At 42.4% G+C, this 72,089-nt stretch overlaps 1 protein-coding gene and 1 long non-coding RNA gene across 2 annotated transcripts; one reads left to right on the top strand and one right to left on the bottom strand.

The window, feature by feature from the left end:
• Positions 1 to 13,662: 13,662 nt before the first annotated feature.
• On the top strand, positions 13,663 to 16,184 carry LOC146563407 (uncharacterized). The gene is made up of 7 exons (XM_085290240.1): positions 13,663 to 13,777; positions 13,896 to 13,989; positions 14,292 to 14,409; positions 14,548 to 14,771; positions 14,901 to 15,072; positions 15,251 to 15,378; positions 15,867 to 16,184. Exons 1-7 carry the CDS (start codon positions 13,737 to 13,739, stop codon positions 16,182 to 16,184), a joined length of 1,095 nt encoding a protein of 364 aa, XP_085146366.1. The 5' UTR covers positions 13,663 to 13,736.
• A 24,020-nt stretch (positions 16,185 to 40,204) lies between these two features.
• LOC146563406 (uncharacterized) lies at positions 40,205 to 44,141 on the bottom strand. The gene is made up of 3 exons (XR_014894245.1): positions 43,937 to 44,141; positions 42,683 to 42,817; positions 40,205 to 41,398 (listed from the first exon to the last, which is right to left on the bottom strand). It is a non-coding gene; the product is annotated as an uncharacterized LOC146563406 (long non-coding RNA).
• Between the last annotated feature and the right edge of the window lie 27,948 nt (positions 44,142 to 72,089).

Here is a 72,089-nt window from a genome sequence, read left to right as displayed (position 1 = left end):
AGCAGAGACAGGTGGCTGAACGGGCCCCTCGGACCCTCCAGTGGAGACGAGGAGGTGCTGGCCGGGCTGACCAGAGCCGCCAGCCGAGACGAGGAGGTGCTGGCCGGGCTGACCAGAGCCACCAGCAGAGACGAGGAGGTACTGGCCGGGCTGACCAGAGCCGCCAGCGGAGACGAGGAGGTGCTGGAGAGGTTCCCCTGAACCCCCAGCGGAGACTAGAAGAGGCCGGAGAGGTTCCCCTGAACCCCCAGCGGAGACTAGGAGAGGCCAGAGAGGTTCCCCTGAACCCCCAGCGGAGACGAGGAGAGTCGGAGAGGTTCCCCTGAACCCCCAGCGGAGACGAGGAGAGGTCGGAGAGGTTCCCCTGAACCCCCAGCGGAGACTAGGAGAGGCCAGAGAGGTTCCCCTGAACCCCCAGCGGAGACGAGGAGAGGTCGGAGAGGTTCCCCTGAACCCCCAGCGGAGACGAGGAGAGGTCGAAGAGGTTCCCCTGAACCCCCAGCGGAGACGAGGAGAGGTCGGAGAGGTTCCCCTGAACCCCCAGCGGAGACGAGGAGAGGTCGGAGAGGTTCCCCTGAACCCCCAGCGGAGACTAGGAGAGGCCAGAGAGGTTCCCCTGAACCCCCAGCGGAGACGAGGAGAGGTCGGAGAGGTTCCCCTGAACCCCCAGCGGAGACGAGGAGAGCCTGCAGAGGTTCGCCTGAACCCCCAGCGAGAACAGATGCAGAGACTTCTGGCTGAGGGGACGCTAACTGTAGCTGCACAGGGCACGCAGTCGGCTTGGGATGCAACGGCTGGGGCTGTGCAGGGCAAACAGTCTGTCCAAAGTTTGTCAACACCACGCAGTCCTCAGCTGGCGGAGAAAGCTCACAAAGACTTCCAGCTGAGGTTGGCAGTGTCTGAACGGGTTGCTGAGCTATTAACTCGGCTGGTGACTGAGCTAACTGAACTAGAGACTGAGCTGGTGACCAAACAGGGAACTGGGCTGATAACTGAGCTAATGACTGTGCTATGGACAGAAGTGCAAGTTGTAGTTGTGGTTGTAGTGATAGTGGAACAGCAGGTAGTTGAACTGGTGATTGAGCAGGTGACTGACTCTTGGCTGCTCTCCTCCGGGGAACAGGAATGGGTGCTGGGCCTGGCCGAACACCAGCCATCCCCACCCGAAGAACAGATACAGGTGCAGGGACGAGCTGGGCTCTGGCTGCCTTTACCCTGGGGGCCGGTGTAGGTGCAGGAGCTAGCTGGACCTCTGCCGCTCCCACCCGAGGAACTGAGACGGGTGCAGGAGCCAGCAGGGTCACAGTTGACCTCACCCGGGAAGCCGGAACAGGCACAGGCAATGGCTGGGTGTCCATCAACCCCACCTGAGGAGCAGGTACGGGTGCCGGGATGAACGGAGCCTCTGCCAGGCTGGGGACAGAAGCAGGGACCAGCTGGACCTCAGCCACCCTCTCCCGAGGAACTGATACGGGAGCAGGGGAAAGCTGGGCCCGCGCTGCCCTGGTTACAGGAACTGGAGGTGGAGAGCGAAGCACAAAAGCGATAACAGTCACTGGGTAAACAAGGTTAATGGTGCCAAACACAGTTTCAGCAAACCGCAACTTATGGTGGGCTGGTTCTAGCAACTCTGCTGTGCTTAAGTTGTCCATGTCATGATTAGCAGTCTTAGAAAGAGTGAGTTTAGGAGCAGCCACAGGTACTGGAGAACTCACACAAGCAGCGTCTGGATAACCCGGATGTGAAACAACACTACACACAGTCGTACAGGATGTAGCCCGAGACGTAGTACACACAGAGTCCATGAAACTTGGCCGAAAAGCATGGCGCACAGAGTTAAACTGACATGACCGGGGAACAGAAAAGTTAACCTGTGCAACCAGCTCTGCAGTGCTCAAACTAAAAAATGTTGCCAGTCTTTGAATAGCAGGCTCTTGACCTTAGCAGGCATTGAATACACAGTTTCAAGGAGTCCACGAGGAAAAGCAGAAACAGTCTACTGCTTAGCAGGCACGAGAGAAGGTGAGGTTACACAGGTAGCGTCTGAGTTAGCACTTTCAAGTTGTGGCACAGAAAAAACCACAGCCTGAGAAACTGAAGGAGCAACACTGGGAGTCACAGATACAAGAGCTGGTTTAAAGATTAAACTGTTCATAGCAGAGGAATAGCTAATAGTCTCTGTGTCACCTGGCTCAGGCAGAAAGCTAGGCGTAGACATTAAGTTGGCTTGCTCAGCAACACAGGTCTCATTCTCAGTAACTCTTTGAGGAGCTGAGAAAGCAATGGCTGGTTGAGGAGTTGGCTGAGAAATATCAGAAATGTCTAAAGACAAAACAGGCTGATTAAAACAATTCTGCGGGTCTACCATGCTGGTAGCAGTATGTAGGTGAGTCTGGTGTAGGCTGACAGTCTTTGGTTGGGCTAACTCCACAGGTGAAACATTCATACTGGCTAACTCAGAGTAAACACTGCGAGCATTACAAAAATCTGAGGGCCCAAAAACACAAAGATTACTAGCGAGAGCAACTGGTGAATAATCTGACACTGAGGTGCCTCGCTGTATAGTGTCTCTAGAGTCCAAACACACAGTGGCGGAGTTATCCGATTCAGGCAACACAATGGCGGGCAAAACAGAGTTACTCACAGTAGTGCATAAGTCATGAAGTCCAGGATCAGAAAACTTGGGCTGAGAGAGTGACGCACAGTCACTCTCACCCACGGGTGAAGCCTGCTCAGCTGTACGGGAACGCTGGCGACGTGAACACCGTTTTCTCCGGGAAGGGGGAGGAGACGAGCCGGGCCGCGAATCCTCCAGCGGACCGGGCTGAACATCCTCCGACCCTTCATACTGGAGCGGCAGCTCCGGGCGGATATGTACCGTGGAGACGAGGAAGTCCTGAATGAGGGGGTGTAGCGCGCCGAATAGCCAGGGGAGTCCGGAAACCATCCTCTGTAAGCGAGTGGCTAACAACTCCTGGTATTCTGGAACTGGCAGCGCGGCCCACTCTTGGCAATGATATAACCGTCAGGTCTACCGTATAAATTAAATCCGCCCAGAGCTCGGCGGAGGGATTGTGAGCTGCTGGGTCCATGTCATGGTCGCGTTCTTCTGTCATGATTCGGCTGTGTGCAGGCTGAATGAGGACCCAATCGCAAACTCACAGAGGCAGGAATGAACTCAAAATTCACAGCTTTATTGCTGGAGAGCAGAACCATAGAAATTCCATCCATCCATCCATCCATCTTCATCCGCTTTATCCGGGGCCGGGTCGCGGGGGCAGCAGCCTAAGCAAAGAGGCCCAGACCTCCCTCTCCCCAGCCACCTCCTCCAGCTTATCCGGGGGAATACCAAGGCGTTCCCAGGCCAGCCGAGAGATATAATCTCTCCAGAGTGTCCTGGGTCTGCCCTGGGGCCTCCTCCCGGTGGGACATGCCTGGAACACCTCACCCAGGAGGCGCCCAGGGGGCATCCTTGTCAGATGCCCGAACCACCTCAGCTGGCTCCTTTCGATGTGGAGCAGCAGCTGCTCTACTCTGAGCCCCTCCCGGATGGCCGAACTTCTCACCCTATCTCTAAGGGAGAGGCCAGCCACCCTTCGGAGGAAGCTAATTTCTGCCGCTTGTATCCGCGATCTCGTTCTTTCGGTCACTACCCACAGCTCGTGGCCATAGGTGAGGGTAGGGACGTAGATCGACCGGTAAATTGAGAGCTTCGCTTTTACACTCAGCTCCCTCTTCACCACGACGGACTGGTGCAGCGTCCGCATTACTGCAGCTGCAGCCCCAATCCGTCTGTCGATCTCCGGCTCCCTTCTCCCATCACTCGCGAACAAGACCCCGAGATACTTGAACTCCTCCACTTGGGGCAGGAACTCATCCCCGACCCGGAGTGGGCACTCCACCCTTTTCCGGCTGAGAACCATGGCCTCAGATTTGGAGGTGCTGATCCTCATTCCCGCTGCTTCACACTCGGCTGCGAACCGTTCCAGTGCGAGCTGGAGGCCCTCACCCGATGAAGCCAACAGAACCACATCATCCGCAAAAATCAGAGATGAGATTCTGAGGCCACCAAAGCGAAAGCCCTCCGCCACTTGGCTGCGCCTAGAAATCCTGTCCATAAAAATTATGAACAGAACCGGAGACAAAGGGCAGCCCTGGTGGAGCCCATCACCCACCGGGAACGAGTCCGACTTATTGCCGGCAATGCGAACCAAGCTCTTGCAACGGTTGTATAGGGATCGAATGGCCCGTAGCAATGGGCCAGACACCCCATACTCCCGCAACACCTCCCACAGGACACCCCGAGAGACACGGTCGAATGCCTTCTCCAAGTCCACAAAACACATGTAGACTGGTTGGGCAAACTCCCATGCACCCTCAAGTATCCTGGAGAGGATAAAGAGCTGGTCCAGTATTCCGCGACCAGGATGAAAACCACATTGTTCCTCCTGTATCAGAGGTTCGACTAATGGACGAACTCTCCTTTCCAGCACCCTGGCATAGACTTTCCCAGGGAGGCTGAGGAGTGTGATCCCCCTGTAGTTGGAACACACCCTCCGGTCCCCCTTCTTAAAGATGGGGACCACCACCCCGGTCTGCCAGTCCACAGGTACTGCCCCTGATCTCCACGCAACATTGTAGAGGCGTGTCAACCAGGACAGCCCTACAACGTCCAGAGCCTTCAGGAACTCGGGGCGGACCTCATCAACACCAGGGGCTCTGCCACCAAGGAGTTGTTTAACTGCCTCAGTGACCTCGCCCCCGGAAATTGGCGGGTCATTCCCCTCATCCCCAGACTCTGCTTCCTCCTCGGAAGACGTGTCAGTGGGATTAAGGAGGTCCTCGAAGTATTCCTTCCACCGCCTGACAATTTTCTCAGTCGACATCAGCAGCGCTCCGCCAGCACTATACACAGTGCAGGTTTGCCAGAATCTCTTCGAGGCAGTCCGAAAGTCTTTTTCCATGGCCTCTCCGAACTCCTCCCACACCCGAGTTTTTGCTTCAGCCACTGCCCGAGCCGCATTCCGCTTGGCCTGTCGATACCTGTCGGCTGCCTCCGGAGTCCCACAGGCTAACCAAGCCCGATAGGACTCCTTCTTCAGCCTGGTGGCTCCCTTCACCTCTGGTGTCCACCATTTGGTTCGGGGATTACCACCACGGCAGGCACCAACCACTTTGCGGCCGCAGCTCAATGCAGCAGCTTCGGCAATGGAGACGCTGAACATGGTCCATTCGGACTCAATGTCCCCAGTCTCCCTCGGAATGCTGTTGAAGCTCTGCCGGAGGTGTGCGTTGAAGATCTCGCGGACTGGGGCCTCTGCTAGACGTTCCCAGCACACCCTCACTACGCGTTTAGGTGCACCAGGTCTGTCCAGCGTCCTCCCCCGCCACCTGATCCAACTCACCACCAGGTGGTGATCAGAACCATAGAAATTAAACCGGGAAACTATAACGTAACACACAGAGAAACACACGGCCATGGATGAGGGAGAACGCGACACCGAACTGAGGGAGACGCAGACATAAATACACAGAGGGTTAACCAGGGAAGTGGGAACACACGGGGAGCACAGCTGACACAGATAACCATAACGAGACAGGGCAGGAGTGAACACAACATGACGCATACTGACGAGAGACTGTCAAAGTAAAACAGGAAGTACACGGAGGTTCAGACAGGAGGAGAGAGCACGGGGAGAACACAGACATAACGGGCTGGGGAAAACATGGAATAAAACACAAGGAGAGACGAGGGCTCACAGATACACAGGGGCACACAGGAGGTAACCAAATAAGGAACATCTTAACTAAATAACCTATGAACCAAGGCATAAATAGGGAACAAAATACAAAACACACAAAAACTAAGAATACTGGGCCAACATGGCCCAGGACCATGACAGTTAGAAAACGAGCACTGCTCAGTGTTAGCCATTGTTAATCTTCAAAACTGACTAGGTTACTTTTAAACATATAACACTGTCAAAAGTGTTAATTTAACACTCAACAGTGTTGTATTTAACACTCAGAGGTGTGGACCCATATAGACACTCTCCAGTGTTAATTTAACACTGGAGATTTTGCTGTGTGCCGCCCTCAGGCAGGACCCCCGCGCACCTCGCTCAACAACAACAACAGCAGAAGCAGCGCACAGGTTTTAAGCATGTAAGGCATGATTGCAGATGCAGTGAAGGTGAGTCCATCTCATCTGCAGCAGCATCGCAGACCACGGCCGCCACAATAATAAAGCATTTTTTATTTAATTATAAATAAATTATTTCTCCTAATTACGTCCTGGGTTTTAAGTAATTAATAATACAAACTGGACTATTCCATCTCACTGACCTCTGTCATCATCTTAAGTGGGGGAACTTGCACAATCGGTGGCTGACTAAATACTTTTTTGCCCCACTGTAGCTAGCGCACAAACGTTACTAGCGTTACCCACGGATACACTGAATCAACTCTCTTATTTGGTCACATTAAATGCCTTATAAACAAGAAAAACACTCTAAACATGTTACAGTAAATAAGTATCAACTTTACATAAACATATGTAGTGCTCATATACTGCTCTCACCTGAAACACAGCAAAACAGCAGTTCTGTGTTACTGACGGCTTCCATTACAATAACTGGTCTTATTTTGCCAGTTTGTCTCAGCCTCCACTGCCACCTTCTGGCAAAACTAAATATCACCCTAACATCACATCAGGGGGGAGCAAATGAGCTTTTGGCTCTGTGCTATGATATGAACTGTTGTCATAACAATAGCAAAAAAAGGTGATGTTGGGTGGGGAGCACGAACTCGTCACAAGAACTTCAACAAGAATTCTGAGACTTGTTTTTGACGCTTAAAATACTCAGGGTGCCACACATGCTTTAACCAAAATTAATTAAATGAATGAATTAATGAATTGGTTGCTCAGTCAGCAAGCTCTTAATATTATTTCTTCATGAAATGTATTAAATTGTAATACAAATTGCTATTTTGTGTTTGTGGTGTGAGAGAGTAGGGAGAGAGACAGAGAGAGACCAACTTTCACAAAGGTTGCATCATATTTCTTTTCCATCATTTTGGTGAAGTGGGAGTGGCCTGGTAGGTAGTTATCATGGTAATCGGGGTTGAACTGCTTGATCATCTCTTTGAAACCTCAATCATCAACCATGGAGAGGCGTCTCATGTCTATCACCAAGATGTTCAACATTAATTCAGTCAGGATATCTGCTTGCTGGGGTGTGCATGTTGTTGGCTTGGTGACAAAGTTGTCCATTGAAGACAAACACATTTTCTTTTAGCAGTACTGTAACGTACCATTTACAGTCCACACACAGCCCAGGTGAACTACACCTGCAGTGATTCTACAGCATTTCCTCTAAGTTCAGCTATGAAAAATTGTGAATACATCCTCTCAGATAGCAATCCATAGAGACAGCACTGGAATTCCCATTCACAAACGTATACATCTGCAAATAACTTTTAACTGCAATTGACCCAGCCTAGCAGAGAATTTGTGGTCGTCAAATCTGTGGATACAGTTTACAAATATATGTACCTCAATTTTATGTGGAAGAAGTCGGTCACAGATGGCTTCCACAGCTTGTGTTGTTGAATCGCCAACTGTATCGTCTGTTTAACCACTCGATTAAATCTCTCAATTTGCCCAGTAGCAGTGCAAGATGAATGGTGATGGCGAATTTGTCTGTCTTCTATTAAGGCAGCAAAGGCAGCAGAGGTTCTCTGAACACCGCTTTGTATTGTAATAACAGTGTTTGTGTTAATGTTCTGAGTAAAAGCAGCCTCTGGCCATTTCCTATAATAATCAGTCAGATTATTAGATTAGATTAGTGATTATAACTACAAGAATCAGTGCTCCTTCAGCAAACATACCTAGATGCTGGAGGATCAAAGTCAAATTAACTCACAGTGACTACAGCAAACTTATGCCATGGGCCATCTGGCAGAGGTAAAACTGGTCAAACAACTGGCACAAATGACAGAAGTGAATGGCATTGATCACCTCTGTGTCCATGTTCAGCCACCAGTAGAGTTCACTTAGTCATTGCTTTGTCTGCAGCACTCCCTCATGAGACTCGTACGCAGTGGAAATCAGGTCAGGATGCAAAGCCATGAAAAACAAAAAGGTGGTAGAAAGAGTATTATGAGCAGTATTTGAGAAGGGCAACAAATACAGGGTCAGTGTCATCAACATGTACAGAAGCACCACTGGAACCAGCTGATGGAGCAGCAGGAAAGGGCAAGAAGTACGTGCAGTCCGCTGCAGCATTGATGGTGGTCTGTCCGTAGGATAAAGTGGCGTTCCCAAAGGTATCTACCCCAACATTCAGCAGCCTGCATGGCGTGAGCAGAGTGTAACAACTGATACTTTACCAGTCACATGTCAGAACTCTGTAGCTCATGTCATACACACAGGGAGCATCCTGTCCTGCTCACTCATGCTACATCCTGTCTGGGTAATTCCTGTATTCAAAATACAAAAACAGGATGCAAAAGTCATCTATCACTAAAAATTCTCACTACATTTGCAGCTTGTCTGTGCTTTTGAAAATAAAACCTTTGCCTTGTTTGTAGCAGATCATTAAAGTGAAACTCATATTCATTGTGGAATAGTACCAGCAGAGTGATTTACAAACTCACGAGCCTGACAAAATATAGGGAAATGAGAGCTCCTATTTTGCTCCTATAAGACTATTCTGGGAATAACAGTCATTTTTATTCTAGAGCCCTTTGCGCTCAGAGGAAACTGGATTCATTATAACAACAACACTGCTATTGTTACATTCAGAATTATTTGTGCATGAAGATATCCACTTCTCCCAGTGTTTTGGCAAAATTGACAATGCAGAAATCACAGCAAAACAAACACCATACATCAAACAGCTAAAAGGTGTCAAAAGAACCGCTTGGATTATCACAGCCTTAGATAACAGAAATGCGTGTTGACACACACACACACACACACACACACACACACACACACAGTCTTCTCCCACCACTAATCTGTAATCAGACTGCTATCCTTGCTGTCAACTGAGAAATTCTCTAATCATCTTAATGCATAACAGCCTTTTTAGTAAAACTGGGTCATTTTACTTTTACTTTCCGATTGCAAAATACTTTTTAAATGCAAGGGCTCAAACAACATTTGCCTTGATTGCATTGCAAGTAAAGTAAAGTAAATTTCTGAAATAGAAAATTAAATCTGGACTATGATCTTAATATCGCCAATGGGATAGGAATCTATTGACACAGATTGGCATGAGATACAACGGCCGAACTAAAGAGGAGCAACAGAGGCTGCAAGGGTGGAGCGAGGAAAGCGGATCACCGGAGGCGATTCAAACCATCAATCCCAACAGTGATAATGGGCAACGTGAACACATTACAGAATAAGATTGATGAACTGTCTGCTCTCAACAACCACTGACTCTACCGAGAGTGCAGTTTGTTTATCTTCACAGAGACGTGGCTAACCGAGCTAACGCCGCAGGCTAACATAGACCTATGTGGATTCACATCCATGAGAGCTGATAGGGACACACAGGCCAGCGGAAAAAGCGTTAACAACAGATATTGTAACCCTGGACACGTCTCCGTGAAAGTATAGGTATGCCGTCCGGACCTGGAGCTGTTAGCCATTAGCTTGCGGCCATATTATCTACCTCGCGAGTTCAGTGATGTGATCTATGTGTGTGTTTACATTCCTCCGAGGGCCTACGCAACAGCTGCCTGTGAGAATTCTTTACAAATCCTACCATGTGGATTCATGGATTTTCTTTTCACATTCTGTCTCTCACAGTTGAAGTGTACCTCTGGTGCAAATTACTGACCTCTGTCATCATTTTAGGTGGGGGAACTTGCACAATCGGTGGCTGACTAAATACTTTTTTGCCCCACTGTATGTACTGAAACCAACTACTTCCGCTTGTCAGCTTAAGTTAAAATGTTAAGTTTTTTCCTCTGATTATTTTTTTTAGCATTTTTTTACTGAGTTTGTTACAAATATTCAGGTTAAAAAAACTGTCGGAATTATTTTTAATGAGTTATGTTCACAAAGTCACATGTGCAGTACTCTGTACAGGCCTTTAAAACAAATAAAAATTAAACAGCTGTCGGCAGAACTGTAGGACTGAACAACTTCAGATCCTGAGTGTGTGAGGACAGAGAAGGATCAGCTCTATTTCAGATTTGAGATAAACTTTATATTTCAGTTTGTGATGATTCTGTTTGTGATTACAGGAGCCGTCCTCAGATTCAGACCTCAGCACCACCCAGTGACAGCAGACAGATCATCCTATATCTTCACTCTTTGTAGTAACTCCAAAATTAACTGAAGAAAACAGTACAAAGGTTAAAGTACCACATGTGCTGTCACTGAAAGCTGCAGCTGTTTTATTGATAAAGTTAAAGACAACAAGTCAAAAGGATTAATCACCCCTGTAACTGTGTCACTATACATCAGCATTAACAGGACCTCAGTTTGGTGTTTCAGAAAGCTGCTGATCTCAGACCTGCACAACTTCTGTTTTAAACACTGAATGTACTCACACAGGAAAACGGAGAGAGTAATTTTTCCAGAGTCAACATCATTTTCATCTAAAAGAGTAGTTATTGCACGTTTTGGAACCTAATCACTTCAATTGGCCGCTAGAGTTGGAGCCAAAAAACAGAGGAAATTCTATCAGAGTAATATAGAACGACCACGCCCATTTTCGCTTCTTAAGTTTCGTTTCTGCCGCCATTTTCTTATCCCGCAGTGGAACGGAGGCGACTGTCAGCATAAGCCAGGTAAGTGAGCAAAGTGCTAAATAATGATTTTATATAGAATAAAATGTGGAGTTTTTGTTTATGTGAAGGGTAATGCATGTATTATATTACAGCTTCTGAGTTTGTGGGTCTTACATGCTACATAATTGCCAAGGTTTATGCTAATGTTAGCTTCCAACAAAATTAATGTTGTTCGACCACTCAGACAGCTATATTTCAATAAACTTAATTTAGCATTGCTGAATAGCTGTTTTTAGGTAGTATAATTGACCAGGGAAGTGTGTTTTTAACAAATCCTGTGCACCAATGTTTTATCCAAAATGGTAGGTGAGCACATGTTTTTTACTCAGAATTGAATTGTGTGCATGGTTGCAGTCTGTAGCCCCTAGTGTATTAGATTAGCATTATACAAACTTCCTATTGCTGCAATGTAGAGCTTTCTATTACTTATGTGTTTTTTTTTACATGCTTTTTCATCAGAACAGAGCATCGTGAGATTGTAAGACATACAAGGAATATATGTGTGTGTTTTGTTCAATTTTGCAAGTATTTGTAATAAATCAGATTATTTAACAATATCCTTTTCATATCATGAAGGATGCAAGCTGTGCGTGTAAAGTATAGAGAACAACAAAAGTACATCTGTTTTGAGGGCCAACTGACCTACACATCGTTTTTTGGAATGTGGTGAGTAAAAAAATCAAAGTTTCCAGTGTGTTTCATAGCTTGTGTGAATAAGTCAAGCTTTGGGGATGGTGCTATAATAGCTGCTATACCAAATGTTTAGGCTTTTTTTCTGGTTCAGTTTATGTAATTTCACTTTTTTTTTGCCTTGTTCTGGTATTAATTTCAAATGTATAATGCAATTTTATAATGTTCACAGTTGCCAAGAAGTTCAACATTCCAAACTTGGACTTCAAAGTTTTTGATGACTCAAAGACTGAAGTTGATGAGGATGTTTTTGATTTCCTTATGAAAAAACAAAACCTTGGTGTGCTAGAGATTTGTCAAGCACAAGGTCCAAATCCAGATGGTAAGTATCTTGGAATGTCATCATCATCGTCATTTTTAAACTTTTAATTGACCGGGTAGTGGGGAGAGAAACCACAGTCCAGTTTATTTCCTGGTTGCAAGTGGAGAGGGTGTGAGCAGTTACGTAAGCACAGTCAGTTGTCCTATCAAATTACTTGGTCCAAATATTAAGATTGGCCAAACTTTTTTCAGGATCCCACGGGAATGGAATAATGATGAGTTTCTATCCCTGATGGAATTTTTAACAGTTTAATGTCCCATCAGCTTGGTAACAGCATTTTAACTTAAGCAAAGAAAAATCTAACATCTGCAGAAAGGTAAATGTCACTAGAATCACTCAATCACTGAGCCACTGTGTCATTCATGCTTTAACCCTTGTATGGTGTTCGGGTCTGTGAGACCCGTGTTCAGTTTTTTTCAAAAGAAAAATTAAACAATTAATTATTTTTTCACGTGTAAATGTGTTGTGTCTTTCCACTCACTCCACTTGATTATAACTGATTTATTTATAACATTTTATATAAAAGAAAAACGAGAAGCACATTAATTCATAAATGTGATCTAACAAAGGTAAAGGGAAAAAATTAACCATGTTTGCTGTTCATATGTCTTGTAATTGGGATGAAGTAAACATCTGTTGAGTAATTTAACATAAAATTGTTTGATAGTGTTAATTCGGAAAGCCAAAACTCTAGCGGGTCCACCAGACCCATGAACACTGGCTGAGTAACAAAAATACGAACACCACACAAGGGTTAAGTCCTGGCTAGTAGAACATGTTCTGTGTAAGGCAAGCTAATAAATTTACTGAATTGTTTTCAAATAATCCTATATTTTGCTGGGTACTACAATGTTTATGATTGTGTAAATAACACTAACCATCATACGAACTTAAACAAGAAGGCAAGAAGACATGAAACACTAAACATATAAAGGCTAATTTACATCATGGAGCCCTGCTCTCAAAAACTGACATGGATTTAACTATTTCTGAAGCTGGATTTAAGAAATAACTGCTAAACATTTAAAAAGATTTTCTGTTTGTTATGGAATGTGATGTCATGTGGTTGGTTGTGACTAATAAACTTAAATTAGTTTATGTTATCGATTCTGTCACTCATTGGCTAAAACAGGAACATCAAGGCACTACAACTAAAAATCTTCAACACTGCTCACTCATAAAGCACTTTACAAACCCAGCTACATGAACCTCATTGTTGCAGTCAGGGGCAGCACAAAAGTGACCTCTATAATTTTTATGATTTGATAGATTCTTCTGCAAGCACCTCCTTTACCAGTTCCAGTGGAGAAATTGAAGTGGACTCTGATGACACCATATTATTGGAACACAGTCCTACAACAAGACGGAGAGCTGACGACACTTCTCTTGCCCGAGTAAGCTATGTAGTTTGCTGTATACCCTTTCAGAAAGTTGACACAAATTTGAATATATTATATGTATTATTATCACTGTCATAAAAGCACAAGATTCTGCTGTCTTTCCTTCAGCACAGGTCTGCAAATTGTAGACCAGATCGGCAACATAAAAAGTTAGTGTGCTTGAGAGACAGACAAATTTAAGGGTAATTATTTGTGCTTTTTAACAGAACTTTAGGTGGCTTTGAAGCACAGTGATCATGAATATCTAATGAACCTCAATTCTATACTAAAACATACTTAAAAAAAATAACATGTATTCGTGACTATAGACCTTTGATTTGATCTAGAACGAACCTGAAAGCTTTTTTAGTATCACAAGAAAAATATTTATGATATATTGATTATATATTATTATATCGCTCTATTTTACTGTAACTTAGATGGTTGAAGATGTTCTAAAGAACAAACCAGGAGGAGAGAGGATCATCAATGAGTATGCCCGGACAAAAAGCCTAACGGATAGCAGACGGCGTGACATGGTCAAGATATTAGTTGCACATATGACAAGTGAACATGGGTATGCTGACATAGTTATTTCATAAGTATATATATGATAAATTCATTTATCATTTATTCATTCATTTATTTTCTTAGAGGTGGTATTTAGACTTTCAACTTTGTGTTTGTCTGTGTAGGACAAGTCCTTCAAGACGTGTTAAAGAGAAATATGCAAAGGGTATCATCACGTTGTTCCCATACCTGGCTGATCCTAGGAGCAGGCTGGGCTATGTAAGTACAAAAAAGAATAAGTTCAAACAATTTACTTTTCACTCGTGAATGTAAGACATTTTTCAGGCATGAAATATATGTAGAATTTACTTAACAGTTTGGCTCTGGATTGAGTAAAGCTGAAGATGTTTTTCTTTTCGCAGGACTTTCCTCTGTGCTGCCTTTTCTTAACTCTCATTATTTAAATCCCTTTAGAGTTCAGCACTCCAGTCCCGAGCAAGGGAGCTCAATTGCTGCAATTTTCAGATTGAAAGTGTAAATATATTTTAACATGTTAATTAAAATATTTCATTTAATTTTAGGAGCATTTTTACAATGCAGAAGATGGGAGTGGGTATCTGGCTTGGAGATTGAAGTTTATCCAAAAGGAAGCTTCTAATGGACAAAACAAGACTCCCAGAATGTCAAAAACGCAAATGGGTATGTGATATTGTTAGTAGTTATAATTCAAGTCTCACTCATCTGGAGACTAAACTGCATGCATGAAAATTCTAGCTGAGTTCTCAAGCCTTGTAGGACACGGTGTCACTTTTTTGTCTTATTCATATCCACTGTTAGGGGGCCCAACATCTGATAGAGACTGTTTCAGAGAAGACAACTGCCTAATGACAGACAGCTTGTGTTCTGAGGCTATTGCACTGATGAAACATACAGCTGATGAAGGAATTGTTATGATGAAGATGAAGCAGACCTTCAACTATCGCCAAAAGATGATTCATGATCCAGTGAAGTCATCTGATATCTTTTTGGACTTCCCAAGATTCCTGGATATAGGAGGATTAGTATGTTTATCTTACCTTCAACTTCCCTCACTGTTACATTTATAAGTTGAGGTGCATCTGAGAAAAAAGTGAGCATAAAAGTTGTTTGATACAAGGAGTTTCAAAAACTTAATTTCATCTCTTCTGCAGATTGAACAAGATTTTACTTTGATGTTCGATGAAGCCACCTCTGTGAAGTTCCTGGAGAAGTGGCCCACTATCTACAAGCAGAAAGTCCTCAAACAAAGCCGTGGTCTCACGCAATCAGATGACCTTCAGTACCTTGTGCAAAATGCTGAATGCACAATAGAAGTGGAAAATGGTGAGATAAAATAAATGGAATTTTATTGTTATGTTTTAATTGGAGCATTTGAAAGTGTAACACCGTCACCTGCTGTCGCTTTTTTTTTTTTCAAAACTTTATAATGTAAGTGTTAACACAGTTGCAGATAACGTGTTTTGGCAGCTAATTATTGTTTCCAATTTACTTATGTTTCCAGGATGGGACAGTGACATGTCATCCATTTTGATCCTTGTACACCTGTTACCACCATCACCTCATGGCCGCAAGAGACCAGGAAAGCTCTCAGCCAGACAAGCCTGTGACCATCTTGTCAAGTTTGTCAAGGTAAAGTTACAGTAAAGGAAACATAACTAGTTATATTTACATTGATAACAATATTTCAGACGAACTAAAAGGTGTATGTTTAAATACAACTATGAATTTAGTCATTACCAAGAGATGTATACAGCTCAGTCAAGCAGCCTTTATGTCTTCCACAACCATATGTAGGCTGTATTTGCAACATCACACATTTCTTTTATCACTTGAGTAAAGTACACAAACAACAAGTCATTCCAAACTTTAAGTTCATTGTAAATAGAAATGCTACAATTTCAACACATTAACTGTCATGGTAATTAACATATTTATATAGATTATATCTGCATATAGATTTTTGTAGATATACAGATAACAGATACTAGTTTTGACAAGCTAGTAGTTAAAATTGAACTAGTTTTGTCTGTTTTGTATCTGTCCTTAATTCTGTCAGCTTCTTGTTTTTTAACCGAAGTCTTATCATGTTGGAACGTTTATCTGTCTTTGTGTCACAGACGGGAACTAGCATCCAGGGGCATCTCGATGGCATCACAGAGAGCCTTCAACCATACCTTCTTGCAGTGGGCACTCAGAGGAATGTGATTCACAAGTACTTCATTGTGATAGACAAACATGCAGTACCTTGTAAGTCACCAGGCTCTCTTGCTTGTTTTGATGAGCTTTTCAAAGCTCACTTTGTCTTTGGTACGTCATATGACCACGATCTGGTCAATATGTACAACTTCCTGCAGACCACCATTTACGAGATAGATGTTGATACAACCAAAGTGAATCCTAGGGTTGCAGAGTTGAGGGCTCGGATGCTGCGTTGAATATTTTTTTTCTACTAAGAGTGTTGAGCTGGAATGTTTTGTTTCATTTGCAAGAGGTCCCAGACAAATGCTAATTCCTTGATAAAGCATTTCAAAGTGATCCATGGACTCTGTTCTGGTAAGACTCTTCGTCTTAAATGTGGCCAGTTTGGCTGTGCTCAAGTTTATGGCACATTTTCTGGGTTCAAGTTTTGTGTACAAGAGATGGACCTCATGTAATTTGTGTTGAAGAGCTTTTCTGTTGTAAAGCATTTGATTTACAGGTGTCATACAGTGATAGTGATTCCAGTTTTTATATTGTACCATACTGTTTCCTGTGAACAATAAAGGTGGCTGTTAAAATATAAATAATTTCTGATTTATTTATTGTACCTTGCAGTGAATGATAATACATAGAGGGCGAAATAAAGTCACATATTTTTCTTCTTTTAATTCTATTTAGAGTAAAATTTAGTTGTATGTAAAATTTTAATTCTATTTGGAGGGAAAATGTTGTTCTATTTGAAATAAATTAGAATTCAATTCTGAGTAAAATTCTGCTCTATTTAGAATAAAATACTATGTAGAGTAAAATTCTGTTCTACTCAGAGTAAAATTATTGTTTTTATTTTATACTAAACTGAGTAAATTATCATCATGTGTATTAAAATATTTGCACTGAATAGAGTAGATTTAACTCTGAAAGTTTAACTCTACCGTAAGAGTAAACTTTACTCCATTTAGACTGGGACCAAATACTGTCTTTTTTAGAGTAAAATTTTTTTCAATTTGAGTAAAATTTACTCAGTGAATTTTACTGTGCAGCTACATGAAGATGATGTTTTCTCTGACACAATTAAATAAAACCTGATTAAAGTCAAAGGTTGTTACTTGTATTTGAACTAAAAACTTGTGATCTGGAATTCTTTCACTGTTTTTGACAATAGTGTGTTATTTATCATAAAGTAATTCAGAGTCATTCATACCAGTCAGTGTGCGGCACGGTGGTTAGCACTGTTGCCGCACAGCAAGAAGGTCCTGAGTTCAATTCCAACATCAGGCCGGGGTCTTTCTGTGTGGAGTTTGCATGTTCTCCCCGTGTTTTCGTGGGTTCCCTCCAGGTACTCTGGCTTCCTCCCACCGTCCAAAGACATGCAGCTTGTGGGGATAGGTTAATTGGATGATTGCCACTAGGTGTGAATGTGCGAATGAGTGCGAATGGTTGTCTGTCCCTGTGTGTTAGCCCTGCGACAGACTGGCGACCTGTCCAGGGTGTACTCTGCCTCTCGCCCTATGACAGGTGGGATAGGCTCCAGCGCCCCCCGCGACCCTGAAAAGGATAAGCGGAAGTGAATGGATGGATCATACCAGAGTAACCAGAGAGCACAACATATATTTTACTTTCTACAGGACTTCAAGCTATGATATTATGTAAAAGTCCAGACCCCCTGAGGATTATCTGAGTACTTCTAACATTACACAAAGCAAAGGTCTCCATCAGTGTTCATGAAATGCTGGGTTCATCCTTCTTGTGAGGGAGCTGCTGGTGAAGATCACGAGCCCTGCTTGATCCCGGCGATGAGTTTCAGTCCTCCTGGTGTTTCTGAAATGATGCCTCTCACTGTGGGTCAACAGAACATCTGGCACAGGACAGCTGTAATGAAAGAAATTGAAGAAGTTTTGGGGGGGGCGCTCGTGTGCAGCTATGGAGTAGACGTGTTTTCTGTGCTCTCCGTGCCTTCTCACTCATAAAGTTGCACTTTAAGTTTATTTCTAGCTGGGTAGTTTTAAAATCTGTTTCGCGGACTGTCGGAGCCGATCTTTTGTCATCATGCCGAAGAAAGATGAGAGCCAGAGGGATACGTCCAAGGCGAGCCAGTCAGCGGCAGGTAATGATGCCATATTAGCGGCTATCGCTAACCATGGAGCTGAGCTTTCCAAAATAACCTCGCTCGTGGACGGGTTGAAGAAGTCGGTTGAGGGCTGTCTCGATGCAATTGATGCAACGCTAACTTCTCTCCAGAAGAAATATCATGAGTCTGAGCGCCGGTTTGAAGACCTTGATGAAGCTATGTCCGCTAACGATAGCCGATTAGCAGCGCTGGAAGCATCGTGCAAAGAGCTACAGGTGGTTAACACTCTCCTCAAAGCTAAAGTCAACGATCTGGAGGGGCGCTCTCGCCGACTCAACGTGAGGATTGCGGGAGTTAAGGAAGGGGATGAGGAAGGCAGCCCTACCGACTTCGTTGCTAACCTACTTCCAGAACTTTTGGGTCGTGAGAACTTCAGCAGGCCGATAAAAATAGACCGAGCCCACCGTAGCCTGAGACCGAAGCCACAGCCCAATGAACGGCCACGTGTCATCATCGCTAAAGTCCACAACGACCGTGATGTGTTTGACATACTACGACTCAGCAGGCAAAGGTCTCCTTTGCTGTACCGCGGAGACAGAGTTTCCATTTTTCCTGATTACACTGCGGAGGTCTCGGCGCAGCGGCAGGCCTTTGGTGGTGTGAGGAAGCGGCTGATCGACGCCGGTGCTAAGTGCTCTCTTCGCTTTCCCGCAAAGCTCCATGTCGAATATAACAACACATCGAAGACTTTTATGTCGCCGGAGGAAGCTGCACGGTTTGCTGACTCCATTGGCTCTGCAAATGAATAATAATTCACAAGTGACCTACTAATTTCACGACATGTTTACATATTCGCGCATTTTCTGCAGTAATGTTCTCTACCCAGCTATGTTGAATGTTTTGATCCAACATCTTTGTCCTCAGCTGATCAATGCGCAATATAAAGGTTTTTTTGGTTTGCATACTGTGATTTACATACTGTAGAGTTCATCTCTTTCCCGCACTGAAACGGTGTACAGTGCCTATTTTGCCTATTGGGTTTTGCCTCTACAGTATTTGTGTTACGTTGTGATATTGGGAATATGCAAATGTTTCTGTATGCTCTGTCTCATTTCTGCATATTTGCAGTTTTGTTGCAATGGTTAAAGTTTTATATCCATCTAGATATTTGAGTTGGATCTTTCGTACTTGGTGCACAATTTTGTTTTTCATGTTTGTTAAATAGATTATATGTGGGGCGCACGGGGCTCCACGGTATTTTCTTTGAGTATTAGTGTTCAGTCAGGCTGGCCCTGGTTCCCGGCTGCCTCCCTGTTGGATATTGGGGGTGTTCCGCTATCTTTTTTTCTGCGTTTTGTGGGGGTGGGGGGGGGGGGGGGGGGGTCTACATGTTTCTAAATATGTGTCGTTTTTGTTTTTTGTTGTAAGTGCCAGCTCTTTATTTGTCGAATGTCAAAGCCTTTATTTTGTCCCTCCACATCGTCGTACACCATCCACCCACTTGAGCTGGGGATGAGCCACATCACTTTTACGACCTGGAATTGTCGGGGTATGGGCAAAGCTCTTAAACGTGGTAAAGTATTTTCGCATTTAAAATCTCTGTCTTCTGATATAATTTTTTTACAGGAGACCCATATCCAACCTTCAGAGCAGAGGCGATTAAGATCGGTATGGGTGTCACAGGTGTACCAGTCCGCCTTTTCTTCCAGGGCGAGAGGGGTTGCCATTCTTGTTCGCAGAACTATTCCTTTTATATTCAAAACTCAGATATGTGATCCAGGTGGGAGGTTCATACTTGTTACAGGTACAGTCAATTCCACCCCTGTAGTCCTCTTGAACATCTATGCCCCTAATTTTGACAACCCTGACTTCTTTAGTAAAATATTCAATCTTGTCTCACAATACAATGACCATAATATCATTATCGGTGGTGATTTTAATTGTTATTTCGATCCATTGTTGGATAGGTCTTCTGCGTCCCTGGCCCCAACCTTGAGAGCTGTTTCTGTACTCAATACTCTTACTAAATCTTTGGACTTGGTTGACATTTGGAGGCACCAGCATCCGTTAGAAAAGCAATACTCTTTCTTCTCCCCTGTCCATGGCAGCTTCAGTAGAATTGACTATTTTCTTATTGATTCCAGGCTTATTTCGAAAGTGGTTAGTTCCACTTATCACAGTATTTTAGTTTCGGACCACGCACCTCTCTCAACGGTAATTGACTTCAACCTATATACCCCCCAATACAATTGGAAATTTAACCCCTCTTTATATCTAAATGACTCTTTTACGGTTTACCTATCTACTAAAATCGCAGAATTTTTACAATTTAATGATAATGGTGTAGTTTTGGACTCTGTTTTGTGGGAGTCCTTTAAAGTCGTTATTAGAGGTCATATTATTGCTTATCAAGCTTCTCAGAAGAGGGACAAACTCAGGCTGCGTACTAATATTGAGGCAGAGCTGTCTGTGTTGGAGGAGAAGTATCGCGATACCGGGGCTGCTGACACACTTAATACCATTCTCAAATTGAAATATGACTACAACCACATGTTGGGGGAGCAGGTCATGAATTGTATTCGTCGATTAAAACAGAAGCATTTTGAGCTTGGTGAAAAGGCTGACAAGGTGCTTTCCAGACAGCTGAAGGGCATTCAAGCTGAAAGGGCGATACACAGAATTCTCTCTGCAACTGGCCAGTTGCTGTCCGATCACAAGCAGATAAATGACAGATTTCGCAGTTTTTATTGTCAGTTATACACATCTAGTACTATGGCCACAGTTGCTGAAATCACTAATTTAATGCTTAATGCTTTAGACATCCCGACTCTTCCTGAGGCTGCACGGGGCTTACTCGATGCAGACTTTACGCTGGAGGAAATTAGAAATGCAATCTGCTCCTTTCCTAATGGAAAAGCTTGTGGTCCGGACGGTTTCGGGATAGAGCTTTATAAGACACATATTGACGTTATCGCTCCCCTGCTACTTCGGATGGTAAATTGCGCAGTGTTAAACGGCTCATTCCCTCATTCTTTCTACGATGCCCATATATGTCTCCTCCTGAAAAAAGACAGAGACGAAACTAATGTTTCTTCCTATCGTCCCCTAAGTCTTCTCAACTCAGACCAAAAGATAATTGCTAAAGTCCTAACCAACCGGTTAAATAAGCACATAGGTTCTATAATTCATCCTGACCAATCGGGTTTTATCCCCAATAGATTCTCTTTTTCTAATACTAGATGTCTCTTAAATGCGATGTACTCAACGACACTGCCCAATTCTGCAGTGATTTCACTCGATGCCCAGCAGGCTTTCGACCAAGTGGAATGGAGTTATTTGTTTGCTACTCTTGAAAAATTTGGTTTTGGGTCGAATTTTTTGAATATGATTAAGTTGCTTTACGCTTGCCCTCGTTCCTCGGTCCTTACCAACCATGAGAGGTCGCTCCCGTTCCTCTTACACCGTGGGACAAGGCAGGGTTGTTGCCTCTCTCCAATGCTTTTTGCTTTAGCTCTTGAGCCGTTGGCCATTGCCATCAGAGCCAATTCCCATATCTCTGGTATAAATTGTGGCACGTCAGAGTACACCATCGGTCTGTATGCAGATGATATCATATTGGCTCTTTCAGATTTAAAGATCTCCCTTCCTCCACTTCTTAAGCTGATTGACAGCTTTGGCCACCTATCAGGGTTCACCATAAATTGGAAGAAGTCTGTTCTTATGCCGCTGTCGTCTGGTCTGGGCCCTGATTTCCTGTCTAGTTTGCCCTTTAAGGTCTCCCAGGATTACTTTTCATACCTGGGTATTAACATCCCTAGGAACTCAAAACTCCTCTTCAGGCTTAATTATTCGGTTCTAACTGATGAGCTCAAGTGTATGATAGATAGGTGGAAACTTCTCCCACTTTCAATGATTGGCCGTATCAATATAATCAAAATGGTTGTGCTCCCTAAATTCATGTACCTATTCCAGAACGTTCCTATTTTTCTCAGGTCTTCCTTTTTCAAAGCGTTGGATGCCATTATCATGCCTTTCGCTTGGGCCTACAAGCCCCCCCGCATCTCGAAGTCTCACTTGCAAAAGCCCTCGGACGAGGGTGGTCTGGGCCTTCCAGTTTTCAGACATTATTACTGGGCCTGTAATGCCAGAGCCTGGGTCTTCTGGAATCTGCCTATAGTTGGTGATGCTGTGGGATGCAGGTCCAGCCCTAAATGGCTCGAATTGGAGCTTAGCACTGCTATCGAGCACACTGGAGCATCCTTGCCAGCTATCTTATTTTCAAAATCGGTTATTAAAAGTTCATGTGATGACTTTATTCTTTGCAACTCCATAAAAATATTGAATCAAATTAAGAGAATCTTGAACCTCCCGGTAGTGTCAACTTTTGCCCCGATCTGCCACAATCCTAGCTTTACGCCTAGTACAATGGATGCTGCTTTCAAACAATGGCCTGTCAAAGGGTTAATTGCTATAAAGGATCTTTATATTGACAATCATTTTGCCTCTTTTGCTCAGCTTCAGACAAAGTACAATCTCCCTACAAGTCATTTTTTTCGGTACTTACAAATTAGGAATTATGTCAAGCAAGCATTCTCAAATTTAGATACCATCCCCATACAGCATGTCTTTTACAATATGATGAACGAACCTCCCACCTCAAAACACTTAATTTCTCGGCTTGTCAACCTTTTTTCTTCGGCAGCCCCCTCTTGCCATATTAAAGAGGCTTGGACAAGGGAAACTGGTTTGGTTATCTCTGACGATCTATGGGCTGAAGTGTTAAGTCGGATAAAACGATGCTCTGTTAACGCCCGGCTTCAGTTAATTCAATTTAAGGTTGTCCATAGACTGCACTATTCCAAAACCAAATTGAACAAGATTTTTCCTAACGTTTCCCCCAAATGTGATAAATGTAAACTTGTGGACGGTACTCTTGGCCATCTTTTTTGGTCCTGTTCTACGCTTACAGCCTTTTGGACTAGTATTTTTAGTTTCTATAGCACTGTTTATGATAGGCAACTGTATCCTGACTGTCTTATGGTGATCCTGGGCTGCTCCGGCGACTCCTTGGCACTTCCCTTTGCTGTTCAACAGGCCCTCATGTTTGGTATGGTGATTGCCAAACGTTTGATTCTGGGGGAGTGGAAATCTGCCTCCCCTCCCTGCTTCAAGAGGTGGCTCGAGGAGATGGTCTCCTATCTATACCTGGAAGAAATTCGGTTCTCTACGTCTGATTCCATGGAGAAGTTCAGGAAGATATGGGGGCCCTTTATAGACCACATTAAGAAGGACAGTCCACGCCCTGGGTCCTGACCACATTGTTTTAACTGCTTTCATTCTGAGCTGTTGCCCATAACTGTTTTTGCATGATTGTTATCAGCTCCTCCTAGCGATCTTTGGATTTGATCTTGTGGGTTGGACTCACTAGATTGTGAGTTGTTTGACATGTATACCAGTTGCTTTGTTTGCTTCTCTGCTGTTTTTAATAAGTGCTGGCCTTGTACCCTGTTGTGTGGTTTGTTGCTCTGTTTTTTTTGTTTGTTTGTTTGTTTTTTTTGGTTGTTATTGTCTTTATTGTCTGTGTTCTTCTGTCCCGCTGTTTGTGAATGTGTAAAAAAATTTTGAAACTTGCATAAATAAATACATAAAAAAAAAAAAAAAGAAATTGAAGAAGTTTTGAAAAAAAATCTTGGAAATGCCCTAAATGTGAGAAGCAGATTTTGTATTTACTTTTCTTTTGCCAATCAAGATAACTAAAAGTATAATTTTCACCATACAACTACTAACCTTGTCATCTCCTGCACTGTCTGTTCTGGGCTCTGGGCGTGTCCTTCCCAGCGCTCATGAGACTGCTTTGCTGCACTGTGGTATGAGGTGCTAACCTGTTGACAGTGTTAATTTTAAAATGTATTCCACCAAAGATTATAGAAGTAACGTATTCTGAATACTTTACAACTACATGAATGTGCTATTGCTGTGTGATTTATTACTGTTACTGAAGGTTACTCTCCATACCAACACCAACTAGATGTTTAAATCTTAATATAAATGAGTAACAGTAGGTGCACATCAGGTAAGGCTGCACTTTTTGCAGCGATCTCGTATAGAAAACAGGTCGCGGCTCCGAACCGTAGTAAAGGGACCTCTGGCTAATACGTCGGGTTCGTGTTGGGCTCGTAGCTGAAAACTAGCTTTACTTTGTTGTCTGGGTCACTTTGCTAGCGAGAGACAGAGAGAGGCGTTGAAAGGCTGCTGCAACAGAGCTTATTGTTTCAGAGGAAAACACGAACACGGTGTACAGTCGAGTCTTAATAGCTTACTTACAGCTGGGCTCGTCAGGCACTCTTCTTGGCTGCAGTGGTTATTATTATTATATATATATATTATATATATTATTATTATATTATTTACATGCTTCCAGCTCCCGTTTCTGCTCCGTGACAGCTGTACTTTTCCTTTTTCTCCCTCCCTCGCTCACAGACACATAACGGGTATGGCAGTCCATTCTCCCTGCAGCACGGACTACACCGCCCATCAGGCTACATTGTTTAGGGTGATGCCTGTAACACTCTGCTATTGCCTTCATATTAAATCATTTTTGTGTAATAATTTTTAGAGGCTCCTATTGTGTGTTTTGTTTGGGTTTCCACCGGCGTGGAATTACCAAAAATAGAGAGACCATAGCCAAACATATGAAACAGGAAAATACCACCATGTAATCCATTTATTTCAACAAACTAACTGTATTCTCAATATCACCTATTGAACGGTAACTGTAACGGATACATTTACTCATATTTTATATTTTAAATACGTAACGCCGGTGCATGTATTATGTTACTCCCCAACACTGCCTGTTGTTGAGATCCTGAGATCCGCTCCTAAAACACCGGCCTCCAACTCCTGAAGAGACATGGGTGTCCCTAAATTTAGCAAATATTAGCTTCAGGCTAGCTTGCTAAGACGAATAGGCTAATACCAGCATTTTACCACAACTTCACCAGATGTAGCTAAAAAAACTAAACTAATGTCCAGTCCAGTGGGACAGCAAGGAAAGATGACAAAAAATGATTACTTACTTGCGGTTTGGAGGGTCAAGCTGAAATTGAAGCAGCCATTGAAAGACGGGAAGAGAGAAAGATGGCAGCTTGGTCAGCACTAGTGGCCTCTATAATGTATGCAAATACATGCATACGTGACGTCATTTTGCGGAAGTGTAGTTTTTTACCAACAGGGCCTTATGAGCCTATACTTGTGTTTTTAAAAGTTATGTTTGGCTTTATGACTTTCTGTGTCGTTTCTGGGATGCTTAGGACTCATATTGCACTGCTGGAAATAGTTTATTTTGATGCATATGCTGTTTTGTTGCAAATTTGCACTATAATATTTATTTTCGTTTTTCCTGCAGTATATAAAAATTGGTGTATTTCAAAAATAAAACTATGAAGACACTCAAAATAAATTTCCTGTGGTGGGAAACTAACTTTTTTGTATTTACAGTTTTGAGGGATAAGCCTCTTAAATTTCTCTAACTAGAAATATATGTTAAAAAACAAAAACGATTTTAAATTAACTTTTTGTAGTTTATTGCACTTTTTTTTTTTTTTTTTACAATTTATGCAGTTACTATGCACTTAATGCAGACATATTATTAAAATTTGGGCTATAATGGTTGTATTGATGTATATCAACTTGAAATGCTCCCAGAAATGGCACTACAACATGTAAAAATATAATATAAGCTCTGGCGGACTTGGTTCTATGGTAGGTCTTAAAGGGTTAATAGGACCTTTGAGCTCAATGGCAATTAATTAGTAGTAGAAATAATTTCTGGTATGCACTACAGAAATGTAGCAGTGACAATAATATTGTATGCTGTAATCGTACTGGGCAATTAGTGATACAAAAAAACCTCTTTTATCCTGTGAATAAAATGTTTTTGTCAGTGTACCATAATAACAGAAGCGAAACACAATATTGTGTCAGGACAATTCACTATTTATGCACAATAAACAAAGGAGCATAGCGCGGTGATTTCTGTTCAGCGCCAGACACCGCCCCCAACATGTCCGGCTGGATAACCGCTGCTCATCTACCATCACAATGAACACCGGTGTAGCACAAGGCTGTGTGATGAGCCCTTTCCTCTACTCCCTCTTCACCCACCACTGCAGACCTGCTGATGGTTCCAACACCATCATTAAGTTTGCAGATGACACCACGGTGATTGGCCTCATCAGTGACAACGATGAGGCCACCTACAGGGAGGAGGTGGATCGTCTGGCTGAGTGGTGCGACACAAACAACCTGCTGCTTAACACCGAGAAGACCAAGGAGCTCATCGTGGACTACAGGAGGAATGCTGACCCACATCCACCCATCCACATTAAGGGGATGGCTGTGGAGCGTATGAACAGCTTCAAGTTCCTGGGAGTCCACATCTCCGAGGATCTCACCTGGACGACCAACTGCTCCAAGCTGGTCAAGAAGGCTCACCAGCGCCTCTTCTTCTTGAGGACTCTGAGGAAGAACCACCTGTCCTCAGAAATCCTGGTGAACTTCTATCACTGCACCATCGAGAGCATCCTGACCAACTGTATAACAGTCTGGTACGGGAACTGCTCTGCCTCGGACCGGAAGGCGTTGCAGAGGGTCGTGAAAACTGCCCACCACATCGCCGGAGCACCACTTCCTGCCATAAAAGACATCCACAGTAAGCGGTGTCTGAAAAGGGCTGGGAAAATCATCAAAGACCCCAGTCACCCATCACATGGACTCTTCACCCTCCTGCCCTCTGGGAGGTGCCACAGGAGCCTCCGGACTAAGACCACCATGTACCGGAACAGCTTCTTCCCCACAGCTGTCAGACTCCTGAACTCTGCCTCCTGACATCTGACCCACGTTAACACATGGACTGAACATACACACACCCACAATGGACAACTGTACCCTCAAACACACAATAATAACATGGACTGAACCACCACTCACAACCACCAGCACTTTATACAGCCTCTGTAGAAACTATCCACACCCTCACTTATCTTAACTGGACTACTGTATAGCTCTGTGTAAATAATCATTCTGTACATTCGATAATCTTTAATCCGACAACTGTTTACAACTTGCATAGTTCCCATTTCTGTATAGCTGTATATCTCAGATTCTGTAAAGTTATTTATTTCATATTCTGTATAGTTTTTCATATTTATATCCTGTTCATATCCTGTACATAGCTTGTACTCACTACAGCCTGTACATACTTATAGTTATAGAATATTCACAACATACTTCATACCGTGTACATTATAACATACCATAATAGACCCATTTCTGTAATATACTCACATATCTATATTATTGCTAATATATATTGTAATATATCTATATCACTAAAGCACTTCTGGATGGATGCAAACTGCATTTCGTTGCCCTGTACCTGTGCATGTGCAATGACAATAAAGTTGAATTCTATTCTACTTGCTTGTAACCTATGTCCCCAATTATGTTATGAAAAATGACGCATTAACTACAACAGAAGACTGACCTTTGTGGGAATGCTTGGAGCAGACTAACCTGTGAGCTGGAGGGTTCTGAGACGTTATATTTGGTCTTTGAATGGCTGCAATCCAGGCCATCTGTCGCCTCTTTGTTACTTCGGAAACATGGCTCGAACAATTTCTCTTCAACGACGTAATCCGATAACAACCGATCTCTTTACCCGTCGGCTTCCCGTGGCTGTCATGCGACCGGCTATTGCAGTTAATAATACAACAGCTTCTTGCCATTTTTTGTATTTCTTTTTATCTCTGAGTGACTGATTTCAATTGAAAGCCTGCGTGCGCTAGTACCTCTTGCCACGAGTTCCCAGAATCCTTTGCGGTTTTACCCCTGAATGACTTCACATTTTCAATCTCTATATGAGGGAGGTCTGGGATGGTGTGAAAACCATCACGGGCCACAACACCAAGAAGGGCACAGTGGGGGGGGGGGACTATGGAGAAGGCACACAACCCCCTACCCCCACCCCCACCTTTACTACAAAGCCCTCTCCCTACTCTCCTGCCTCCCTCGCTTCTCCCCCTCCCTGACACTATGACATCCCCCTCCTCCAACCCCTCTCTCAACAGGAGGACATTGACCCCCCTACCCCCTTCCAATCATCTCCCAGTGTCACAGTGGATCAGGTCAGGAGACAACTGAAGAAGCTTCGCCCCAGGAAGGCAGCAGGCCCAGACAAGGTGTGTCCTAGGATGCTAAAGGCGTGTGCTGCTGAACTTGGAGAGCCGCCACAACAAATCTTCAATCTTAGTGTGCGACTGGGGAGAGTGCCCGCCCTATGGAAGACATCCTGCATCGTCCCGGTCCCCAAAAAGAACCGGCCCAATGAGCTGAATGACTTCCGACCGGTGGCACTGACGTCACATCTTATGAAGACTCTAGAGCGGCTCTTCCTCACCCTCCTCCGACCACAGGTACAACATGCCCAGGACCCACTACAGTTTGCATACAAGGCGGGTGTCGAAGTGCAGGATGCCATCCTGTACCTCCTACACAGAGCCCACTCACACCTGGACAAGGGAAAAGGCACGGTCAGGATCCTGTTTCTTGACTTTTCCAGTGCCTTCAATACAATCCGGCCCTGTCTGCTCCAGGAGAAACTAAACAGGATGGAGGTGGACCCCTGCCTGGTCACTTGGATCTCCGACTACCTCACTGACAGACCACAGTACGTCAGTCTGAAGGACATCACGTCTGACACTGTGGTCAGCAGCACCGGGGCACGACAGGGAACTGTGCTGTCCCCTCTTCTCTTCACCCTAGGGCTGCTCAATTAATCAAATTTTAATCACGATTACAATCTGGGCTTTCAACGATCATTAAAAATGACTGAGCCGATTATTAGCCCCTTCCTCGTGCTTTACTCTCGCGCTGCTCCGGCAAATTGAGCGCACCTCTTTGCATTTCGAACACGTGTCACAACAATTAAGAGGACCCGAGGAAAGCTCGGAAAGCTAAGCAGAAGTTATTTGGAGAGGAGAGTGACTGCCGTTGGTTGAAAAGAGAGGTAAAAAAAACCTTCAGTGGTGAGGAAACATTATAGGTTCGCGGAGTCAGACGTGGCTCAAGTAGACACAGTGTGTAAACTTTGCTACGGTGTCGTAGCTGCACCACAGAGCAACACTGCAAAGTTCACTAAACGTAGATGTTTACATTTTTCATTTACTTCTTATATTGCAAACATTTGCACTGTTATCAGTATTTGTACACTATTTTATATTGTTTTTAAAAGTCATTATTCAATACATTGTTATTGTTAGCCCTTTAAATCCCTGTAGAACCTGAACCGTGTAAGCTAGCGCAATAATTTGTTTTGCAAATGAAACCGGAGGAGTTGTACTTACATCTTATGCCATCAGCTTGTCCTCGGTCACGGTTTCCTTCCACATAAAGCTTTGCAAAAATTGCATAAAAAGCCCTTGCAGGAACAAAAACATAATATTCCAGAAACAGGCTCTGCCGATCCGATCAGCTGTTCGTAACACTTCCCACAGTGAAACAGACGTCAGCGCGAACTATCGCATGTCCGCCATTTCCTGCCCGAAACCGGAAGTGACGTCATTTTCGCGGAAATGTAGTTTTTTACTTGTAGGTCTTAAGAGCCTGTACTAGTGTTTTTATAAGTCATGTTTGACTTTTCTGAATAGTTTCTGGGATGCTTAGAACTCGAATTGCACTGCTGGAAATAGTTTATTTTGATGCACCTGCTGGTTTCTTTGCAAATTTGCATCATAGGATTGTTTTTTCGTTTTTCCTGCAGTATATAAAAATTGGTGTATCTCCAAAATAAAACTATGAAGACACTCAAAATAAATTTCTTGTTGTTGTAAACTATTTTTTGCAACTTTTTTGTATTTAAAGTTTTGAGGGATAAACCTCTTAAATTTCTCCAAGTCGAAAAATATGTAAAAAAAAAAAAACGATTTTCAATTTTTTTGTAGTTTATTGCACTTTTTGCAATTAATGTAGTTACTATGGACTTAATGCATACATATTATTAAAATATGGGCTATAACAGTTGTATTGATGTATAGCAACTTGAAATGCTCCCACAAATGGCACTACAGCATGTAAAAATATAATATAAGCTCTGGCGGATTTGGTTCTATGGTAGGTCTTAAAGGGTTAAATAAATATTGTCAAATAATCGAGATCTCAATTTCAGTGAAAATAATCGTGATTATCATTTTTGCCATAATCAAGCAGCCCTACTTCACCCTGTACACCTCTGACAAATGTCATAACTCTGAATTATGCCACATTCAGAAGTTTGCAGATGACACGACCATCAGGACCATCATGGGGTGTATCTGGGATGATCAGGAAGAGGAGTATAGGAGTCTGGTGAGGAACATTGTCACATGAAGTTCAATTCAATTCAATTCAATTTTATTTATATAGCGCCAAATCACAACAAAAGTCGCCTCAAGGCGCTTCATAGATACAGAGAAAAACCCAACAATCATATGACCCCCTATGAGCAAGCACTTTGGCGACAGTGGGAAGGAAAAACTCCCTTTTAACAGGAAGAAACCTCCGGCAGAACCAGGCTCAGGGAGGGGCGGCCATCTGCTGCGACCGGTTGGGGTGAGAGAAGGAAGACAGGATAAAGACATGCTGTGGAAGAGAGACAGAGGTTAATAACAGATATGATTCAATGCAGAGAGGTCTATTAATACATAGTGAGTGAGAAAGGTGACTGGAAAGGAAAAACTCAATGCATCATGGGAATCCCCCGGCAGCCTACATCTATTGCAGCATAACAAAGGGAGGATTCAGGGTCACCTGGTCCAGCCCTAACTATATGCTTTAGAAAAAAGGAAAGTTTTAAGCCTAATCTTAAAAGTAGAGATGGTGTCTGTCTCCCGAATCCAAACTGGAAGCTGGTTCCACAGAAGAGGGGCCTGAAAACTGAAGGCTCTGCCTCCCATTCTACTTTTAAATACTCTAGGAACAACAAGTAGGCCTGCAGAGCGAGAGCGGAGCGCTCTAATAGGGTGATATGGTACTACAAGGTCATTAAGATAAGATGGGGCCTGATTATTTAAGACCTTGTATGTGAGGAGCAGGATTTTGAATTCAATTCTGGATTTAACAGGAAGCCAATGAAGGGAAGCCAAAACAGGAGAAATATGCTCTCTCTTTCTAGTCCCTGTCAGGACTCTTGCTGCAGCATTTTGGATTAGCTGAAGGCTTTTCAGTGAGTTTTTTGGACATCCTGATAATAATGAATTACAGTAGTCCAGCCTGGAAGTAATAAATGCATGAACTAGTTTTTCAGCGTCACTCTGAGACAGGATATTTCTAATTTTAGAGATGTTGCGCAAATGGAAGAAAGCAGTCTTACATATTTGTTTAATATGTGCGTTGAAGGACATGTCCTGGTCAAAAATGACTCCAAGGTTCCTCACCGCGTTACTGGAGGCCAAGGTAATGCCATCCAGAGTAAGAATCTGATTAGATACCATATTTCTAAGATTTTCAGGGCCGAGTACAATAACCTCAGTTTTATCTGAATTAAGAAGCAGAAAGTTAGCGGCCATCCAGGTCTTTATGTCTTTAAGACATTCCTGCAGTTTAACTAATTGGTGTGTGTTATCTGGCTTCATGGACAGATAGAGCTGGGTGTCATCTGCATAGCAGTGAAAATGTATGCTATGTCTTCTAATGATACTGCCTAAGGGAAGCATGTATAATGTAAACAGAATTGGTCCTAGCACTGAACCCTGTGGAACTCCATAATTAACCTCAGTGTGTGAAGAGGACTCTCCATTTACATGCACGAATTGGAGTCTATTAGATAGATATGATACAAACCACTGCAGCGCAGTACTTGTAATACCTACAGCATGTTCTAATCGCTCTAATAGGATATTATGATCAACAGTATCGAACGCTGCACTGAGGTCTAGCAGGACAAGCACAGAGATGAGTCCACTGTCAGAGGCCATAAGAAGATCATTTGTAACCTTCACTAAAGCTGTTTCTGTGCTGTGCTGAGCTCTGAAACCTGACTGAAACTCTTCAAATAAACCATTCCTCTGCAGATGATCTGTTAGCTGTTTGACAACTACTCTTTCAAGGATTTTTGATATGAAAGGAAGGTTGGAGATTGGCCTATAATTAGCTAAGACTGCTGGGTCTAGAGATGGCTTTTTGAGTAAAGGTTTAACTACAGCCAGCTTGAAGGCCTGTGGTACATAGCCGATTATTAGAGATAGGTTGATCATATTTAAGATTGAAGAATTAATTAATGGCAGGACTTCTTTGAGCAGTTTTGTAGGAATGGGGTCTAAAAGACACGTTGATGGTTTGGAGGAAGTAATTATTGAAGTTAACTCAGAAAGATCAATTGGAGAAAAAGAGTCTAACTTAATATCAATGGTACTAAGAGTAGCTGTAGATAATATTACATCTGTGGGATGATTATTGGTAATTTTTTCTCTAATGATAAAAATTTTATTTGTGAAGAAGTTCATGAAGTCATTACTAGTTAACGTTAAAGGGATGGTTGGCTCAAAAGAGCTCTGACTTTTTGTCAGCCTGGCTACAGTGCTGAAGAGAAACCTAGGGTTGTTCTTATTTTCTTCAATCAGTGATGAATAGTAAGATGTTCTGGCTTTGCGGAGGGCTTTCTTATAAAGCAGCAAACTATTTCTCCAGGCTAAATGATGATCCTCTAGATTTGTGACACGCCATTTCCTCTCCAGATTACGAGTCATCTGCTTTAGGGTACGTGTTTCAGAATTATACCACGGAGTCAGGTACTTCTGATTTGAGGCCTTAGTTTTCACAGGAGCTACAGTATCCAGAGTCGTACGTAGTGAGGAGGTGAAATTATTAACAAGATAATCGACCTCTGTTGGGGTAGCGTTCAGATAGCTGCTTTGCTCTGTGTTGGTACAGGGCATTGGAGATGATAACAGTGGGTGGATTATATTCTTAAACTTAGTTACAGTGCTTTCAGAAAGACATCTACTTTGATAAAGTCTACTCTTCACCGCTGTGTAATCAATTATTGTAAAAGTAAATGTTATCAGGAAATGATCAGACAGGAGATGGTTTTCAGGAAACACTGTTAAATGTTCAGTTTCTATGCCATATGTTAAAACAAGATCTAGAGTGTGATTAAAGTGGTGGGTGGGTTCTTTTACATTTTGAGAGAAACCAATTGAGTCTAATAACAGATTAAATGCCATGTTGAGGCTGTCATTTTTAGCATCTACATGGATGTTAAAATCACCCACAATAATTATTTTATCTGAGCTCAGAACTAAATTAGATATAAAGTCTGAGAAATCAGACAGAAACTCTGTGTAAGGCCCAGGTGGACGATAGATGATAACAAGTAAGACTGGTTTCTGAGTTTCACAGCTGGGGTGGACAATGTTAAGCATCAGGCTTTCAAATGAATTAAAAGTCTGTCTTGGTCTTTCATTAATTAATAGGCTGGTGTGAAAAATTGCTGCCACACCGCCCCCTCGGCCTGTGCTTCGAGATTTCTGGTAGTTAGAATGGCTCGGGGGTGTTGATTCATTTAAACTAACATAATCATCCTGCTGCAACCAGGTTTCTGTAAGGCAGAGTAAATCAATTTGTTGATCAATTATTAAGTCATGTACTAACAGAGACTTGGAGGAGAGAGACCTAATATTTAATAATCCACATTTCACTGTTTTACTCTTTGGTTCAGAGGTGGATACTGTATTGTTCTTTCTTTGTGATTGTTTATGTTTAAGTTGTTTGTTGCTGGTTTTTAGTTTGTTTTTTGTCTTTTTGGAAGCTGACACAGTCTCTATGGAGATGGGTTTTTGGGGGGGTAGCAGGAGGAGAGAAGCTGCAGAGAAGCGTGTAAGACTGCAACTCTGCTTCCTGGTCCCAACTCTGGATAGTCATATTTTGGGGGGTTTAATAAATTTGTCCATATTTCTAGAAATGAGAGCTGCTCCATCCAAAGTGGGATGGATGCCGTCTCTCCTAACAAGACCAGGTTTCCTCCAGAAGGTTTGCCAATTATCTATGAAGCCCACATCGTTTCTGGGACACCACTCAGACAGCCAGCAATTTAAGGAGAACATGCGGCTAAACATGTCACTCCTGGTCTGATTGGGGAGGGGACCAGAGAAGTCACACAAACCACCTGCAACTCAACACCTCAAAGACCAAGGAACTGGTCGTGGACCAGTTCCGTAATTATTCAGCCCCCTTTGGTCTGAGTGCAGTCAGTAAATGATCAGAAATGCAGCCAAGAGGCCCATAGTGACTCTGGACGAGCTGCAGAGATCTACAGCTCAGGTGGGGAATCTGTCCACAGGACAACTATTAGTCGTGCACTGCACAAAGTTGGCCTTTATGGAAGAGTGGCAAGAAGAAAGCCATTGTTAACAGAAAACCATAAGAAGTCCCGTTTGCAGTTTGCCACAAGCCATGTGGGGACACAGCAAACATGTGGAAGAAGGTGCTCTGGTCAGATGAGACCAAAATGCAAAACGCTATGTGTGGCAGAAAACTAACACTGCACATCACTCTGAACCATCCCCACTGTCAGATATGGTGGTGGCAGCATCATGCTCTGGGGGGGCTTCTCTTCAGCAGGGACAGGGAAGCTGGTCAGAGTTGATGGGAAGATGGATGGAGCCAAATACAGGGCAATCTTGGAAGAAAACCTCTTGGAGTCTGCAAAAGACTTGAGACTGGGGCGGAGCTTCACCTTCCAGCAGGACAACGACCCTAAACATAAAGCCAGGGCAACGATGGGATGGTTTAAAACAAAACACATCCATGTGTTAGATGGGCCCAGTCAAAGTCCAGATCTAAATCCAATCTGTGGCAAGATCTGAAAACTGCTGTTCACAAACGCTGCCCATCTAATCTGACTGAGCTGGAGCTGTTTCAAAGAAGAATGGGCAAAGATTTCAGTCTGTAGATGTGCAAAGCTGGTAGAGACAGACCCTAAAAGACTGGCAGCTGGAACTGCAGCAAAAGCTGGTTCTACAAAGTGTTGACTCAGGGGGCTGAATAATTACGCACACCCCACTCTGCAGTTATTTATTTGTAACAAATGTTTGGAATCATGTATGATCTTCATTCCACTTCTCACGTGTGCACCACTTTGTGTTGGTCTTTGTATTGGTGGAATTCCAATAAAATTAATTCATGTTTGTGGCTGTAATGTGACAAAATGTGGAAAAGTTCAAGGGGGCCGAATACTTTTGCAAGCCACTGTATGCCATAAATCACCATGCCATAACTGCCTAAATAGCGCTGCCGTATTGCATCACACTCAGTACATTTCAATCATTTCTCCAGCGAGTTTGATAGCTAGCAAAATCACAATAATAATAATTTTAAAAGTTAGCATATGTTACGTACACGTACTCGATGATTATTTACTAGGACTCACCTATCATGTAACTTGAGACACAAACTCCACCATTGTCGTTTTCCATCAAACACTTGTTAAAACAGAAACGTCCAGGCATGTTAGTTCAGGGGAGGGGCGGGGTCACACGTTAAAACTGACATGCAGAGGTGCGAGGCAGAGAAATTTTGCTTTTGGACTTTGCAACTCATTTTATTTCTCTATCTCTATCTTTGTGTGTTATGTATCGCTTTAAGTGATGAAAGTGAGAAGATTAAAATGTTTTGTTTTTTACACACACCATCAATCTGAAGCAACTTTAATTGCTGTTGTTTAAGAATGCTTAACCTATATTTATAAAATGTTCATGATCATGCAAGTAATCATCATTTACTTTCAGTTTCTGAAACTGAGGAGCTATTTAGGAAGATGCGCAGAGAAATAGGTAGTACTCTTAGCAATCTTGTGTAAGCTGAATGTTCATTTTTCCCTTTTCACCATGCAGTCCTTCACCCTAGACCAGGGGTAGGCAACCTTTTTGATGACGAGTGCCATCTAAAATTTCCTCAAAGGTCAAAGTGCCATATCAACCATTTACAACAATAACAATTACAATTGCATTAACAATATGTAACAGCATATCAACAGTTACACACCATAGAATAACTTTATAGAACTATATTTGCTGACAGATGTTGGCAAAGTGCATATCAGCTATTTTCAAGAAACAATTTTTATACATAACAAAAACACCATAACAGCAAAGGAACTATACAACAGAAAATGCAAATCCTGTTTATGGTCTCCTCACAACAGTGAAAAGAAAAAATAAACTGGGCTAATATGACATTTGTAAATACAGGGATATGCATGTTAATGTGATCCCTGTCCCTGCTTTGTATTTGCCAGTTGTGTTATCTGGGGATCACATTTTGTAACTTTAAGGAGCACACAGGTCTCTGAGTGTCCAGCAGTAAGACGGCAACGGGAGGCGCTAAGGACACTCTTCATGTGAGAGAAGATTTGCTCACACAGATAGGTAGAGCCAAATACTGTCAATAGGGCCTGTGCAATGTTCTTAAGACAGTTAAACTTGTCTGGTAGTGATGTCCAGCAAGTGAAGATGCACCTCAGGGGTGTGTCCTGAGCCCTCTGCTATACACTCTCTTCACCCATGACTGTATTTCCTCCTGCGCGTCCAATCTTATTGTTAAGTTTGCCGATGACACCACAGTGCTCGGACTTATATCCAACAACGATGAGACAAACTACAGGACAGAGGTGCAACAACTAGAGTCATGGTGCCACGACAATAACTTGGTCTTAAACACCAAAAAGACCAAGGAGATCATTGTAGATTTCCGGAGGAAGGGTCATAACAACCATCTGCCTCTCTTCATCGGCAGTGAGGCGGTGGAGAGGGTGAGCAGTTTTAAATTCTTGGGGGTAACTGTGACCGAGGACCTGTCCTGGGGCAACCATATCACCTCAGTTGTACGGAAGGCCCAACAGCGCCTCTACTACCTGAGGAGACTGCGGAGCGCACACATTCCCAGATCTCTGATGTTGAACTTCTACAACTGTGCCATCAGCAGCGTTCTGACGTATGGATTTCTAGTGTGGTTCCCCAGCTGCACCAAGGCCGATCAGCAAGCACTCCAGCGGGTGGTGAAAGAAGCTGGCAGAATTATTGGAACAAGTCTGCCAGAGATTAGTAATATCTTCCCCACTCGCTGTCTGAGACGGGTGCACAGTATTCTGCGGGACCAACATCACCCTGTGCGCCACCTTTTCCACCTGCTGCCCTCAGGGAGAAGGTACAGGTCTATACAGGCCAGAACATCCAGATTGGCCAACAGCCTGTATCCACAGGCTGTGAGGCTCCTGAACTCTCTGCCCCCCTCTCACGGACAATAACCATATCCAACTTCTTAATAGCACTGAACTTACTTGTCAGGTTCTCATGTTTACTTGTCATGTTCTCATGTTGTTGCTAAGGATTGTCTTATTGCACTGGAGTCACACTGGGTTAAATATTTACACTTGGGTTTTAAGGGGTATTTATTATTTTCTTCATTATTTTATTTACGGGTTGTACGGAAGCCCCAAATGCAATTTCATTGTTCTCTGACAATGACAATAAATAAATAAATACTAAATACTAAGCTCCATGATCACGCGCAGCTGTGGATTCTAGCTGCGTTCGTCGAGCTTTTCAGCTCAATCAGCTGCATTTCCATGTCATCTGTGTCCAGCCATTTAAAAAGAGACAAATCCAGCTGTTCATTAAAGCTTTCTGGCTTGATAAGAAAAGAAAACATCGGTCCATACACCTGAAAGTCCCGAAAACGCGTTCTGAATTATTTCTCGAGTCTTTGGACGTACCTGTGTATTTCCGTGGTGCTGATGCTGCGCTGAGCGGACAGCTCCCTGAGGCGTTTGAAGTAGCGGAACGTGGAAGTTTCAATATCGCTGGAAAAAACTGCCAGTTTTTGAACGAAAGCTTCCCACGTGTCACGCATATCTAAAACAGTTTGTCCGGATCCCTGCAGTTTGAGAATAAGCTTGTTGAGGTGTCCTGTTATATCAGCGAGAAAAAAAAGTTTTTCAACCCATTTCTCGTCTTCGAGTTCGGGCTGGCTTTGCCCCTTTTCTGCCAGAGATTTTTTTACCACATCAAAACAATCCACAAATCGTTCCAGAACCTTTCCACAGCAAAGCCATCTGACAGCACAGTGGAGCGGGATGTCTTTGCATGAGCTATCCATCTCCTCGAGCAGAGACTGGAATTGGCGGTGAGTGAAAGGAGATTGCTTAACTATAAAGTTCACGACTTTTGCCACTGTGGCCATGACGTCATGAAGATCCGAATTTGACATCTTGGCACACAGGTTTTCTTGGTGTATCATACAGTGTAGTTTCATGGTAACAGCGCCCCTGTGTTTCCCACCCATAGCTGGCGCACCATCAGAAATCTTTGTAATGTCAATGCCTTGCTCATCAAAACACTCCTTAAAAACGTTGGCAATATCCTCACCTCCTGTGTTGTTTCAGGCATCGGGGTTAAACAGAAGAGTTCCTCTTGTACTGCCACATCACAGTATCTTACCATAACAGCCAAACGTGGAACGCCATTGATATCAACGCTTTCGTCCAAAGCTACACTAAACACCTGGGCTTCTTTCAAACCGGCTGTTTGTTGGGCTCTGACATTGTCACCCATTTCCTGGATGCGTCGTTCCACAGTTCTGGCTGATGCAGGTATGTCTTATATCCTTGCTTTAATTGCATCTTTGTTTGGAAGCCCATTAAATAAAACTTCTGAGCTTGAGAGAAAAGCCTCCTTAACAAATTCTCTGTCTGTAAACGGCTTTCCATGTTTAGCAATACAGTGTGCAATACAATAACTTGCTTCAGTTCCATGATGTTTTGCAGCTGTAAAAACTTTTAGAGTACTGGCTTGCTTCTCATATCTTGACACAGCACGTGTAATTGATTCAACTTTCTCTGCCTCATCCTTGAAGGTTTTTTGATGTTTTGTCTCAAAATGTCGTTTAACACTGGAAGTCCGGCAAACAACACTCTCGAGGCAAAGGGCACATACACATACAGCACGATCTTTCTGTTGCACAAAACCCCAGTCTTCCGTCCAAATTGGCATAAAAGACCAGGGATAATCTTTTTTTCGCTCGCTTCGAGGCCATAATTCACAGGACTGGCTAGCTAGCTACATCCCTCTCATCTGTGTAATTTTTAGCCAGTTACAAGTAAAACAAGGAGGTGGGGCTGTTAGCTTAGATGCTGTCATTAAGACGCGCTGTCATTAGCTGTATTGTCATTAGCTCTGTGTGAGCTAATTTGTGATGTGCATTGGTGGCCCAGCCGTAGATATTTATTTTTAAATACACCTTCTCAGGTTATTTCACTGCATGCCGTGCCATCACTTAACCCTTCGCATGCCAGCTGTGGCACGCGTGCCCAGGGTTGCCGACCCCTGCCCTAGACCCAAACACATGAGAACACATTCCCAGTCAGGATTTTCACTTCCAAAGACAGTTGGAATGTGCGCATTAAAATCCAGTTCCAGATGATGAGGAAGGGGCTTAAAGAATTAAAATTAGTGCCCCTAAGATGAAATAATAACCTGTCTCACTGCAATATAAAAAAATTCCAACCCTGCTTATGTCTTTTTCCCTGTAGAAGTGAAATTCCCTGTTAAAGTCCCCGATTCCAGCTACCATACACTGTAAAAAAATATTCCGTAGAAAAACAGAAAATGTCCTGGTAATTTTCTGCCAGTACATTTTCTGTTTTTTTACGGAGGTTTGACGGACCTTTCTGTAAATGATAAAACGGAAAATTCTGTAGATTTACAGTATACTCTCTGTACTATTTACGGACATTTCCTTCAGCTATAAAACAGAAAATTCCGTTTATTCACAGTATATTTTCTGTATCATTAACTGATATTTTCCGTTAATAGAAAAATTGAAATTTCTGTTTATATTACTATTTCCAAGCACTTCTTTTCACTGTAACTCATTAAATATAGTTCTTTATATCCTTAAACGTACATTTCTATGCAATTACAACCTAGTACACCATGTACTCAAAAATTCATAAATTAAAACTTAAATTAATTTGTGCTTCGTACACAACAACATTGGTACAATTAATGTTAAATATTCTTTTATTCTCCTTAACTCAAACACTATACTTAAATATAATGACAGCATCCATCTTGTCATAAAACTACTAAACAGCTGATACATGAACAAAATAACTCACAAGCTTTCAAATTTGAGCATTTTTATTTCCTTGAAATCAGGTTGCCCTCATGTAAATGTGTTTATTTACATTCATTCAAGTGGCTACCAAGTGTTTTCTTCAAACAGGACACCTGACAAACAAAAAATGTCATATTTAACGACATGTTCACATTTAATAATATCCAGAGTACCTTTTAGTTAGAATCACTGCCTTGTGGTAGTTTTGCCTCAGCCAAATGGTTAAGGTGTGGTTTACATCCATCTCTGTCCACTTATGATACAGTATACACATGTAGTCAGTTATAGCCAAACACCTTTGATTACTGAATTGCATTCACTTCATTAATGAAGTGAATGTAATTCACATTTGCGTGAACATTTGTCTGAGATTAACTCTTTGGGCTCTTTACCTTACAATATAACATACTTGAGTCAAAATTTGTTGACTGTTTAAGTGGTGCCACATGAATACAACTGAACAGCTCTAAAGAAGATGTTCCTGAACTTTGGGTTTATTCGAACAGGACTGATGGATAACCACAGGACTTTTCCCCATATGATAACTACAACACATAATAAATTAAGACAGATTACTGTCCCAAACTTAAAGATAAAAGTGTATTTACGGGACTTGTTTTGTCAGTGAGGAGCAAAGTATAATTAGAAGTGCTTGTTCTGATGAAAAGTTAAACTGTAAACAGCAGCATAGTGAATAAGGATCTGTGTCCACGAATCCTCAGCAGTGACAACACTTAAACATCATAGTTCAAAATCCTTAATGCACACCTTTTTCTCCACGGTGTTCAAATTCTCTAAGCTGGTTAAGTAGAGGAAAAAGTCTGACATATTTCATGACCATTAAATGTTAGACAAGGCTCTGAAAACGAGGTTACAGTTACAAACAAAAACCTCTGCTTGTGCGCACAGACCCTAAATCACAACAAATAAGACAATAGTAAGACAAATTACTACAAAGTCTTGTTACCGCTCTTCATATAACAGTGTGACAAAGTCCTGAATGCAGCCTGCATGTTAGTACATCAAGGTCCATCTGAGCTTTAAGTAAAATACACTCAGCTTTTCCTTGGATTTTAAGAGTTGCTCAGTTCATACAGGAACTGCAGCAGTCGGAGTTAACGTGTCGCTGTGTTGCTCCTCCGTGTCAGCCATTGAGACTAGTCGCAATTTATTCTGAGGAAAAAAAGAGAAACAACAAGACATTTTTAAAAAGTTTGTATTTTTATAATTTTTTTTTACCTAGAGCATAAACAACATAAACAAAAAAAGGATTAGGGCTGTGCGATATGACGATATATATCAGATTACGATATAAAAATGTCTATCGTTTCATATTATACACTATTCTTTGTTTTGTGGTGTTGCAAAATAAACTGTTTACGGCAATATTTTTTTCATGGTTTTAATGGTCACTGTAGTTGCTATATTATTTCTTAAAGTTCTCTCCTTCTCTTATACTTAAAATAACCACACTATGGACGGACAAGTGACTGTTTTTAACGCGTACTTTCGTTACCAACAATGAGGATAAAACCATCGTGTGGCTCCGCCGTCCGCTTGTTTATTTTCCACATAAACCTTTCACAATAAAGCTCAAGTTTCTGTTGAGACTTTTCAAACTAAACTGAAATGATATACATTATTCTCAAACATAAAATTTCAGAATATGCATCAGACAAATGACCTCAAATAAAAACATCAAGTAACTATAAATGGCGCTTACAGTCACCACGCAGATGAAGGCACAGAGAATACCAGCATGGCCAGCAAGGATGAGGCAGAACCAGAAGGACCAGTCAAAAGAAATCGAGGACCTTATTGTTAAATGAGGGGCTACCTCTGTAGCATGGACATGGTTTGGTTATGAAAAGTCTGACACGCCCCAGAAAACTGTACTATGCAAATTATGCCACAAACTGGTCCCCACCACCACTCGAACATGACAAACCTCTTTAACCACCTACACAAGAATCACATGAAAGAGTTTCGAGAGAGTTTACGAATGAAAAGCAAAAAAGAGTCGTCAGGTGCTCAAAATAATCCTTAGACTCAAACGTTAGAACAGGCTTTTCCTTGCAGCACGCCGTCTAATAAATACTCAGAAAGAAAATGGCGGCCATTTAAACTCATGTCTAAAAATGTATAGTTTCATGCATCGGTCAAAACACTCGACTCCTGGTACACGACGCCCAACTGAAAACATTTCACATAAGTCGAGTTGCCCGAGAATCACAGAATTTACAGAAAATGCACTATTTTGTGATATATATCGTTATCAGGAGAGATACGTCTTATATTGGGATATGAGACTTTGGTCATATCACGCAGCCCTACAAAGGATTATAATTCACGTAGAGTTGCATACACATAACACCATTCTGTTGCAACAAAAGCAGTTTATAATTAAAGTAACATACATACCTTGAAAAACTAAATCAACCACAACATTAAACTCACCTTGTGTTTGTAGAGAAGGTGATCAGGGTTTTTCTTCATTTCCTGAGACCAGCTGCTCTGGATCATCACCAGCTTGTATCTTCATCTTTTTTTTCACTCGGGGAAGTCTTTCCTTTTCTTGGCCATTGCTCTGCACTGGAAAACCAAAGTGTGTGATCAAAGGTGAAATAAGGGATATTTTTCCACTGCAGGACTTAAAGTGCTTCAAGTAGTGATAGCTGTTGATCCATTTCTCAAATAATCTGTAAGGATCTGGATTTTTAAGAAAGATACAAATATCTCTGCTTATATTTGGCTAAAAGCTTGATATAGACAAGGCATATAGAGCCCCTGCACACCAGCACTGCGCTTACATTATAGTTCAATCAAGAAATAGTTATTATTGATTTATTATTGAATTTTTTTAGTAATCATTTTTAGTATTTAATCACATTAGCACAGTGGGGTGACAAAAATATTCCACATACAAGAAATGCTGCTCAGCATTTCATAAATTACATTTTCAACAAATGTTGGAGTAAAAACACAGTTACAGGGAAAATGTGTCTGTCTGTAAATATTAACTAAACATTTCTATGTGCTACAAAATAGACATACTGTAATTGTAAATGTGCTGAGGTGAAACTATACTTTCAATAATTTTACCACTACAGTCTGTTAACCACCGAAATAATCTATGCTGGTCAGCTAGCTAAAAGTCTTTACTTTAGCAGCCCAAATCAGAGGCTAACATTAGCATTTGCTAGCGTCAGCCAGGAAGGTCTGAGGCTTAAACTAGGGTTAGTGTAACTTTGCCTGAAACCCTTTAAAGTGTACAGTAGAGCCAACTGTAAAACACAGGTATTGATACAGTACTTATTAGAGTCCTAGAATAATTTCTAGAACCATGAAGTTCTCACTTTCCCAGTTATCCACATCGCTGACTTTCGCTAATTAGCAGTCACAGCTGTGTAATACCCAGAGAGACACAGACAGCTAACTATAATATTTATGAAAACTGGTTCAGCCACTGAAGGGCAAAACTGGTGGTATCACAGTAAAAATTATTTTAACATTAACTAAAATAAAGCTTAAGTCATGTTAAACCTAAATAACAATTATTTTAAAAAAATGAGTCAGCAAAATATTCCTGACTTGTCTGGAGACAGCCGAAACCAGTTAACAAATAAATTAACAATTCTTTCTAAATAAAAACACGGAGTCTTTTGAAAAAACATTATTTTAATAAAACGAAACATGAGTTTTAATACTTACCACAGAAATTTGAAGGCAGTTTCTCCAACTTCAGAATCCAAAATCCAGATGAAGCCTGAAAGAAGCCTAATGGCTGCTCTTGCGCTTACTTTTCCCTCCTTTTCAGGTTCTTTTTCCCACAATGCATTGCAGTAGTTGAGAAATACAGAAAAATACCTGTAAATGACTAATACGGAAAATTCCTTCACGTTTATACAGTAGATTGTACTGTATTTTTACGGATTTTTTTTACAGTGTAGGGCCAGAGGCTTGGTACACCCTGGACAGGTCCCCAGTCTGTCGCAGGGCTAACACATAGACACAAACAACAATTCACACTGATGGGCAATTTAGAATTACCAATTAACCGAACCCCACTAACTGCATGTCTTTGCACTGACTGAAAGAACATACAAAATCCACACAGGAGGGCCCTGGCCGGGAGCTAGAATCAAACTCGGGACCTTCTTGCTGCGAGGCAACAGTCACTAACAACTTTTTTTTTAGGATAAGCAGAAGAGAAACGATGGATGCTCTCTCTTTCTAGTCCCTGTCAGTACTCTTGCTGCAGCATGTTGGATCAGCTAAAGGTTTTTTAAGCAAGTTTTTAGGACAACCTGATAGTAATAAATTACTGTAGGCCAGTCTAGAAGTAAAAAGTACATGGATTTCATTTTTAGCATCACTCTGAGATCATTTTTACAAAGCTCAGAGATTTAGTGGGTGTTAACCATGGGGGGTTTATCTAATTCAATTAAATTCTGTTTTAGTTATACAGCGCCAAATCACAACAATCTTACTTACACTTATACACATTCAGCACTTTATCTACCTCAGACTGTGTACATTGGAAATTTAAAAACACCAACAAATTTCCAACAGTCCAAGAAACTGGTCACATGTCTATGGACTGTGGTATGAAACTGGAGCACCCAGAGAAAACCCACACAGGCAGAGAAAGGACATGCAAATTCCACATACAAAGGTCCCACTGCTAATTTGATGTCCTAGCATCTCTTTTAATAGAACATGATCTAGGTATCCATACATCCTTCTTCTTCCAGGGCAGGGCTTCTGGCAGCAGCCTAGGCAGGGAAGCCCAGACCTCCCTAGAGCCGCTGCTCCTTCATATCGAAAGGAGCCAGTTGAGGTGGTTCGGGCATCTGACAAAGATGCCTCCTAGGCGCCTCCTGGGCGAGGTGTTCCGGGCATGTCTCTGGGAGGTGGTCCAGGGGCAGACCCAGGACATGCTGGAGAGATTATATCTCTCAGCTGGCCTGGGAACGCCTTGGTGTTCCCCTGGAAAAGCTAGAGGAGATGGCTGGGGAGTTCTGGGATCTAGGCAGCAGTTTTGATTATTGCAAAATTAAATAATTTATAAGTAGCTTCTGTTAGAAAAGAGACATATGCAGTGCACATCCTAACGAGGCTTTCTGAGAAAAAGCAAAGGGAATCTGTAACACTGCTGTTTTGAAATATGTCACCTTCTTTCATTTCATTATTTCTGCAAAGCAAATGTATGGTTAATAGAGCCAAAACATTCGGGCAGGTGGATGATTAAAAAGTCATAAGAAGGCCCGTTCGATTGCTAAACATGGCTGACAGTAAGCCTTCTCTCTCCTAAGTCTTTGTCCACTCCTCTCAAATTCTGAGACGGTAGAGCACAGCTTTGCTGTTACTGGTTTCCCCTTACACCTTTAATCAAGGACACTGTAGAACAGGCATGAATCTCCGTTATGATGTCCTTTAGAATGCTCAGCATCATCAAAATAATAAGTAAGCTCACACAACCTTCACTTTAGTCACCTTTAAGAAAAAACATTTTTCCTGTAGCACCATCCCGTTGCCATGTAACACTCACTTGGTGACTGGAACAATTTCAGAATATATCGCTTGATGACAAATGGAAGAACTTTGGGAGGAAACTGTTCAAAGACTGAACCTCAGTCATCTGTAGCTAAATGTATCTCTCCTTTTTTTCTACAACACATTTTCTACTTAATGTTTTGGCGTGCATCCTCTCTGGACTCCCCTTCAGGTCCTGTGATGAGTTGATGGCAGGTATTCAAGCTGATCACTGAAGGTGAATGACTTGTGAGAATCGGATTCTGAAAGCAAACCAAACCAGCAATGTTTATGTGGTTATTTGGAAATTTCTTTGGCAGATTCAAGGTTAGATATCACAGAGAAAACAGATATGGCTCTGGAGTTTGTCCAAAGAAGAAACCGTGCCATCTGGTCACAGCCATCTGACAGTGATTATTACGGAGCTTCTCCTTTATGGGCCTGTGATTCAGAGCAGCTCTGTGTTTTATTCAAAGGGGAGAACAACCTTGAATGCAGTATTTCACATCAGAAAGCGAAAGGGGTGTATTTATTCAATGAAGAGAAGAAGATTAAGTTCTCACACTGGAGTGAAGTTATTCAAAGAGAAAATTATTATATATTGAGTAAAATGCAACAAAAATACAAAATTATTGTATTATTACATTAAAAGAAATGTGTTCGTTGTGCATTTAATGTATCAGACAGTAATGCTTGTTAAAAATGAACACAGGGAAATAATGAAAAACAATGAAGTCTTGTCTTCAGGAAACATTTGCCTTGCATGCATTTCATTTCTCCCTCAATTAAACCATCTGGTAGCCTTCATCCATCCATCCATCCATCCATCCATCCATCCATCTTCTTCGACTTTTCCGGGGCCAGATCGCGGGGGTCAGCAGCCTAACCAGAGAAGCCTAGACCTCCCTCTCCCCAGCCACCTCCTTACTCGGGGGAACACCAGCCGAGAGATATAATCTCTCCAGCATGTCCTGGGTCTGCCCCGGGGCCTCCTCCTGGTGGGACATGCCCGGAACACGTCACTCAGGAGGCGCCTTCAGTTCTCTAATATTCTTTAACAACTCTTTTGGAGTTATATATGGAACGCCAGGACTGCCATAATGAATTAATTAAATACACCATTAAATAATTAATTAAATGTGGCAATAATTAATTAAAATTGGAATTAATTAATTAAATAAATAGTTATGACACATGTAATTAATTAATTATTGACACATTTAATTAATTATTTATGTATTTCACATTTTAATTAATTATTGACACATTTAATTAATTATTGACACATTTAATTAATTATTTAATGATATATTTATTTATTTCATTTTGGCAGTCCTGACGCCTGGCTCTCGTCATGAAATAATTTTATCTGTCAGCCTCACCCATCAAACTCAGGGGGCGGGGTTAACGCTGCCCATGCAGCTTCTCTAACATTTGATTGGTTGCCGTGCAAAGTAAGTCAAAACAGGTCGATCCTAGATAATCGATTGCTTGTGTAGACTTGGGGCAGCCAGTTATCCCAGAATGCAGATCAAATCACAGGCCGTTTTTCTGTCACCAGCTACACTTTTAACAGTGTTTTAGCCGCGAATGTCGCGCCGTATGTCTGGTCAGGTTGTCAACATAGAACATGTTTGCAAAAGTGCTCAGATGTTTTCAGAGATTTCACTAGCTCTGCTAACAGTTAGCATGCAGAGCGCACCGAGGGGGTACATTAACCGGTTTGTTTACATATTCCACTCTCCGTGTTCCACATGTTGCATTCGCAGATTCTCATTTTCACCGAACGATCGTCTCTTTCCGCCTGGTCTTGTGTCTCTGTGCTTCTGTAACATAAAGAACGAGCTGACATTTTTCTCACGAAACCAGCGATCAGCTCAACAGACCCTCAGTTTACCTGCATGCATCCTCCTCCTCATCTGTCAGCTGTTTAACACCTGCTGCTAATTCAAGAAACACGCCTAGTTACCTGGTGATAGTCACAGTTTAACTGGGCAGCCGGTGCTCGATATAACGCAATGTCAGCGCATTTTTCTGCACAAGATAAGTAAATATAGTGTTTTCCCCGAGCGCAGAGCTGCTGGAGCTTGTTTCCTTACAGAGCACTTTATATGCGAACAGCTTCATCAGCGGCTGATGTCCAATCACCAGCACACAGCTTTCAAACCTCAGCTGAGTTTTAGCTCTCAGTGGTTAAACGCTGGACTTCATTCACTCAGGTTCTGTCTGTCGGGTCACGTTTACTTCGCTGTTTTATTTACAACTGAGCAAATCGGTTTGGCTGAGGTTAAAGTTACGTTTCATAACTGCATAGTTTCACAGACGTTTAATGGTTCACTGGCACATGTGTTAGACTGAACTATCATCTAAATATCATCTGTTTTTTAATAGTTATTCAACTGTATTCTAAGCACCAGCTGTCTGTTAGAATGTGATTTTTTTCTCTCTCTCTGTTGGCAGAGGTATAAAAATGCGCAGGAAAATCTGACGTGCATGGCGAACTTCACCGACGATATTTAGGGAGGAATAAACACACATCAAACATAAATGAACCATTTGCCTGTCTCCATAATTGATAGCATTTTCTCTTCTTATGTCAACACTCTCTCTCTCTCTCTCTCTCTCTCTCTCTCTCTCTCTCTCTCTTTTTTTTTTTTTTTTTGCTTTTTCGGTCATGTTATGTTTACCTGTCAAAGGCTTGTTACAAACTATGAAACACATTGTGCAGACTTCTGGATGTTAGAAGAAAACGAATACTGCTCATGAATGAGACTAAAGGCAGGAAGGTGTCCTTTAAAACTAAACATGTTAATAGGACCTCCCTGTTTATATCATAGTTTATGATATAGCACGTGTATTTCAGTAATAGCCTGCTGAGGCCACTATACGTGCTGGCCTCATATCAAATGTGAAGGCAGACTGAGTCTATGTTTGACGTTTGTTTATATCTAATCTTCCTTTTCAAACATTTAAACAGCAGCGAGTCTGCAGCTGAGGGAATACAAATTCAAATTGTCGGAACAGGTTTGCTCGTTTCTTGGATTCATTTGGTGATTTATTAAATGTATAACTGTGTGGTGGGGCGTGGTCTGCGGTGCAGTGCAGGGAAGGCGGACGCACCTGCACGGCATCCTTAATCACGCCCGCCTAGTTAAAAACACGGGGACTGAGGGGTTTGGGGGTGTTGTGGTGTGGTGAGATGTAAATAAAGATGACTCTGAACGTTGCTCCGTGGTCCCGCCGTGTCTTATTCACGCCACATTGGTGCCGAAACCCAGGAGGCAGCACGGCGGGTCCATATCGGAGCCAGGGAATGGAGGAGCTGGCCCAGAGGGTGGCCGAAATGGCGGCCGCCCAGCGGGAGCAGGCGGCGGAGGTGCGTCGCCAGCAGGAAGAGCTGCAGGACCAGTCCGAGCGGCACCTGGAAAGGATTGGGGAGCTGGCGGCGCTGCTCTGGGCCTGGGCGCCACCCCCACAGGTGTGTCCCGAGGACAGTGAAGCGGTGGAGGAGCCGCGTGAGGCACCTCAGCAGCCGGAGGTGGCAGACGAGGCGCGCGGGGATCTGCGCCTGCCGGAGGAGGGGGAACAGCCAGGTGAAGGGCTGCTCCTGCCGGGAGTGGTGGATGAGCCGCTCCAACCGGAGGCGGCAGACGAGGTGCGCGAGGGTCTGCGCCGGTTGGAGAAAGAGGAGCTGCACGAGGGGCTGCTCGAGCCGGGAGTGGCGGCGGAGGGAGCAGTAGTGACGGAGGAGTCTCGCTATGGGCTGCTCCAGCAGGGAGCGACAGCGGTGACGGAGGGGCCGCGCAAGGAGCTGGAGGTCCCAGTGCCAGGGGAGCTTGCTCGAGTGGAACTGGCGAGCGAGGCGGGCGCCACGCTTGAGATCGCCGTGCTCGCCAGACCGGCCTCACCACCACCAGAGGCCTGTACACGCCACACCTCTGCCCAGCCACCTGTGAGCTGGGGCTCACGCTTGTGCCGGCCGCGCCGGGTGCACCTGTCACGTGTCCGACTTCCGAACCAGCTTTGCCTGCGCCGCTGGATTCGCGGGCGGCCGCCTGAACTCGCACCTCCCCGTCGCTTGGCCGGGGCCTGGGGGTGCCAGCTGTCCGGGCTGATTCCCTCTCCCACTGGCGGTGGGGGAGTAGGTTCGGCCGGATGGCTCCCCGGCCTCAATCGGGCGATGGGGGTATGTGGTCTGCGGTGCCGTGCAGGGAGGGCGGACGCACCTGCACGGCATCCTTAATCACGCCCGCCTAGTTAAAAACACGGGGACTGAGGGGTTTGGGGGTGTTGTGGTGTGGTGAGTGTAAATAAAGATGACTCTGAACGTTGCTCCGTGGTCCCGCCGTGTCTTATTCACGCCACAAACTGTTATTCTAATCTGCTGCTGAGTCTCTTACACTTTTCTTTATGCTGTATATTTTCACGTCTCTGGAATAGTTGGCAGTTAGATAGTCAGCTGGGAAACTTTGTGTTAACTCATGGAGCTGAGGATATCGTGGATATGCTGACCTCGCTGCGTGGTGTACAGAGCGAGGTCAGCATGATTAATATTCACAATAAAAATATTAGCCGAACATCATGAAGTCTGTATGTGTTTCATAGTGTCGAACAACCTTTGTACAGTTAAAGCCAGCAGTTACTACATGACGGAAACACCAACGTTATCTCTTTTATGCGTTTATACACAGGTCACGCTGATTACTGAACAAAAACCCAAAGATCAGATGTTAAACAGATTTATTTGCTCTCTCTCCTCCTTAAACATGTTTTTAATGTTAGTTATAATTCAGAATTGGCGACTGAAACACGTAGGACACATAAGAACATCAGGAAATAAAACACCGATAAATATAACCTCAGTAAAAGAAGTCAGCGGGGGTTACTACAGCTGTGTACCGGGGCCTGCGCTTTGTCGGTGGGATTGCTTGCGAGGCGAGCGGGTCTATCCCACGCTTTGCCGTGAGACTGGGACGACATCTCCGAAATCATCGAAACACTTTTGCAAAGAGGCTGTATCTTGACAAACCGACCAGACACATGAAGATTAAACCACTACATTCTCGGCTAAAAAAATATTAAAACGGTATTTGGTAACACACAAACAGGGTTTTTCAAAGCTCAGTTCTGTTAGCTTCCACATGCCGGTTGTTGTGTGCTAGAAGATGGCCACCAGGCCAAAGCAATGGTTTTGACTCGATCAGCGTTAACCCCGCCCCCTGAGTTTGATGGGTGAGGCTGACAGATAAAATTATTTCATGATGAGAGCCAGGCGTCAGGACTGCCAAAATGAAATAAATAAATATATCATTAAATAATTAATTAAATGTGTCAATAATTAATTAAATGTGTCAATAATTAATTAAAATGTGAAATACATAAATAATTAATTAAATATGTCAATAATTAATTAATTAAATGTGTCAATAATTAATTAAAACGTGAAATACATAAATAATTAATTAAATGTGTCAATAATTAATTAATTACATATATATAACTATTTATTTAATTAATTAATTCAAATTTTAATTAATTATTGCCACATTTAATTAATTATTTAATGGTGTATTTAATTAATTCATTATGGCAGTCCTGGCGTTCCATAGTTATAGTGCTGCCTAAACTGTAAAACAGTTGCTTTAATGTAAACCATTCAGAAACAGAATACATTATTACTGTTTAATTATATATTTTTTCCTTTTCTCTGTATTTGCAGCCCACTGTTTACTCACTAATTCCTCTTCTTTAAATACTTTAATCAAGTAATCTTTGTCCCCTCTTGAGTTAAGAACCGCCACATTAATTCTATTCTATATTTGTATTTGAGGATTTATTTCTTAAATAGTTATTTCATCATTTTCCTGACAAGTCATGTCCTGTTTTATATCAAACTGACCCACTTTTGCCTATTGGGATTTTCTGTTGTCACCCCATGATAAAACATTACATACAGGTTAAATAGAAAAGCTATATAAGGTTACACAAAGGGATCTCAACACAGATTCTGATTGTCTCATCTTTTCACTTTTTGCTTTATTTCATTTATGTTTGTAGGATTACCATGGTGCTGCAGTCAATGCCGCTCAATCGAGGCTTATGCTTGCCCTTCTAATTTTATGAATGCTTATGTAAAACATAACCAGTGTCACAGACAGACTCACAACAACAGTAACCCAGAGTCCAACTCCAAAACAATAAAACTCTTAACATCCATTATTTTGCAAGTATTGCAAGTATCTAAAATAACGATGCACAAGGGTCAACGTCACTCTCTCTCAGTAGCTGACCTCTCACCTCGCAGTCTTAGTCTGCAGTACCCAGGAAGCTGCAAAGCTTGCAAACAAAAGTAAAAGAACAAGAATTCACCTTCACCCTATTTGAGTGAACCAACTCCATCCAAAACAAGTCACCTTTTTCACTTACTATTCTTGTACACCCCTCTGTACTTTTAAATATTAGTTATTATTAATCTATGGCTTGCTTCCAGAAGAGATGCCGTCTTCCGTTAGAAATGGCCCAACAGACTACCCTGGTGCAACATCACCAGCACGGCAGAGACTTGCAGACATCCCGGAGTCAGTCGATTAGTGACTGTCCAGCTTCAATGCAAGGTTGTCCCTGGTAGAATTTAAATCCATGAGGGAGTCTCTGGAATTCAGACAGTATCAGGTGGAAACGCTCACTGCTGAAAACACCTAGCTATGGGATTTGGTCAAGTCTCCAACTTGAGAATGTGACCTATCTCAATGTAGAAAATAAAAAAATAAAAGAGACTTTCATTGATCTTCAGGCCTGTAGTATAAGTGACAACCTTGTGTTTTCAGGTATCCCAGAGTCTACTGCCTGACCTTTTCCAGATTGGTGCTGTAAAGGAATTAAATACTTGGAACATATATTCGAAGGAACAGACTTTATTGCATTTGACAGATTAGTTATACAATACAGGATTAACAATAGATCTTTAGAATATAAACACATTAAATCTAAAGTAAGAAAAAATGTAAGCTTACTCAAATCAAGTTACAAACCCCACCAAGTGTTGTGCAATTCCATAATGTCAACACCTCCATATAACTGCCTGAAACATACAGGACAGTCTCCTACTTTACTTTAGATTTAATGTGTAAAAGAGCTGCTGTATTGCAAAATGGGTGGCAGATCTATCAGTCAGCTTAGACCAAAACTTCTGGTCTCAGATATGTTTAAAAACCTTTAAATTGAACAGAAATCCTCTTTGCTGGGAGCCTCCTGACCTCAACCACTCCCAGACAGGCTGGGACTGTTCCAGCAACATTTTAATGTCATGTATGCTCACATACTATGCCCATATATGGAAGTTCTTTATATGTCCAACAGTATGTGCTTTTGTGTCATGTGTATTATGACATAAAAGCTGTTTGTCAGTGTTTCCTGTCTGTGGACTGTATAGGTGGGTGCATGTCTGTCCTCTGTTTCTGTTCGGCTGTGTCTTTGTGTGTTCTTCCACCCAAGTTTCTTTATGTGTCAGTGCATCTATTATTAATGTGTGTTTATAAGTTGTTTATAGATGTGTGTAAAAGAAAACCATCCCAATTGTTCCCCCCAGATTTGTGCGGGTGGGCCAGAATTTGCTGCTCCTCATCGATATGAAAGTCTCATTGCCATTTATCACAAATACTTTATTGCAGCTCTTGCTGCAGGTGGTGGCATAACCAGTTATTAGATTTAGGGGGAAATTACTTTTTCACACAAATCCAGATAGATTTAGATCACATTTATTCTCTTAATATATGAAATCCTCATTTCAAAATAGCATTATGTGATATTAACTATGCTTCATCTTAAACACGTAAGTATGACAAATATGCAAAACTCTTTCACAGCACTCATTTGTTCCCGTTTCCTTACTTGAAGCTAATGAAAAGAACAAAGATAACATATTTTGAAATGCATAAAATTGTATTTTTTAATCAACAAGGTAATTACCAAATAGCTATTAACCAAAACTTGGCATAGCTCAACATTTTAAATGTCTTTTAAGAAGTACAGAGGAATATTTCAGAACACTACTCACAGAAACTTAGGACTGTGTTTAAGAAAAAACACAGTCAACACATATATTTGCTTCTGAGGTCATTAGAATTGTACAACCTACTATATAATATCATATACTGTATTTTCGTGCATATTTGCAGTTGCAGTGAATTATTTCATTCATTTTCATTGAAAAATGTAAAGAAAATAGAATTGGCTCAAGAATTTTGCATTTTACACCTTTTCATAGCACGAGAGCTTATTTTTCATTTCTAAATGTAAGCAGAATTAGCAACACACAAGTCTGGATGTTTTTTATGATGATGGACTGCACAATGCATACATAAAAATAATCACTCATTAATGCTCAGAAATGCATCATATTTCTGTATCCTTGATGGCAGCCGTACACAGCTACCTCATTCTTAGCTGTTGCACAGTATTGTTAGCAGCTAGTAGCTAAAGTGTATCACAAGAGTGGACTTCATATTTGGACTATAATGACACTCCCGAAACATCAGCTTCTGTTCTATGGGAAGCAGGGAAAGCTGTGATGAGAGGTAAAATAATTTCTTTCTCATCACATAAAAAGAAAAAAGAAAACAAAAATATTCAGGAATTAGAAAAAAACATCAAATCACTAGAAGAAGCCTACGCATCCCACCAAGATCAGGAAACATTGAACAAAATACGCAAAACAAAACTAGAATTAAATGAGATAATTGATAAAAAAACAAAATTCTTAGTACAAAGACTACGCCTACAAAATTATGAACATGGTAATAAATCCGGTCAATTTCTAGCAAACCAGCTAAAAATAAATAAAGAAAAAACAACTATATGTGCTGTTCAAGATTCATCTGGGAACACAATATATTAGATTAGATTAGATTAGATAGAACTTTATTAATCCCTCGGGTGGGTTCCTCTGGGAAATTCGATTTCCAAAAAAGCACAGCACCGACAGAAGTTACAGAATATTATATTTTTATATATATATATATATATATATATATATATATATATATATATATATATATATATACAGAGACAATATAAATAAAATATACGAAGGGGATAAATAGAATAAATAGGAATAAAAATAAAAATAAAAATACAAGTGATCCGATACAGATAAACAACATTTTCAGGGATTTCTATAAAACGTTGTATTTACCACAAATAAACCCATCTAAAAAAGAAATTGATCAGTTTTTGAACAACATAACTCTTCCAAAATTATTGGACACTCAAGCAATGGCACTGGATTCACCACTGACGCCAGGTGAACTCCAGGAAGCCCTGATAAGTATGCCCAATAATAAGGCTCCAGGTCCAGATGGCTTTCCTGCAGAATTCTACAAAGAATTCTGGTCGATTCTAGCACCACTTTTCTACAGAACCTTGTTGGAAATCAAAGAAAAGGGCAGACTTCCATCAAATATGAATTCTGCAAACATTAATCTCCTGCTAAAACCCTGTATATGTCACAGTCTGGCGAGGGCAGACTGTAGGTGTTGGCAAAAGGACCCAAACGCAACTCCATAAACTGAACGTGGCGTAGATTTAACAGAAAATAAGCCGTTTATTGAGGCCAGCAAAAGGGGAGTACAAACAGCAGGACACAGGTGAACACTAAACCATAGCCTAAACTGGGTGAACTAAAGCTAAACATGAAAAACCCTAAACGTGGTGAACTGACATAGAATGCTGAAGTGAGGGTATGGATGAGCAGACGACCTGACAAATGACATGCAAAAACAGAGGACTTAAATACACACATGAGGTGATCAGGGGAAGTGGAGACACATGAGGAAACAGCTGACTAACATGAACCTAATGACAGGAGCAGTGAAGCTAAATACAAAGAACCAAGAACACACGACTCCTTCCAAAATAAAACAGGAAACATAATGAAACGCAGACATGACAACCAGAACTTGACAACGTAAGACACAGACATGAAACACCTGAGGAGCAGGGGAGACTTAACATGGGTTGGAAACACGAGGGGGAATTAATAAGAACTAAAATCACCTAGGCATGGTAACAAATGAACTTAGAAAACCTGAAGGGCTTAACATAAACTATAAACATCAAAATGAACTAAAACTCAAAACACTGGGTCATAAGACCCAGGACCGTGACAGTATATCCCTCAAGCTATCGTCCAATATCCCTTATAAATGTAGACCTTAAAATAATCTGCAAAGCTCTCTCAAAGAGACTGGAGAAAATAACCCCCCTCTTAATTCATCCTGACCAAACTGGTTTCATAAAAGGTAGGCACTCATCAACAAATACACGTAGATTACTTAATTTGATAGACTACTCATACAGTAAAAACCTAGAAACTACAATATTCTCTTTAGACGCAGAAAAAGCATTCGACAGAGTTAACTGGAAATTTCTATTTGCAACTTTACACAAATTTGGTTTTGGATCCTCTTTCATAAACTGGTTAAAAATATTATATAATTCCCCAACAGCTTGTGTTAGAACAAATGACCAGACATCCTCCAGCTTCTGTCTCTTGAGGGGCACCAGACAGGGATGCCCACTCTCCCCTTCACTGTTTGCAATTTTTATTGAACCACTAGCAGCAGCAATTAGACAGAATTCAGTAATTAAGGGCATAAAATGCAAGAACGTGGAACATAAAATCAGCCTTTATGCGGATGATGTGTTACTCTTTCTCCAAAATTCACAAACCAATATCTCTGGGGTGATTGAATTGATAAACTCTTTTGCAAGAATATCAGATTACTCAATTAACTGGTCAAAATCTACAGTTCTACCGATTAATTGCTCCCTCCATAATTCCTCTTCTACACCACTGCAATCGGGAAATATAAAATATTTAGGTATTAATGTTTCTCCCAAGCTTGCAGATCTAACTAAATTAAACCATATCCCACTTTTAAAGAAGGTAGAAGATGATCTGGCTAGATGGAAATGTCTACCCATATCACTCATGGGAAGGGTTGCCGCTATAAAAATGATGGTCTTACCAAAAATAAATTATATATTCTCAATGATCCCAACTAAACTGCCACAAGATTGGTTCAGATCTCTAGATTCATGTATGTCCAAATTCCTTTGGAAAAATAAACCCCCACGTATAAGCTTAAAAACACTACAAAAGACCAAGGCTAAAGGAGGACTAGAACTGCCTAACTTTCAGCACTACTTCTTAGCCAACAGGCTTCAGTTTATCTCAGGATGGCTAAAACATACCCTCTTAGATGAACCTTGGCTAGATGTAGAACAAGCACTCTGCAATAATATAGAGATCTCAGACCTACCATTTATCAGCTCAAACATCCAACGACATGAATGCTTTAAAAGCATCAACATCAGCTCTTCTCTGACAGCATGGTGGGAGTTTCTAAAATTGACGGCGTCTTCATTAATCCCATGCAAACGTACACCTATCTGCGGCGTGCAGCTCGGATCTCAGCTGACCCTTCTCACCCTGGATACAGTCTGTTTGACCTGCTCCCCTCAGGCAGGAGGCTCCTGTCCATTCGCACCAGAACCTCTCGCCATAAGAACAGTTTCTTCCCCTCTGCTGTTGGACACATGAACAATAAACGTACGACTGTTCCCACCACTAACACATGACCCTACGCTGTGTTCACTGCATCATTCCATGTTTTGGCACTGATCACACCTGCACTCATGTATATATCTTTCTACGTAGCACTTTTAATTCTTATTCTTACTTTTATTTTTTCATGTCTATTTAAGCGCAATTTATGACAGTATGTTTGCACTGAAGCACCGCAGCAATTTCCTAATGTTGTAAACCTGCTCAACATTTGGCAATAAAACCCTTTCTGATTCTGATTCTGATCTGGAACAACCCTGACATATTACAAAACAATAATATGATAAACGTTTCAGATTGGAGTGGTAAAGGAATCAAATATTTAGAACATATACTAGAAGGAACAGAATTTATTTCATTTGACGGACTAGTTACACAATATGGGATCAACAAGAAAAGATTTTTAGAATATCAACAAATTAAATCCATAGTAAAAAAGAAATTTAAACCAGGTCAAGTTGAACTACAAACACCACCAAGTGTGGTTCAATTTCTTACTCTTAAAACCCCCAAATTACTATCCAAAATATACAGAATGCTTTCTAAAACAGATGAATCAATATCACTTCCTATTGCAAAATGGGAAGTTAACTTAGACCTAAACTTCTGGTCTCAGATTTGCTTAAAAACCTTTCATCTAATTAGAAATCCCAGTCTTCAATTAATTCAATACAAAATATTACATAGAGTGCACTATACAGGTCATCGGATGTTCAAGATGGGCTTTACGTCTACCAACAACCGCTCACACTGCCAAACCAATTCACCGGACAATTATATCCACGCTCTTTGGTTCTGTCCACCAGTTCAGAAGTTTTGGCGCGAGATATGTGAAGACTTATCGAAGTGTCTGAAATGTAACATTCCAACTTCCCCCTTAGTGTGTTTGTTGGGCAGCTTAGATAATGTCACTTCAGAAAAGAATATCGCCCATATGGTTTTCACTGCCCTATGCATAGCCAAGAAAACAGTCCTCATGAACTGGAAAAATAAAAATAATCTTAATTCTAACCAATATAGAAATTATCTATTAGATTACATTAGTCTTGACACAGCCTCTGCCACCACATCAGATCAATTGCTCTGGGCTCCTTTGATCAGCTCCATCACCTAGTGGGGGTGGGGGGGTCATAGTTTGGTCCCGCCTTCACTGTTGTGATTGGTGTGGGGGTAGGGACAGGCTTAGGGCGTCGGGGGGTTCCCCGGAGGCATCTTCCTTGGGGGGCTCAACCCGGGGTAGCGGTCATGTCCGGTTAGGGGCTCTGTTGGCTCTCAGGTGACTGTTTCCTCGCGGCTGCGTGCAGCGGGGCTAGGGGAGGGTCTGTGCTGACGGACGTGGGTTACTGACCTGGTAGCCTGGATGCCCCTGGGTGGGTCCGGGATGGGCGTGAGGTTCTGGGGGCGCTCTGTCTCTGGGCTAGGGCCCGGGCCGGGCCTCGGGGGCTTGGGTCCTGGTTGGTGTGTTGCCGGGGTTGTGGGCGGGTGGGTGCATGGGGGCCCAGCCCTGGAGCAGGGTGCCGCCGGTGCATCGAGCCACCTGGGGGGCTCTTCAACTGGTGGGGAAGATTGTCACATCTTGCAGGAGCTTTCCTCTCCTCAGGAGCTCTCTCTGCAGGAGGGGGAGATACAGGAGAGGTGGAGGAAGATCTCAGCCTGGGTGTTTATTGTCTTGTGTAGTCTGAAAGATGAGTGGATGGTGGGGTGGGTGCAGTTTTCTCTGTGGTGGGGTTGGGTGGACTGTCCCGGGCTCTGTGGGGCCGGGAGGCGCTGCTGCACTGGGCCCCGCTCTGGATGGGCCTGGGCCCCCTTTCCCTGGTGGGTCGCGGAGTATGGGGGTGCCTACTGGGGTCAGCGGGGGAGCTGGCCCCAGGGAGGGGTCACTTGCCCCTCCCTTCCTTCCCTCCCCATCTCCAGCTGCCTCCCTCTTCCCGCTCCACCACAACCACCCACACATGCAGGACCTTGGAGTAGGGGTATGTCAGCAGGGTGCAGAGGAGGCTACCCCCCCCCCGTCCCCTTCTGGCTGCCTCTGCCTCAATTTTATCGCACAACTTAGACATTCACATTACTCACACTCTCATTACACATACATATAGGATCTTGGGGGTGGGCACGATACACGGAATCCAAAGTACCATCAGGGTGTACACCTCACCCCTGGCGTCGTTGCCCACCTCTCAATTTTCAATACACGTAGACATTGAGGGCTAGCAGGAGGGACCATGCGCTTACCTGCTGCTCTCTGGCAGGTAGCTCCATGCCCTCCTGGGTTTTAAATGCACCTTAGAACACACATGCATCAACACTACAATGAGCGGGTGGAGGGAGGTTTGGAGTCTTCTCTCACCCCCATTCTCTGCGGCCTGCTGGAGCGGGGGGGCTAGGAGGAAGAGTTCGCCGTCCGATTGGGGTCTGGAGTGTGGGGCCTCCCTGCTGCTGCAGAGTCGGGGCGGTCTGCTTCTCCCCACTGCAGGGAAAAGGGTAACACCACCTGGGTCTGGGTGCAGTTCCCCCCTCCAGGGGCGGGGGCACCTAGACCCGGTTTGTAGAGTACGCTTGGGGAGTGTGATCGTGTGTACAGCGTCTCTTTATGTCTGTCTCCACGTTGGTTGAGTGTGGAGTAAGTGCATATGAGAGCATGAGGGTGGGAATGGATGTTTGTATATGTGTGTGCCTGTATGTCTGTGTCTATATGTGAGGTTGGGTGTCAGGCGTCACCTCTCTGGGGACATCTTAGGCCCTCCAAGGTTTAGAGGCCTATCTCCCCCTACCACCACTTCCCCTGCCAGTGGCGGACTCCCTCAGACATTGGTGCGTTGGTGGTTCTTTGTGTCCGGGGATGGGCGTCCAGGTACACACCGGCTCACTCCTTGGCGGCCGCTTATCGGGGCCTGGAGCCTGGGGCTCGCTCGGGCCACTTCGGAGGTGGGGTGCCCTCGTCCTCTCGGCCTGGGGCTCGGTCACTCAGGCACGGCTGGCTGCCGGCGGAGCTCACGGGCGCGTCACTGCAACTCCCCCTGGCTTATGCTCCACAGCTGCTGAGTGAGCCCTCATCTGGGACTCTCCTCAGCTCTTTCTGGGACAGTGGCGCGGCTGCCCCTCTGTTGGTCTTCCCTGGTCTCTTGTGTTCTGGGGGCCTCTGGATGTCTGGAGTTTTGATCTCCTCCATACCTGCTTCATGCCCTGGAGGACGGGGCTGTGGCCCCCCCACACCCTCTAGCAGATCATTACATGAAGGAACCTTTTAAAAAAACAAGCGCGTCCATGCTCACAGGTGTACACACGGGAGATCACACCCACAAACGGATCAGTCGTCCTGTCCCCTTGGCAGAAAAACAGCCCCATAGCATGATGTTTCCACCCCCATGCTTCACAGTAGGTATGGTGTTCTTGGGATGCAACTCAGTATTCTTCTTCCTCCAAACACGACGAGTTGAGTTTATACCAAAAAGTTCTACTTTGGTTTCATCTGACCACATGACATTCTCCCAATCCTCTGCTGTATCATCCATGTGCTCTCTGGCAAACTTCAGACGGGCCTGGACATGCACTGGCTTCAGCAGCGGAACACGTCTGGCACTGCGGGATTTGATTCCCTGCCGTTGTAGTGTGTTACTGATGGTGACCTTTGTTACTTTGGTCCCAGCTCTCTGCAGGTCATTCACCAGGTCCCCCCGTGTGGTTCTGGGATCTTTGCTCACCGTTCTCATGATCATTTTGACCCCACGGGATGAGATCTTGCGTGGAGCCCCAGATCGAGGGAGATTATCAGTGGTCTTGTATGTCTTCCATTTTCTGATGATTGCTCCCACAGTTGATTTTTTCACACCAAGCTGCTTGCCTATTGTAGATTCACTCTTCCCAGTCTGGTGCAGGTCTACAATACTTTTCCTGGTGTCCTTCGAAAGCTCTTTGGTCTTGGCCATGGCGGAGTTTGGAGTCTGACTGTTTGAGGCTGTGGACAGGTGTCTTTTATACAGATGATGAGTTCAAACAGGTGCCATTCATACAGGTAACGAGTGGGGGACAGAAAAGCTTCTTACAGAAGACGTTACAGGTCTGTGAGAGCCAGAGATTTTCCTTGTTTGAGGTGACCAAATACTTATTTTCCACCCTGATTTACGAATAAATTCTTTACAAATCCTACCATGTGAATTCATGGATTTTTTTTTCACATTCTGTCTCTCACTGTTGAAGTGTACCTCTGGTGCAAATTACTGACCTCTGTCATCATTTTAAGTGGGGGAACTTGCACAATCGGTGGCTGACTAAATACTTTTTTGCCCCACTGTATATATATTTGTTATGTTATATATCTTATATTGTTGTTGATAATAAATTAATTAAAGCAACAAAACAACCTGAAGAGCTGGTTGGGAGCCGAAGAGCCGGTTCTTTTCAGTGACCCGAGCCGAAAGAGCCGGTTCTCTAAAAAGAGCCGGAATTCCCATCATAACAGCAAAGGGGGTTGGTACCCCAGGGAAGCCACAAAGACATCATGAGTTGAGTTGGTTGAGTTGCGGTTCTTACCTGGGTGGCAGGTGAATCTAGTGGTGTGTACCCAGTGAGTGACCTTTCACCAAACTGCTGTGGGAACATAGCGGCCTGTGGGTCATGACCCAGGATCCGGTTCATTATGTTGGGCCTTTCAGATGTCTTTCAATTTCCCATGTGAGAGATTCCACATTGCATTTTGCTGATGTCCTCAGTGCCATCAGTTTGTAAAAACATGAAGCTCTCCACTTGCAAAAGAAAAATGAGTGAAAAAGACGTATTACATAACACAGTTATTAGTACTTGGGAATAATTGAGTAAACAATTAAGGAAATACTGCAAGACTGCAAAACACAGCTGCTGCATCAGACTGTCACCATACAGTTCTGCTAATGTGCTTTAGATTTTTCTGGGACTTCAGCTTGGCTTTTAATTGTGGATTTTTATTAAATACATAAAACCAATATGAAATGTTCTTTAATAGCTACAATACACAACAACAAAAAAGTTATTTTTAATTCATGCATTAAAAAAATCTGTTTCATTCACCTGCTTCTTAGATCAGATACAGCCACAAGAATTCATTGTGAGACCTCTAAATGGGATTAAAATGTGCACTTTTTGAAAAATGCTCCACCTTGTCAAAAAACGACTCACAGACTTAAAAGACAAAAATGCAGTGGATCAATGTGTCTGGGGGGCAAAATGTAACTCCACTATGTGTGTTTCTAGTGGAGCCGTCTTCATATTTCAGATAAAAAAGGGAAAAGATGATTTGTTTGGGTGTGTGCTGGACTGAAAGGTCAATCTCTCAGCCTTCATCATCAAGAGTGGCTCTTGGTGCAAAGGCAAAGGTTGTTAATCAAAAACATTTCAAGTCAGTCCCAGAAGTCTGCTGTGAGTCTGGAATATCCCTGCCATTTTGATTACTCCAATGGTTAATTAAAAATGTCTGTATACTGCAATTAAACTGAGTTTAATCAATACTGAGTTAACTGTCTGTTCTTGCTCATCTTTCACTTTCACTGAGACACACACATTAAAAGTTTCTGCTACACTTCACTGCATTTTGGCCTAACCTCACAGGTAAACACAGAGGGGTTTTAGGGCTCTGCTGTTTCATATGCATAGTCTTACTTTCATGCTGCCTTATTCTCCACCTCCACCTTATTCGCTATTGCAAATTGAGTTCTGAGGAACGTTAAGTAGTAGAAAAAGAATAAATAAACAGTATAAGTCTCATGTACTGGACAGGTTTATCAGTGCCTGTATTATGGCTTCACTTTTTAAATCTGCAGCTGAAGTATGCATAACAGACCCTGACCATCACGCTTGGTGTAAATCCAGGAAACACCATCGGGACACTGAATACTGATAATGTAGCTGCCTTTGAAAGCGCATTGCAAAAGAATGCATTATGGTAGTCATTACACAAATCTCAGTTATGGTATCATGTTAAAAACTACATATTTACACTGTTGGTAACAACATCACTTATCCACAAAAACCAAGGTCTAAAGACAATATAAATGAAAAAAAAAAGTGATTTCAACACTACGACATTAAGGTTTTTTTATGATGTTTAGTTCTGTAGGTCTTTGTGCTTTGTACAAATTATTAAACTAGACATGTATGCAAAACTATGCCTCTCAGTTTGTCTCCAAAAAGTAAAAATACATGAACTAAATGAAACTTAAAAAATGCTAGGTTTAAGGAACCAATTTATAAAGAATTTGAAGATTACCTTAACCCTTTAAGACCTACCATAGAACCAAGTCCGCCAGAGCTTATATTATATTTTTACATGCTGTGGAGCCATTTTTGGGAGCATTTCAAGTTGCTATACATCAATACAACCATTACAGCCTAAATTTTAATAATATGTCTGCATTAGGTGCATAGTAATTACATAAATTGCAAAAAAGTGCAATAAACTACAAAAAAATTGAAAATCGTTTTTGTTTTTTTAACATATATTTCTAGTTAGAGAAATTTAAGAGGCTCATCCCTCAAAACTGTAAATACAAAAAAGTTGCACAAACTAGTTTCCCACCACAGGAAATTTATTTTGAGTGTCTTCATAGTTTTATTTTTGAAATACACCAATTTTTATACACTGCAGGAAAAACGAAAATAAATATTATAGTGCAAATTTGCAAAATAACAGCATATGCATCAAAATAAACTATTTCCAGCAGTGCAATATGAGTCCTAAGCATCCCAGAAACGACACAGAAAGTCATAAACTCAAACATAACTTTTTAAAAGTATAGGCTCATAAGGCCCCGATCATTAAAAAAACTACATTTCCGCAAAATGACGTCACTTCCGGTTTCGGGCAGGTCATGCGGTCATGTGATAGTTCGCGCTGATGGATGTAGGAAGTGTTACAAACAGCTGATCGGATCGGCGAAGCGTGTTTCTGGAATATCATGTTTTTGTTGCTGCAAGTGATTTTTATGCAGTTTTTGCAAAGCTATATGTGGAAGGAAACTGTGACCTAGGACAAGCTGATGGCATCAGATGTAAGTACAACTCCTCCGGTTTCATATGCAAAAAAAATTATTGCGCTAGCTTACGTGGTTGCAGAGCTACCGGGATTTAAAAATAGTTACGCAAAATGGAGCGTGCCCGCTCCGATCGGCTGTAAAGGGTTAAACTATAAGGACATTAAATTGGTGCAGGTTTTATAAAAGTGAGAGACTTCTAATGAGAACTTGTAGTCCAAGGGGAAACACTCGTCGCAAGACTCTGACCTGGTCTTGGTTGAATTCATTAACAACCAACTGCAGTATTCTAGACAGCTTCACGGATGGGACTCAGGTTCAATTCAATTCAATTCAATTTTATTTATATAGCGCCAAATCACAACATAAGTCGCCTCAAGGCGCTTCATAGATACAGAGAAAAAAACCCAACAATCATATGACCCCTATGAGCAAGCACTTTGGCAACAGTGGGAAGGAAAAACTCCCTTTTAACAGGAAGAAACCTCCGGCAGAACCAGGCTCAGGGAGGGGCGGGGCCATCTGCTGTGATTGGTTGGGGTGAGAGAAGGAAGACAGGATAAAAGACATGCTGTGGAAGAGAGACTGAGATTAATAACAGATATGATTCAGTGCAGAGAGGTCTGTTAATACATAGTGAGTGAGAAAGGTGACTGGAAAGGAAAAACTCAATGCATCATGGGAATCCCCCGGCAGCCTATGTCTATTGCAGCATAACTAAGGGAGGATTCAGGGTCACCTGGTCCAGCCCTAACTATATGCTTTAGCAAAAAGGAAAGTTTGAAGCCTAATCTTGAAAGTAGAGATAGTGTCTGTCTCCTGAATCCAAACTGGAAGCTGGTTCCACAGAAGAGGGGCCTGAAAACTGAAGGCTCTGCCTCCCATTCTACTTTTAAATACTCTAGGAACAACAAGTAGGCCTGCAGAGCGAGAGCGAAGTGCTCTAATAGGGTGATATGGTACTACAAGGTCATTAAGATAAGATGGGGCCTGATTATTTAAGACCTTGTATGTGAGGAGCAGGATTTTGAATTCAGTTCTGGATTTAACAGGAAGCCAATGAAGGGAAGCCAAAACAGGAGAAATCTGCTCTCTCTTTCTAGTCCCTGTCAGTACTCTTGCTGCAGCATTTTGGATTAGCTGAAGGCTTTTCAGTGAGTTTTTTGGACATCCTGATAATAATGAATTACAGTCGTCCAGCCTGGAAGTAATAAATGCATGAACTAGTTTTTCAGCGTCACTCTGAGACAGGATATTTCTAATTTTAGAGATGTTGCGCAAATGGAAGAACGCAGTCTTACATATTTGTTTAATATATGCATTGAAGGACATGTCCTGGTCAAAAATGACTCCAAGGTTCCTCACAGTGTTACTGGTGGCCAAGGTAATGCCATCCAGAGTAAGAATCTGCTTAGATACCATATTTCTAAGATTTTCAGGGTCGAGTACAATAACCTCAGTTTGATCTGAATTAAGAAGCAGAAAGTTAGCAGCCATCCAGGTCTTTATGTCTTTAAGACATTCCTGCAGTTTAACTCATTGGTGTGTGTTATCTGGCTTCATGGACAGATAGAGCTGCGTGTCATCTGCATAGCAGTGAAAATGTATGCTATGTCTTCTAATGATGCTGCCTAAGGGAAGCATGTATAATGTAAACAGAATTGGTCCTAGCACTGAACCCTGTGGAACTCCATAATTAACCTCAGTGTGTGAAGAGGACTCTCCATTTACATGCACAAACTGGAGTCTATTAGATAGATATGATACAAACCACTGCAGTGCAGTACCTGTAATACCTACAGCATGTTCTAATCGCTCTAATAGGATATTATGGTCGACAGTATCGAACGCTGCACTGAGGTCTAGCAGGACAAGCACAGAGATGAGTCCACTGTCAGAGGCCATAAGAAGATCATTTGTAACCTTCACTAAAGCTGTTTCTGTGCTGTGCTGAGCTCTGAAACCTGACTGAAACTCTTCAAATAAACCTCTGCAGATGATCTGTTAGCTGTTTGACAACTACTCTTTCAAGGATGTTTGATATGAAAGGAAGGTTGGAGATTGGCCTATAATTAGCTAAGACTGCTGGGTCTAGAGATGCTTTTTGAGTAAAGGTTTAACTACAGCTAGCTTGAAGGCCTGTGGTACATAGCCGATCATTAGAGATAGGTTGATCATATTTAAGATCAAAGAATTAATTAATGGCAGGACTTCTTTGAGCAGTTTTGTAGGAATGGGGTCTAAAAGACACGTTGATGGTTTGGAGGAAGTAATTATTGAAGTTAACTCAGAAAGATCAATTGGAGAAAAAGAGTCTAACTTAACATCAATGGTACTAAGAGTAGCTGTAGATAATATTACATCTGTGGGACAATTACTGGTCATTTTTTCTCTAATGGTAAGAATTTTATTTGTGAAGAAGTTCATGAAGTCATTACTAGTTAACGTTAAAGGGATGGTTGGCTCAAAAGAGCTCTGACTTTTTGTCAGCCTGGCTACAGTGCTGAAGAGAAACCTGGGGTTGTTCTTATTTACTTCAATCAGTGATGAATAGTAAGATGTTCTGGCTTTGCGGAGGGCTTTCTTATAAAGCAGCAAACTATTTCTCCAGGCTAAATGATGATCCTCTAAATTTGTAACACGCCATTTCCTCTCCAGATTACGAGTCATCTGCTTTAGGGTACGTGTTTCAGAATTATATCACGGAGTCAGGTACTTCTGATTAGAGACCTTAGTTTTCACAGGAGCTACAGTATCCAGAGTCGTACGTAGTGAGGAGGTGAAATTATTAACAAGATAATCGACCTCTGTTGGGGTAGCGTTCAGATAGCTGCTCTGCTCTGTGTTGGTACAGGGCATTGAAGATGATAACAGTGGGTGGATTATATTCTTAAACTTAGTTACAGTGCTTTCAGAAAGACATCTACTGTGATAAAGTCTACTCTCCACCGCTGTGTAATCAATTATTGTAAATGTAAATGTTATCAGGAAATGATCAGACAGGAGAGGGTTTTCAGGAAACACTGTTAAATGTTCAGTTTCTATGCCATATGTTAAAACAAGATCTAGAGTGTGATTAAAGTGGTGGGTGGGTTCTTTTACATTTTGAAAGAAACCAATTGAGTCTAATAACAGATTAAATGCCATGTTGAGGCTGTCATTTTTAGCATCTACATGGATGTTAAAATCACCCACAATAATTATTTTATCTGAGCTCAGAACTAAATTAGATATAAAGTCTGAGAAATCAGACAGAAACTCTGTGTAAGGCCCAGGTGGACGATAGATGATAACAAGTAAGACTGGTTTCTGAGTTTCACAGCTGGGGTGGACGAGGCTAAGCATCAGGCTTTCAAATGAATTAAAAGTCTGTCTTGGTCTTTCATTAATTAATAGGCTGGTGTGAAAAATTGCTGCCCCACCGCCCCCTCGGCCTGTGCTTCGAGATTTCTGGTAGTTAGAATGACTCGGGGGTGTTGATTCATTTAAACTAATATAATCATCCTGCTGCAACCAGGTTTCTGTAAGGCAGAGTAAATCGATTTGTTGATCAATTATTAAGTCATGTACTAACAGAGACTTGGAGGAGAGAGACCTAATATTTAATAATCCACATTTCACTGTTCTACTCTTTGGTTCAGATGTGGATACTTTATTGTTCTTTCTTTGTAATTGTTTATGTTTAAGTTGTTTGTTGCTGGTTTTTAGTTTGTTTTTTGTCTTTTTGGAAGCTGACACAGTCTCTATGGAGATGGGTTTTTGGGGGGGTAGCAGGAGGAGAGAAGCTGCAGAGAGGCGTGTAAGACTGCAACTCTGCTTCCTGGTCCCAACTCTGGATAGTCATATTTTGGGAGGTTTAATAAATTTGTCCATATTTCTAGAAATGAGAGCTGCTTCATCCAAAGTGGGATGGATGCCGTCTCTCCTAACAAGACCAGGTTTCCTCCAGAAGGTTTGCCAATTATCTATGAAGCCCACATCGTTTCCATGCAGACTGAAAGTCACAATTAAACAGTTCTCTGTTCACAGAAAATGAGTATATACAGGTGGGGAGAAGTCGGGGTCCCAGGGGTCCAAAGGTGGACCTGGGGAAAGGAATGGGCTTCTCATACTCGTATTCCAAAACACAGCTCCACACGTTCCTTCCACACTCGCTCGCTCGCTGGGGGAAAATCCTCACACAGCCACGCCAAACAACTCTCGCTCAGGGTTACAAAAGCGCAGGGTTAGAGGTCGAGTCCGCGAGTCTGTTCACAAGAGACAAAGGTCACAACCAGGAACCAAACTCACAAAGAATTGGAGATTATGTATCAGAATTTCAGGAGCGGGACCATGCCTCCAAACACGCTCCTTCCGCTGTCATCTATATAGGTTCCCCCAGTTCTGCAAGCTGATCATTCTGGTTTACGTGCCCCACCCTCCCTTCCTGCCTCCTTGTTCTCCATTCTTTAACTTCTTCACTTCTAGTTAGTACATGGGGATCTGCCAGGGAGCTATCGCCAGTCCCCTTCGAGGCCTTCCCCAACTTTTACCAACTAAAATGCTGTCAAACCTGAAACGAGGACGTGTGCCCAGCTAGTGAAAAGCTTTTTAAAATTTTCACAAAGCCGGGATTTTACATTTACGTCTCTAGCACAATCATCCAGTGATGAAACCCTCTGAGCTCCGGCCTTAAAAAGTGGCACAGGAACATGATAGGCGTGTGATTGGAAACCGGTGCGTAAGCCTGCTCTGGCTCCAACTGAAGCCATATGGCATCTGTGTCAATGGATGCATTAATGGTTTCTCAAGGAAAATAATCTGCCGGGGCGATCGTGGCTCAAGAGTTGGGAGTTTGCCTTGTAATCGGAAGGTTGCCGGTTCGAGCCCCGGCTTGGACAGTCTCGGTCGTTGTGTCCTTAGGCAAGACACTTCACCCGTTGCCTACTGGTGGTGGTCAGAGGGCCCGGTGGCGCCAGTGTCCGGCAGCCTCGCCTCTGTCAGTGCGCCCCAGGGCGGCTGTGGCTACAATTGTAGCTGCCATCACCAGTGTGTGAATGGGTGGATGACTGGATATGTAAAGCGCTTTGGGGTCCTTAGGGACTAGTAAAGCACTATATAAATGCAGGCTGTTTACCATTTAATGTCTACACAACAAGGAGGAATCCAAAGGTGATCGGGGCATATTACATTAAAGTGGTGCAGGAGGGAGGAAGATGCTTGTAACTGAAAATTGCCATGTTAGAGGTTTTCAGCATTTTCAGTGTAAACATCACTAGACATATTTCGTACAGTGTTAATGTAGGCTATGGAAATTTGGCCTGAATATTTTTCAGAACTTGATCCATGTAGGTCCATATGGCTGCTGCATCCTGGAGCTTGTGCAGAACCCTGCCTTTTCATGGTTGGTGTAAAATATGCCTGTACGAAGTGTTATCTGCGAAAGGTTTTGTCCATAATGGCAAGATTGTACAGTTATTGTGCATGTACTACAACATGCACAATAACTGTTGTTTCATTGCTATTTCTTATCATGTTCCTCCTTGTTTTGATTTTGAACTGTGTGGAAATGGATGGTTGTTTCACTTAAAGAGAACCATAAGCTCTGCCAGATTGTTTAGTGTTTAGTGTTGTAACTGAAACCAAACTCCCGAGCCTGGTGGATCATGCGATATTCTTGAGTATTCTGCCAAATAAAGAAAACTTTGGTTGCTCCGATGCATGTTTACCTCGGCTGTGAACATGATAAGCTTTTTATCAGCTTTAAATCGCATGGTTGAGGAGCAGTGTTCGTTTGATTAAAGGGTTTCTGAGTTTACGCCCTTGATTTTCTGTGTTTCAGTCTACAAAATTTAGCAAATGATTTTGCTATCATATTACGGTAGGCTTCTCTTCATTTCTAATTGTTGTTATTTCTCCATCACTCAGGACTGGATACCCATATTCTCTTTTAATCCCATTCATTTTTCTTATCATTGACCAAAGCTGAGTTATTTTTGTCTGTCTTCCCACTGAATTACAACATTTCCTCCACAAATCTCACTTTAATTAAAAAAAAAATCTTCTCAAATTACATTGTAACCTTTCATACTGTATAATATTTTGGCCAACACCAGTAGGGTAAAGTGTCTTGCCCAAGGACACAACAGAGAACCCGGGGATCGAACCAGTGACCTTCCGGTTACAGATACGCTTCCCAACTCCCTGAGCCACGGTCAGTAGCCAGATTAAGGTCAGTAGAGGCTAGGGTCAACCATACCAGGCAAGCCCCAGATGCAGACCATGCAAAGCTGCCCCTCTGGGACTTCCACATACAGATACAGACAGACAAACAAACTAGCGATGTTTGGTGGACATATTGGTGGACAAGCAGATGAATAAGGCTTTAGTGATAGATGTAGCTATGCCAAGTGATAGCAACATCAGAAAGAAGGAACACGAGACGCTTGAGAAACACCAAAGGCTGAGAGAGGAGCCAGAGAAGATGTGGACGTCACTTACCACTGGGAGTGGTCCCAGTGGTAAGTGGAGAATTCCCAAACCCCATGAATGACTTCTGAGATATCGGTCCACAAGAGTGCAGTCCTAGGAAAAACAAAGATACTGTGCAAAACCTTAAGTATTTTATTTATTTTTTATTCATTTACTTTATTTTATAAGAAAGCTAAAAATTTCACAATAATTATTATATATGTGCAAACTTAGACGTATAACAATATTTTTGAAAACTGGGGAATGTTTAACTGCAAATATCAAAAAAGTGATGATTTGAGATGGAAAGACATCTCAAAAATGAAAACTATTCTCATGTTTAACCAACTTATTATTATAAAATAACTTAATTATGTTCTAAATTTTAGTCATGGTTTTGAGTCTGTGACCCAGCTTTTTGAGTTTCCATTTTAGTTAGTGTCCCTTGTTCCCTTATGCAATTGTTTTGTACCTTTTATTCAGCCAAGAAAAACCGGCTTGTTTTTGGTTAATATCCTGTTTCACGCCTCGTTTATCTGTGTTCGGGTCCTCTCCTCAAGCTTCAGAAGGTCTGCAGCTTCGGACCGTGACAATTATAGTTTTTATTTATGACAAATGACCACAAATTTCATGTTAAAAAAATTTCTATGTGCATTATTTTACATTTTTGTGTAATTCAGAAATTCAGAAATCATCACTCATTGTCTTTTGCAATTTAAAGGTTTTTTTTCACGTGTGTTCAAATATGGGACTTTGCAGGCACGCAAATTTTACTTCGCCAAAAGTTAGACATTCACTTATGTCTTTTGCCCAAAGCGCAGAGTCAGATTTACTGCTATGGTAAGAGAGACCCCCCAAAATTCAGGCTTTTATCATCTTTAGCATTTTAACATAAGTGTAGATAACCTGCTGTCAGTTTGGTATTTTGTCCTAATCCGCTTGCCGTACCTCCGTGTAGGTCTGTATATGTTTTGAGTGGTGTATGTGACATTCGGTTATTGAATCCAAGGCTGAGAAACTCCTCTCTCACTCGGACCTGGCTGATGGTACCGCTCTCGAGCTCATGGAGAGCACGCTGTCCTTGCTAGGAACAGATGACAGTGGATTTCTCTTCACCCATCTCTTCCTCCGACAGTTGCCAGCACCAATGGGAGCCACGTCAACTCCTCGTTGCTGGCCTCGGAGGATTACCGCTCACTCGCAGAAGAAGTGGATTGCATTCTTCTGGCTAACAGGAGCTTTGGATTCGTGA

This window comes from Mchenga conophoros, linkage group LG11 (genome assembly GCF_057382185.1).
Source record: "Mchenga conophoros isolate Kocher_MC1m ecotype Shallow Benthic linkage group LG11, M_conophoros_male_GT1.1, whole genome shotgun sequence".
Lineage (NCBI taxonomy): Eukaryota > Metazoa > Chordata > Actinopteri > Cichliformes > Cichlidae > Mchenga > Mchenga conophoros.
This window is presented reverse-complemented; position numbering and strand designations above follow the sequence as displayed.

What these genes read in the sequence shown, in the direction of transcription:
- LOC146563407 (XM_085290240.1), top strand. Translation starts at nt 13,737, where the DNA reads ATGGTCAAGATATTAGTTGCACATATGACAAGTGAACATGG. An exon ending in TCCTGGATATAGGAGGATTA is followed by an intron (nt 14,772 to 14,900) that starts GTATGTTTATCT and finishes TCTCTTCTGCAG; the next exon opens with ATTGAACAAGATTTTACTTT. An exon ending in CACAATAGAAGTGGAAAATG is followed by an intron (nt 15,073 to 15,250) that starts GTGAGATAAAAT and finishes TTATGTTTCCAG; the next exon opens with GATGGGACAGTGACATGTCA.